General features: G+C 48.1%; 1 protein-coding gene across 1 annotated transcript; it reads right to left on the reverse strand.

Annotated features, from left to right (window-relative positions):
* Positions 1–16,235: 16,235 nt before the first annotated feature.
* Positions 16,236–48,203, reverse strand: DAGLA (diacylglycerol lipase alpha). The gene is made up of 19 exons (XM_009490230.2): positions 48,090–48,203; positions 47,335–47,546; positions 44,764–44,865; positions 44,028–44,166; positions 40,645–40,732; positions 36,127–36,261; positions 35,362–35,439; positions 34,003–34,127; positions 32,670–32,826; positions 32,261–32,344; positions 32,064–32,141; positions 27,801–27,881; positions 25,440–25,582; positions 23,806–23,874; positions 22,650–22,722; positions 21,347–21,543; positions 20,852–20,981; positions 19,659–19,840; positions 16,236–17,163 (listed from the first exon to the last, which is right to left on the reverse strand). The coding sequence occupies exons 1-19, from the start codon at positions 48,182–48,184 to the stop codon at positions 16,236–16,238; spliced, it is 3,096 nt and encodes a 1,031-aa protein (XP_009488505.2). The 5' UTR covers positions 48,185–48,203.
* Positions 48,204–71,703: the final 23,500 nt, after the last annotated feature.

Here is a 71,703-nt window from a genome sequence, read left to right on the forward strand (position 1 = left end):
GTTCTTCCTTCAACGCTGCTGATGGAACTGGATTGAGCGAGCCTAAATACAGGCCAGCTGAAGAACCAGGGCTCATGCCACAAGCCCGGCCAGTTGATTTCTTTCCGTGGTTTTGCGCTTACACAAATATTCCCACCTTGAAGACCCTTTCTCCTTACCCTCCACCCTCCTTTGGCCTTACACAGCAAGCATCCTTCCCTGGCTGGCTCTGAGGCAGCCAGCACAGCGATCAGCACGCAATCCTGTGAAATCACGCTACGTTTAATTCTTCCCCCCGCCCCATCTCCCCTCCTCGCCGTGGGTCTCTCCCTCCAGGCTGCCCGAAAGCTTTCATCTTTGTGCTATAGCATCTCCTCGCCTCAAACACTGCTGCAATTCTTCCCCTCCTCAGCAAGCGTGGTTGTTCTGCGAGCCCCCTGCCAGCTGTGCAGAATGCAGGCGTTTCATAATGGAAGTTGTGCAGCCACCTAAACAAAACGCTGCTTGCTTGGGCTGCCTCTCGCTCACGAGTCAGGCAACTCCTGCCAGTTTCTAGGCAAACTGGGACGCCAGGGGCCTTGCTGGGAGCCGCCGCCTCAGCCTGGAGGGTGCAAAAAAAAAAAAAAAAAAATGCTCAGTGAAGAGCCTCCATTCCCAGGAGCTCTGTTGGTATCCAAAACACAGTGAAAAGCCAAGCAGAGGTTACCCCCCGCAAGTAGTTTTGGGGCAAGATCACGGAATCATGGAATGCTTTGGGTGGGAAGGGACCTTTGGAGCCCACCCAGCCCAGCCCCTGCAGTGCCAGGGACAGCTTTAACCAGCCCAGGGTGCTCAGAGCCCCGGCCAGCCTGGCCTGGGATGTTCCCAGGGATGGGGCCTCCACCGCCTCTCTGGGCAACCTGGGCCACTGCCTCACCACCCTCACTGCAAAAAATTTCTTCCTTATATCCAGTCTAAATCTATTCTTCTGTAGTTTAAATCCATTACTCCTCATCCTGTCACCACAGGCCTTGCTAAAAGCTTGCCCCCCCCCCCCCTTCCCGCAGGCCCCTCTCAGCACTGCCAGGCCGCACTCAGGCCTCCCCGCAGCCCCCTCCTCTCCAGGCTGAGCACCCCCAGCCCCCCCAGCCTGGCCCCGCAGCAGAGGGGCTCCGGCCCTCGGGGCATTTCTGTGGCCTCCCCTGGCCCGGCTCCAGCAGCTCCGTGTCCTGGTGCCGAGGGCCCAGAGCTGGGCGCAGGGCTGCAGGGGGGGTCCCACCAGAGCAGAGGGGCAGAATCCCCTCCCTCGCCCCGCTGCCCACGCTGCTGGGGATGCAGCCCAGGATGGGGTTGGCTTTCTGGGCTGCCAGCGCACATTGCCGGCTCGTGTCCGGCTAAGATGTCTCAAGTCAACACACAGCTGCGGCAGGAGACCGGTTTGGCTCTGCTGGCAAACCGCTGTCACGCAGCACAGAACAGCAAAGTCAAAGGGATGGGCACGGCGGCCTTTGTGGACACGACGGACTAGCGAAGTTGAGGCAGATGTCCTCAGCGAAGCCCCCGCAGACCCGTCCTCTCTCATCGCCAGCACGGGCGCAAGAGCACGTGCCCGTACAAGAACGCATCCCGCACGCAAGTGCCTTGGTCTTCCCGGTGAGCCAACACACGGCACCGGAAGGATCGATACGGACAGATCGGGCAGGCAGAGCTCGGTCAGCCCAAGGAGAGCTGTCCTCAGAGCCTCTCTCGGTGGTGGCCTGCTTTGACCGTGAGCGTCCTCACGCTGAGACGGCAAGCCTCCCCTGGTATCAGCCCCCAGACGGGGTAAGACGGCAGAGGATGCAATCTTGCCTTTCTCCAACACCCTGTACACACCCAAGGTAGCTCCCACACTGCTGGAGGCGGAAGCAGACCGCTGCCGGCTCATTCTGTTATCTCCTCTTGGCAAGGGAACTACGCTGATAAATCTCTCACGGGTTATTCATTAACTGCAAGAGGTTCGTTCCCAAGATGGAGAGAACGCCACCATTGATTTTTTTGAAAAAGAAAAAAAAAAAAAAAAAAGAATAAAGGACAGTCGTCAGCGAGGGACACCCATTCCGGGAGACCTCTCCATCATGGGAGACCAACACAGAAGCGCAAAGCCTCAAACCAGCACTGCTGGGATTCAGAACTAGGGCAGAGGAGGAGCATTTGCACAAAAAAAAAAAAAAAAATTGGTCCAAAACTTCTTAGGCAGGTGGGAAAGGAGCTCCTACTGCACCCACAGAGCTTGTGCCAGTTCACAGTACATAGAATCACAGAATCGTTGAGGTTGGAAAAGACCTTTAAGATCATCCAGTCCAACCATTAACCTAACACTGCCAAGTCCACACTAAACCAGTTAAGGGGAGACGAATAATTTCATGTTTCCTGGCATGGTGGCTGCATTATTTTTGAATTAAAGTAAAAACTAGGAATCATTAAGGTTGGAAAGGACCTCTAAGATCACCAGTCCAACCATCAACCCAACACCTCCATGCCCACTAAACCATGCCCCAATCTGAGGCCCTCCAGCAGCGAGACCCGTCCGGAGACCAGCCCCTCGCATCTATTTTCGTCGTTCCCCAGGCCTGCACGTGCCAGCTGCAGAGCAAGCCCTGGGCGCGGGCAGAGAGGAGCAGTATTTCAATCGCCGGGGTGCTCAGCTGAGCACCGGGAACCCCAGCGCAGGGGAAGCGCCCGAGGCCGGCAGCACGGCCAGCACGGGCACAGCACCCTCTGCTGCAACACGGCCGACCGACACGGGGCACCGCGGAGCGGTGGAGGACTTTGCCTCGTCCTCCAGACGAGGAAATCGAGGTTTGCTCCAGCCCCTCTGCTGCCTTTGACAGGAGCAAACAAGCCCACAAAAGCTGGGCTTGCAAGGAAGCTCCGCTACTGGAAGAACGGCAGCGTAAGTAGAGATGGCTGAGGAGGCAGGGAAATGCAAATGCTGTCAGAAGAGCCCACGTATTCTCACGTGCGTGCTTTCAGAGCAATACACGCAGGCTACGTGTGCGTACGGTGCTGCGTGAGCTGCAGCCTTCCACGCACGCCAGCTCTGCTGTCGGGGCCCGTCGTGAGCTCCGACCCGCGCTCTTCCTCTCCTACACCACTGCACGCCGCTCTTCCACTTGCACGGTTTCCCAAGTTTTCCTTTACACTGAGGCGGGCCGACCCGGCTCCCGATCTTTTTGTACTGATCCGGCCTCGTAAGACAAGTGAGCAGCACCCTGTAATTGCAAGTAGCACCCCTATGTTCCCTATTGTACTGTTAATTGAAAGCACTAAGTTAACCTGTTAACTAAGTTATTAACTAAGATTAACTAAGTTAATCAAAGCACTGAGAGCTAGAGACATCACCCAGCTAGAAATCCTTCCACACGTAAATTGGTTTTTATTTCCCTTAAGCCTAACGCTGGTCCCAAGAAAAAATCAGTTGGTCAAGCAAGGTTTTGCATAACGCACTCGATCAGACCATTGCCTCTTCTGAAAAGTCCACGCTAATTAAACAAACCTTTCACGGTGTGATTTTTAAAATACGCTTTCTGTACGATCACCTTCCGATCGCTGTTTCTTAGCCTCTTCTTTTTTCGAAGTGAAGTAAAACCTAGCATCCTTGAAAAAAACCGATGAACCGGTTTGTGCAATGCTGGTTTCCATTTACAAACAATTAACAATCAGATCACAGCTTCAACTACTGACACATTTCCATTAATTTTCACTCTTTCTCTTTGCTCGCTTGGGAAACGCAGCAGTCTGGCTTACAAACAGTTTGAAAATTTGGTTTCTGGTGTAGTTCTGGATGCCTTATGGCCAATGGGTTGAAAAAAGACTTTTCTCAATAAACTGGAGATTTCTCCTATGGCCACCAACGTACCAAAGAGCCAGAGTCTTCTTGGAAATAGCAACTACATCCCTAACTACATTCAATAGCTAAGGTTTTTAATAGTAAACCAGGTTTTAAAGAAACATCCACAACGGCTGCTGCGTACGCATTCGTATTTTTTTCTTCTTAGTAACTGTATGAAAACAAACGCTCCTAAGCATGGATTATTTTATGTTTATACAAGGGCAGTATCCAGAGTTTTATGTTTTTCTTTCCCCACGAGAGGAAGTGTTTACAGAAGAGGCAATATCCTTTTATGAGGCTGATAGAGTTACAGGCAGGGGGGGGAAAAAACCCCCCCAAACCTGCAAAACAAAACCAAAGCATCAGGCAGGCACTAATACATACCAGCACTTTTTATAGGAACTCGGTAGTTCAGCCACCTTTGAGCTCTTAATTCCCTGATAGTACTTAGTCTCTTCAGGAGCAACCATAAAAACTATTCCATGTGCTGCCATTAATAGGATTACTTTCTTCCAGGCATTCCTTTTCCTGGCTGTAGTTCTCATGGCTGGGCAGAAAGCTCCTCTTCCTCTCCTGAAGCCGTTCCGCTGGCTGCCCTTATTCTCCTCCTCTCTGACCCCGTAAGCCACAACTACTGCTTTCCCCTCTCCAGAATCGGAATTACTACAGCCGTTAGCCATCCGTAGCGTAAAGAGCACCCGGCACGGAGATCCCGCTTCGCAAACCCACACGAAGATGCGTCCCTTGCAGGGCGCTTACTGCCAGGCTTCTGTGAAACTCTCGCTCACCAATTTGAACTCACCTCCTTTGCAGAAGGATCCCCGCGCCTTGCTGCTTTTCACAGAATCATGGAATGCTTTGGGTGGGAAGGGACCTTTGGAGCCCACCCAGCCCAGCCCTGCAGTGCCAGGGACAGCTTTAACCAGCCCAGGGTGCTCACAGCCCCGTCCAACCTGGCCTGGGATGGTTCCAGGGATGGGGCCTCCACCGCCTCTCTGGGCAACCCCTTCCAGTGCTTCACCACCCTCACTGTAAAACATTTCTTCCTTATATCCAGTCTAAATCTATTCTTCTTTAGTTTAAAACCATTACCCTTGTCCGTGTCCATGGGGTAAACGTCTACGCCATTCTTGCTCGCACTCAGTCCTCCTCTCCCTGCCACTTTCTCATTCCCTTCCAACGAGTCCCTTGTAGTCAACTGCCTTTGTTTGCACTAATGGAATTCTTAGAATCATAGAATCATTTAGGTTGGAAAAGACCTTCAAGATCATCCAGTCCAACCATTAACCTACACAACCAAATCCACACTAAACCAATCAAGGGTAGACTAGACTGAACCATGTCCCGAAGTGCCACATCTACCACTTTTTTGAACACTTTTTTCTTCTCACATGGCACGTTGAATTCAAGTACTTGGTAACCCAAAGCATCATGTTTCCTCCTGAACTCTCTTCTCCACTGAAGGAGAGGTTGCTAGAGCTGAGTCTCCTGCAGTTTCCACCCTTGGCTGCTTCCACCCAAGCTGGAGCTAGCAAGCACTGCACAGAAAGGCAGGGCGCAGAAGCGTCAAGCGGATCTCAAGGGGCAGAGGTGTTCCCCAAAGCGTTTTCCCCGCTCCACCAAAGGCCGAGATCCAGAACAGAGCTAGCGAGGTGACCATCAGCCCCAGTGGCAGCTAAAATTGTTCCCCAGAGCCTTCCAGAAAGCTGCAGCGATGCACCACCACCCTATCCCTCACCCCTCTTCAATGAGAGCACACCGTGCAGTTTCTTCCAAACTCTCAAACTCACGCACAATCCTTTAGGACGTAACCTCAGGCAAATCACAACTATCATTCTCCAGGTCAGACTTGGGAACAGTCACATACACCAGTCATGCTTCTACATCCATTTTATACACAGTGCCATACAATATACAGAAACTTTTATATACATATATCTTTATATAATATGCTATATTAATCTGTATCTTTCTTTACAGCAGTATTAGTTTGGATCTTTCATACATAGGTACAAAAAGTCACATGAGAATGGCACATGAGGAGTGCTTTAGTTTCCTTGTAGTCTTCATGCTGGGGCAGCTTGGAGCAGGGATTCGGAGGGCAGCATTCCCGGGATGGGCCGTGACCTCTTGGTTGAGCATGGGGACACAGGATCCTGCGCTGTCTCCCCCCAGATTGCATATGCAAGCGCCCTAAGCCCCGCGAGAGGCAGGCAGAGCGGCTCAAAGCTCCCTAGAAGGATTGTTTCTCCCATAAACACAGAAGGCTTTTGCTTTAGAGAGGCAATTGGGGTCAAAGAGTTAATTCATAGCTCCCCTGCTCTGAGCTGTCCCAGCACGTGATGCGAGATAGGTGACAGAAACAGGCAGAAGGGCTTTTCCATAGAGGCGTCGGTGTCCGCCGACAAGAGCGAGAAGTGGGAGGCAAAGGAGTTACCGTATGCCACTGCCGCCTGGGAGCCCCCCGCCAGCAGCCAGCCCGCTCCTGTCGCACGGAGGCCATCCAGCTGGGCTCCACCCAACCCCGCTGGCACGAAAAAGCACAAAAAAGATGAGAAAGGAAATCGTTTCCGCCAGTTCCTCTGGTCTTGCTGTCTCTGCTCGCTCACAGCCCTAAGGGAGGACGAGCCCGACCGGTGGCTGTCACGGCAGGACGCTGGAGCAGACAGCCGAACCAAAGGGAATGGGCTGAGAGGGCAGAGCACTCCTCTCCCGCTGCCCCACGCACGCAGCGAGGCGCAACCCATCACCAATAATCCCTGTGGTGACGTTAGTAATTAAGTTTATCACTAGGACAGGAGCTTGAGACTATTCCCTGGGCATCACCTCCTCAGTCAGCATTTGCGGAGGGAAAGCCGGGAAGCTGTAGCCTCGGTAGCTGCAGACGATGCCACTTTGCAACCAGTGGCCACCGGCAAGCGCCGTGGATGTACTGAGAAAAGGAGTTAAGACCCCCAAAAAATTAAAAAAGGTGGGTGGCAGCGGTCTAGTGAGCATACCGTGATGCGATCGCTTTGCACGCACAACATCCCCCCAAAGTAGGGCATCAAGACAGGACAGACCGTGCGGGCACGTGCCGCCAAGCCAGCCGGAATGCCGAGCGATGCACGTGCCGAGCGGGACCGCTCCCTCCTCCCGGTACTGCCACGTGCGCCAGGTACCTCCCACTCTGAGCCATCAGAACTGCACAAAGCCCGTGATGGAAAGCAGGGCAGTGGAATCCCAATAAAAACCAAAATGAAGGCTTGTTCCTGTGCTGCTCTGTGTTTAATGATTTTGCAGAAATAAATAAGTAGCCAAGATAGAGGTCCGCTCATCATACAGATATGCTGGGCAGGTAGAAAACTTCAGTAAATGAAAAACAGAGCACAGGATGGCATGGTGAGGTCAGAGGTCTCAAACACAGCAATGAAAGCAGCAAAAATGCCCAACTCTCTAAAAAGAGAGCTTACCTTTGGAAGATGGCTGTTCCAGAGCCAGCGAGAGAAGTGTCAGTAAATCAAAACTGCAGTGGACAGTTCAGACTATGTTAAGTCCCTTTCAGCACAAGTTCTTGCAAAAACAGAGTCAGATCTTGAAGAGCAGGAAGAGTTTTACTCGTGAATAGACCTGAGAGGAAGTTTTACTCACGAACAGACCTGTTCAACACTGACTGAGGTCACATACACCAAAGGTAAGAAGCGGTAGGAAGTCTTCCCTTCCTACTACACAGAAAACACTCGCTTTGCCCGAGATGAGGTTCTAGATCGGAGGGGGCTGGCAGGGTTTGAGGAAACAGCCTGCCTCAGGTCAGGCTTTGCTACTGGCACTTGGATACGACCTGAGGCAGCAAGGGACAGTGGGGAAATCTGGCAAGTCCTAGCTGAGGCAGCAAGGGCAACTCCGAACCCGTCCTTGGCCACACCGCGCCCCTTTCAGGTGCCCCGAGGCGAAATGATGCGCAGAAGCGGGAGAGGAGGCTGGCAGACGTCCGGTCCCCAGCAGGAGGCTGGGACCTGGAGCCGAAGGAAAGCAAAGGCACAACAGGTACGAACTGGAGCGCAGGCCTTATGAGGAGTGGCTGAGGGAACTGGGATTGTTTAGCCTGGAGAAGAGGAGGCTGAGGGGAGACCTTATAGCTCTCTACAACTACCTGAGGGGAGGTTGTAGTGAGGTGGGTGTTGGTCTCTTCTCCCATGGAGTTAGTGATAGGACAAGAGGAAATGGGCTTAAGCTGCGCCAGAGGAGGTTTAGGTTGGAAATTAGGAAAAATTTCTTTACGGAAAGGGTGGTCAAGCATTGGAAGAGGCTGCCCAGAGAGGTGGTGGAGTCCCCATCCCTGCAAGTGTTCAAAAAATGGGTAGATGTGGCACTTTGGGACATGGTTCAGTCTGGTCTACCCTTGATTGGCTTAGAGGAGACTTGGTAGTGTGGGTTAATGGTTGGACTGGATGATCTTAAAGGTCTTTTCCAACCTAAATGATTCTATGATTCTATGATCTCAAGAAAATAAGCAAAAAAAAAAAAAAAACAGTAGTAACAGAGACAGCAAAGTGCTTGGAGACAGCTGATGCTTTTTAAGACCACGAGTCCCTATGACAAAGCAAGGAATTGCTCCCTCCTCGATGGTTTCAAATTTTTAGGGTGCGCGCCCTTAAGCAGCCGAAGTTTAGGCTAGCAACATCCTCCCGCGCAGAGCGTAACAGCTCTCCGGGAAGTTCCGGGCGCGGATACAGTCGGGAGATGGGGAAGAAAGCAGCGCAGCAGAAGTTTGGCAGCTTGCAGTACTCCTGCCACACGCGGAAGCCAAGAGCCTTGCTGCTCCGCGGAACGCGCTGCCCTCCGAGGGCATCTCCTTCCTAAAGGAGGGATCCAGCGAGGGATCTCCTTCCTAAAGGATTTCTCTAACGACACAGAGTTTACAAATTAATAGGGTTTAGGTTTCAGGCTCTGTCTGCCACAGCTCTAACACCCACCCGCCTTGGCAGTGACGGTTCTCTCGGAGCTGGAATAGAAAACTCAAAGAAAGCGAAGAAAGCACAGGGCCCCAGGCTTGGCCCTGCCAGATCTCACTGCAAGGGGCAGCGGCTCCTCCCTTGGAGGGAACAGAGCGGACACACAGCCTGCTCAGGAGCTGGCGAGGGGCAGGAGGGCTTCAGCGAATGCTGACAGAGTCTGTTCCACGTAGCTCTCAGACCTGACCATCAGTACGACCAGCTGAGCGGAGAGCAAGGAACTCCCAGACCCAATCCCACCTCCCAGCTGGAATCTTTTCTTTCTCTCGTTCTTCCCACGGCTGCCAAAAACGGGCAAGGTTTGCCTCCAGCAGGATGCACTCTGCCTGCGACACGGAGCGTCGCCTCCTCCGCGCAGGAGTGCCATGAGAGGGAGCTTTGGCACAAGAGATGCAGTTCTTCCCTAAATCCGGCGCTGCGGTTCAGTACTCGGAGCACAGGCTGCGAGAAGAACGTGCAACAAGCCCGATTCAGCCAGCGCTTTCCAATGCTTCAGAGCAATACAGTCCTCATCCAGAGCAGTCTGTGCAAAACCGCTGCCGCATTTCCAACCCTCCCTTTCCCTAGGCAGGCTAAAGAAGCACCAGGTACACCTCAAGCAGGGAAGAAGCTGATATTTCACAGCTAAGAAGCAACAACCATCCGCGCCAAATCTGTCTTGGTTTTTACACTGAGCTTTCAAGGTTCAGTGCATTAGGAATTTGACCCATTTCCCTTTTACTTCCCCGTACTTCTGCAACTCATTACTTTTGCTGCTACAGACCTCTAACGAGGGAGCACTTGGCCAACAAGTGTCTCCTCACCCTATGCTTTTCCAACTAGAAGGAGGATTGCAGAGATTGTCTATATACTTCCTAAAGCGCAGACAAGCTCTGCGAGAGCCTGCAGCATAATTCAATAACAGCTCTCAGCAAAAATCCAGCTTTAGCGGGGTGAATTTAAACAGAAGGGATGACCAACGAGTGACAGCACGGAAGGATTGGCAGCAAAAGCCATCTCAGGCTTCAGTTGTCTGAGCAGAAAGGAACAAACGTAATGCTACAGATTGGAGGAAAGCTGAAGGAGCTTTTAAGCAAAAAGCAAAGCTGCTAGGTTTGTTGAGGGCTAGAGGTTATTTTAAAACGTCTGCTGGTATTTCTGCATTACGTTTATGGACGTATAAACCACTTTATCAGCAAATTACTGACCTGCGTGGCTTAGCATGCTCTGCAGGCAGTAGCTGCAACCACCATAGCTAAAAAAATGGCAATCAAATGCTACTGTTACCCTTGCTGCAAAGCCAGAACGTCCTCCTGCTGCCAAGGGAAGAGACTATCCCAGCGGTGGGTACGCCTAAGCGCAAAGCGAACCCAGCATCAAGCAGAGCTCCAGCCCAGCCGATTCCCAAGGCAAACACAGAAGGGCTTCTGTTGGCCACGGAAATGTAACAGGGTAGGCTAAAATGCCCTCCAGCATCACTGTTCTGTTGGGATTTAGATGCGGGCCGCGTCGAGGAGTGTATGCGGTACTTAATGTGTGCACATGGCATCCCCCTACAGCAGAAATCAAGGAAGAGCTTGTAGCTCAGCAGCTAAACTTTAAGACACTCCAAATTTCACTACATCTAGAAACCCAGTTGTTCGGATTCCAAAACATGTAAAGGAACCCGAGTACAGTTTGCATAGGTAATATGTATCCTGTTTTGCTACAAGAAAGATCCAACAGCTATCCTAGGAAAGGGGCAGGTATCCGGGTGCCAATACAATGGCAAACGACAAAGCAGATAGATTTTGGGCTAGCCAGAACTGATGCTCCTTCTCCCAGTCTTCCCTGTAGGGATATAGCCACAAAAGACAAACTCTAAACACACCAACGCATGCATTTCAGCGACGATTAACCCCAGCTAATCACCATTGCAAGGGATAATTCTGATTATTCATATGCCCCAAGTTGTAAATTAAACTGGGGATCTGCGTGGGCAATTCAATTAAAACATCGGTCTTTGCCTGCAGGCAGATGAAAAAGCTGAGAAAACATCAAAGTGCATAAAGAATATATTAGAAGAGGCCATTTTACAAATCAACAGGATGCTCTCAAACATGTGCAGATCTCACCGCCCCATCTAAAAACAGGACGGGGGAAGGATTAAAATGAATTTAGAAGTGGGAAGCAGTAGTAACCAGAAACATGGAAAAGCTTTATAGAGAGAGCATTAAGATTGGGGCCCACATTAATCTAGAGCAGTGAAAAATCAGACACACACCTGATAAAGACACAAAATCACTCAAGATATTACGGGAAGGTTTAAAAACCCCTCTTCATTAGGCTCAGATCACAAACAGTGAAACTGAGCAGAGGGGAACCTTATTAGGAGATGATATTTGAAGAAGTAATGCCACATTCATCCAGTTTGCTGCACTTGATACGGATCAGCCCCGTTCCGCTGCTTTTGATAGAGACTGGACACGACAACGACTCGGACTCCCGCAGCAGAAGCAGCTCCAAGGAGCACAGGCTGATCCTGCATCCCCATGCTTGGCACTGGTTCCTCTTTCTTACGTGCCCGTGTTCATTGACAGCAACACCTACTTCCATCTAAATCCTGTTTTGGGACCTTCAGCTGTTACTGCATCTAAGCAACTATGCTCTAAAAATACAGAAGTGGGAGTCACTGGATTTGTATATCTACACTCACAGCCAGCTTTGCCATCTCAGTGCTTTGTAGAGAGGAAAATCTCTCATAGGACTCCTGTTTACTTTGAAACAAATTCTTAAAAAGTTGCAGAAGTTACGAATGAGCACTGAAAATACTGACCACAGACCAGGTAAGCAAAAGCTAGAGAGAGCTAAAGAACTTCTCAGTGTTGACAGCGCTCTGACCTTTGCAGATAGCTGCCACAGAGGGCAGCAGCTCTCCCAGGTGAATCAAGATGGGAATCCCATTCAACTGTTCCAGGTCATCACGAGACCATGGGGAATAGCTTTCCCATGCTTAAGTGGTGCTATCAAGGATGTGGACTAAGACACCATCATCCTGAGACAGAGCAACCAAAAGAGAGGTAAGCTAGCTCCTGGTTAGGTGACAGAAATAGGGAGCAAAGAAAAGAGGAAAAGTTAGAGGTTGGCAGGTTTAGGAGAAAATGCATGTTCCAAATGGAAAGGGCAGCTCTCCAGAGGAGGAGAGGTATATGTGATGGATGAAGGATATGAGAGGATAATGGTAAATAAATATTGGAGAAGGGCTTGCTTTCTGTCCAGCGCTTGTACATACTCAGCACAGCAGGATCCTCTCTTATGTTCTTGGCGCTGCTGCAATTAAAGCAACAATAAAAGCAATTATTAGTGATGCGGAAGAGCCTCCAAAACCACAGCCAGCCGACATTACGTGCCAAGGGCTTGACAATCAAAACTCACTGGGATATTATCAACAGAATTATTTTATTCCACCTTGGATGCACCCAAAAGGGTCAGAGTGCAGGTGAAAAAAAAAAAAAGGACAGCAGTACCAAACCCTTCACACATTGTGCGCGCCTTTGCAGCGGGGTCAGAGGCCGTTCCTAAGCTGCTGGATGGAGCTCAACACGCACCTAGTTAAGGGCCTCCCACATTGCCCCAAACGCTTCACGGCTTCAAGGATTCCATTCCGCTACAGTCTGCTGGAATATCGCGGACAAGCACGCAACGGCAAGCGCCGATTACACAGTCCTCAAATCCGCCGCACCGGGGGATGGTGGAACAGGTGGAACGGGTAGAACCCGGCTAGACTCTTTGGCAAAGCTGCGTTGGCGAGGAGGGTTTCACTTAACCGCGCTTTAATTTTACGGCGCACAAAGCCCGCTGTCTGCTCTCCAGGAACTGCGTGGCCTCAGCTCCACTCCTCTACCAAAAAAGCTCTTAGAGGGGATTTTAAGGATGTGCCGTTGAACTGGGTGAACGGTTGGCAGCTCGGCTGGGGCGGCCGGCACCATGAACTGCACCTCCAGCACTGCCTCGGCACGGGGTGGAACATCCCGCTGAAATATCAAGGGAACAGAATAAAGATCAGAAGGCACAAAGCTCAAGAGTAGGAACCAGCAGCCAAGAGATTAAGAAATCTGAAGATGCTTCATGTTTCCAAAGACAGCTGCACATCAGAGTGGAGCCAGGGCAGAGAAAGCAGGCAACAGCGTGCAGTACGAATGAAAGAGGTAGCTACAGGCTTGGCGTTTATTTTAACTTTCCAGATAGACTCTTCCAGGATGAAATAGGAGATCAGCCTGTCCAAATGCTCTTATAGCAAATGGGTGAGGAGAATCAAGACACAGAGAGACATTTAAAGCAGAAACAATGCAAATAGCATGGATTTTCTTTGTGAGGACTGGGAACAGAGCTGTTTGTCAAGAGGGAACAACGGAAAAAAGGAATTACCCATAACACGATGCAATAAGAACCTTAACTAAAAGGGCTCTTTTGCACCTTTACTGCCTTGATCTACGGCAAGCCCAGGTCACAAGCATTAGGTATTTCCAGGCTTTTCAGAAGAAGCCTAATAATCACAGAGTACAAACAAAGCAAAAAAAAAAGAACCGCACCATGCCAGGCTGGTCAGGGCAAGGTAACCCCATTCCCCCGGGACACAGTTCCAATGGCACAGAGAAGGAAAGTCACGCACAACGATCACGTATTCCGGGACATAGCGGAGGTACGCCCAGTCAGAAGTGACTTTCTAGTGCAATATTGCGACCCATTGAACATCATCAGGTCACTACCAAAACAACTTTTTTTTTTCTTAAGAGGGAGGTAAATCCACCTTCCTCACCTCGAGTCATCTCCCCACCACCCTCGGGTAGGGCACCAGTAGTTCCGCCTAGTCTCAGAGACAGCCTTCTAATACCTCACTGCCAGGGACAGAGATGATTCTTTCATTAGTGTTTGTAAAGTGCTTTGCAGATATAAAGCTCTGCCTAAGTGCTAAGTGTTATTACTACCCATCTTCTGCCGACGATTAAAGGCAGAAATGAACTCTTCTTTTTTTTTCCCCCCCACTCTATCAACGTGTGTCAGCAGTCTGCATCAGGAGGTGAGCTAGCCTGCTAGCCTCAGCCTCCCTCCACTTCAGCTCCCCTTTCCCCCTCAAAAATACCCAGTTTATTGTGCGTATTCCTGGACACCATCTTTTTAGTGTTTCTTGGGTCTGTGCAGCAACTCAGCCTCACCCTGCGGTCTGCAATAGCGGGTGATCTGATGGCACTTACAGCTATTCTATAGGAGCTCCTGAACCATACGAGCTCTCAGCAAGGGGAACGACGCTGCTCTTTTCTGAAGGACCTACAAAGAAAAAAGTAACTTCTTGTTGCTCAGAATGAAAGCGTTTTTCTTTTACAAACTGCTTTGAATTCAGAGGGGCTTCCTCCCTCGAATTCAAGACAGTATAGAAAAGGTCACCTGTGGAACCTAAACCACAGGGACAATATTTTACTGCCTGTTTAACAAAGCCCCTGCACTTCTGAAAGGCCCCGAAATTTGTAAGGAGCAGGGGACGCAGCATCCCACACTAAATCGTTGAGTGGGAGATCAGCACCCGGACACAAAGTCCGGGTTGCTTCTGTGCACCTGAAGTCATTTACATCCATGCACACTGGCTATTATAAAGTGCTCCCCATCTGACCTGATGGCATTTGATACCACTCGTGCTCTGTTTGTGCGGCCCCCAGGACAGCACAGCCCTGACCCACGCCTGGGGCTTCCAGAAACTACTCTGTGAACACAGCGAGAGGCTAGGGATAACGGGAGCTGAGGGATTTGTCATGAGCTAAGCTCCTGGGAAGCACAGCATCCTCCCACAATGGAAATACCACGGAAAGGAGGGCAATAACGTCTCTGTGATTATAAAGAAGTTAAAACAGGAATTTCTTTTCCAGTGAGGGAGGACAGAGCTCCAGTGAGACTGATTGGTAACTCCGCAGAGCTTTGATATGAAGGTGTTTTGTCAACTAAAGGCCTTCTACAGGTCACAGTATGTTTAATTTCCAGATAGGTAGTTTCTCTCCTGCTTCCATCATTGGAAACTCCCTGCCTAGATAGGTCTATAGCAGGCTCCTCCAGGCACGGAGGCTCTGCACAGCAGTGCTCAGGTAGTTTTACTAGAGACTCGGTCAAGCTTTGCAATGCGGTGTTGTGCAATGGGGAGGTGGGCGAGGGACGCACGCAGCTTCTCCCAGACTCCGCTCCACTTTAAAAGCAGGGGACTGGCAATCATACCTGCCCATCCTCTCTCCCCTCGGTCCCCAGAGGGAACAGCACAGGAAAGAGAGAATGAACGTGCTTTTTGCTTAGGGAAAGCCGCCCTTGTTTGCTCAATAAATACCTTCCAAAAAGCTTAGCAGCTCTGTAAACATACAAGAGATTTCAATACTTAAAGTTCATCTTTTCCCTGAACTCCCAGTGACAGAGGCTGGCACTGATCTGTGATTACTGCATACGGGCGGTGTGAGGACCCAGCGGAGTCCAGGAGAGGCTCCCAGGCTCCGCAGGGACCTGGCAAATAACGCTGGGTGTTGAGAAGCCTGTTAAATTTTTAAGTTGATCCATCCGTGCAGCTCTGAGATGAGAATCCCGTCAGTCCTGTAGGAATGTCGCCAGGTCAGAGTGGTCCAGGGAACCGAGAAGTGATGATGGTGGCATCCAGGAGAACTCTTTCTGGCAAAGGAGGGACGTGGCAGAGGGCTTTGGCTCTTCAGAACAGCGTCCTTCCCTCTCAGAAGCAGCCCGGTGGTCACTGAACACAGAAGTACCCAGGGGAAACAAAACACAGTGCCGGCCCCGTTCTTGCTGCGCCTGGCCAGGGGAGGGGAGACTGCATTTGGGGAGAATACAGCCCCAATGGCTTTAAAACAGGAGAGTGTCCTACAAAAGCAATCCCCATGGAAGTGTGACGAATTGGATCTTGGGCCAGATCCGACCTGGTAGTGCAATAGGGCCCAAAGTCTCAATCCGCTCATTTCCAAAACCACTGACACGGTACCAAGGGGGTGGATCTGGCCTGGCCCCCGTGCTTCTGTCTATCCAATCCTCGAGCTTCAGAGAATCCACCCCTTCACCCCAGAGGATCCCCTGAAGCAGGGTATCTCACTCCCAAACTCAGCAGGTGCCCTGGGGCAAGGAATCTGCCTCTTCCATGAAATGAGACAGGCTGAGGTAGGGAACTTGCATCTACCTTTAGTGACTCAGACCCTCTTAGTGTAGCAATGCTTCTTCTCCCAGCTGCAAGCATGGGTACTCGAGCACAATCCATCCTCCAGACACCAGTGTGCGACCACTGTGTCACCCCAGAAGGAACGTTTCCAGCTGTCTCCTCCGATCCGAACTGCCCGATGACCACCTCCTCCGAGTATTATCCCAGCACTCAGCCTACGGGATCAGCTCGCAGAGCCGCATCCCTTTACCCTGCACTAGAGGGCTGAAATCATGAGGTCGTCCTGCTTGGCAGGGCTGGTTACGTGCCCAGAGGGGGTGGAAGTCCGGATTTTATCAGTGGCCAGGCACTCCTGGCTGCTCACGCCTGTGGGAGTGATGTCCATGAGTTCTCCGGATGAGCTAAGAGGGAAAGAGGGTGAGACAGAGATGCCCGACGAAGGATCTGTTGAGCCTGCAAACAACCTCGGGGGCTTTGGGACTAGGTTGGGTTCATATTGTGCCCTCAACAGGATCTCCTGATCGCTGACAGACTTGGGCATCTCTGCAAAGTCACTGGAGCTGTCTGACACCATCATGCAGTAGATGTCCTGGAAGGAGCTGCTTTTGCTATCCAAATTAAAGAGGCTGTCTATGAACTCAGCAAACTCCAGCACTTGGGGACTGGGAACATCAGTGAGCCGTCCATTCTGGAGGGACAGCTCCTCACGAGGGGCTAAGGACACTCGGTCCCCCTCACTGCTGGCCCCCTCCTCGCTGCAGCGTCGCTGGGGGGTAGTGCCACCACTGTTGAGCACATTGTCGGGGGGCTGAGTCTCCTGGGAGTGCTTGGAGAGGCTATCAGCAGCCAGCAGCTCTGTCCGCGAGCTGAGGGAGGGGTTCTCCTCAGGGATAACAGGGTCTATATAAAAGCAGTGCGTCTCGTCCTTCTCCATGACAGCATGGAGGCTGGGAGAGCCCCGGATGCTCCGAAAACCAGAGGAGCGCCTTGAATCAAAGCTGTAGATGGATTCATTGTCCGAGAGGCTCTCCATGGTCGCCAGAGGGGCACGACGGTCCTGCAGCTCCACAGACAGACGTTCCTTCGTATCCAGGAGAAGCAGCTCCACAGGGTCTTTCTGCACGGGAGAAAGGGGCTTTGTCTCATAAAACCCCTCCAAGCTAATTTCAGAATGGGACTTGCTCCTGCAATGAGAAACAGACAACGTGAGGCTGCATCGCTCCAGAACCGCAAGCTGCCAGAACAGCCAGAGGAGCTGAGTCTTGGGCACAGAGTTCCTCATACTCACTGAGGGCACGAGTCATTGCTCTAACCAGAGCCATCCACAAGTGCAAGAAAACTCTTACCTCTCCGTCCTCCTAGCTGAAAATATTAGGTACAGTTTCTTCCCTCTGCAAACTCAGGTTCGTTCTTGCCCTTCTCCCTTTTCTCCTGGCTAAATGCCTTCCCTCTCAAGCACCATTTTCACTTAGGACCGTGGTTCTGCTCCCAGTGAAACTTGCAGCGCTTCTAGCTGAAGCGCCCAAGACCATGGTGCAGTCTCCACGCACGCAGACAAACCCCTCTCTCACCCTACACCTCTGTCGTAGAGAGGATTGAGGTAAGAGAGGTTGAAGGACTAGCCTACAGTTAACTCACTGCTTTCTTCTCCACTCTGGACTACTCCAGTGTCATGCTTTCCCCCTCCTTTTGATGCTGGCAATCCCTACCTTACTTCCACAAATGGCAGGAGGCTGTTAGAGCATTGCCCACGATCAAGTCAGCTGCTGTTTCAGGTAGCAGACTTCAAAATAGGTAAAAAGCCAATTTACTCAGCTTAAGACAAGTAAAGATCTTTAGAAATACTCCAGTCACACTAAGACTTTAAAGGATCAGGCAGGCTCCTCCAGAAAGACACCGTGTCAAAGACACAGGGCAGGAGCTCCAGGCACACACACAGCCTGGGACGAGGTGCAGCCAAAGCGACAGCCCTAAAGACAAGAACTTAAGGAAATACCTGGGGAAAGAGCCTGAGCCTAGGAGAGGACTGCTGCACAGCCAAAGGGACATGATGTATAGGGAAAGACTTAAGTTAGGCCAATATTTGATCCCTTTGTAATGTCAATAGAGTAATGGTGATCTGAGAAGAGGTTTCAAGAACACCCAAAGAGAGAGTCTGGCACAGTAAGCTGGCTCTAACCTTGAATTAAACACAACCAATCTACAACTGTTTCCGCTCTAGCACCTGCCTTAAGCCTCTCTGCCCTCTCCCCCGTTCCTTTCCCTTTCATATCTCAGAATTCATGCTCCTCAAAGGGAAGCAGCTCCTTGGGTCTGTTCTGGCTATAGCACAGAAACCACCGCTCCGCTCCCTGCTGCTTTTCCTGTTCATCTTCTCAGTCTAACCGTAGCCTTCACAAACGTGGGCCGAACCTTCCTCTTCCTGCCGTTTCATCACAGTTGCGGTTCTGTTTCTAAGCTCTCCTTCACTGTTTCCGACCATTTAACTCTCTCTGTGAGAAGCACCTTACCGTTTTCATGTTATTTGCTGTCTTATCTTTCTTCTACATTTCAATCTCACTCATGTTATCTCAAGGATAGTCAGCTGTCCATCACACACACAGCTTCTTGTCAGGACTTTCTACCTGAAATCTCCAGAGAAGTGCTTCCCTTGCAAAGAAATAATCCCCTCCCGCCCACAATGCTGTCTTGCATTTCCACTCACGACTCCAATTTGCTACGTCTGACTACAGACCATCTTCCTTCTCTCATCTTCCCTGTTTTGTCTGCAAATTTGCCCTATAGAATGCAATTCCGTGACAGAAGTCACGTGTTCCAACTTTGAAATGTCTTTGCCCACATTTTTGTATTTACTTCCTTTGCTTCTTGCAAGTCTCTGATCCTGCGATGCCTCAAATGTTATCTGAAAGTCTGCAAGGAGTCTCTCTGCCATTTGCTCCTGGAGGAAAGCTGTTTACGTACACCACAAAGAACGAGCCCTTCTCCAAACCACTCCTTTGTACACCTTCTCAGTCTTCCTCCACCTTTTGGCCTTTGCCAGACTACTGATGTCGGTGCTCAGCGATGGCCCGGCTTTCAGAAAACCGCCCCTTCAGCACTCAGAACATGCCTTTTCCCCTCGCCTGCTTTCCAGTGGACTGAGCTGCCTGCTCTCGTCCTTCAGAAACCAGACACCAACTGCTCTCCCCTCACCTTTATCCATGTTCCCAGATTGTCCAGTTTATAATATTGCACAAGTCACCTCAGAGTAGCTTTAAATGCAGGTCTTCTGGTAAGCATTATGGCTTTCACCGCTTCTCAGCTTTTGAGAATCACCACATAGGCTACCTTTGGGCACATAAATCACCCAGGAAAAGACAAGTTTGGCTGCAAGACTACAAGCATTGCCTTTATAGTTTCAGGGAAAACCTGATTTGTCTGGATAAGGAGAAAAGGAAGATTCTTCCATCCCCTCAACTTCTAGGTTCTCCTGACCTTGCTGCACTCACAGATTCTTGAGCAACACAAAGGATGTTTTCCCCCCAACATGACACAAGACATACTGAAGCTAAGAAAAAGTCCCACAAAGGTAGCCCTTGGATCTGTCCTTTCCACAAACATTGATCACAATGCCCCAAGGGAAAGAGGACCCACACCTAAAGCCAACAGGCCTTCAAAGAAATCAAAGATATATCCTTACTTAGTACTGCTGTTCCTTCTGTCCGCTGTTACGGCTCCAGTTCCGATCTGCACTGGGGGTCCACTCGGTAAGGGCTGACTCTGGAAGATCAACTCTGGGGTGAGATCCACTTCTGTAGGACTCACCATCACTTTGGCTGCAGAAAGTAAAGCTGTTTTCCCCTTGTTGTAATTCTCCAAGACCTATTCAAGGCAAGCAGAGGGAACAGTAGTGCTTTACCGGAGATAGCAGCTTTGCTGTTCTCAGCTCAGGACTTTCAAATGGCTGGATTTGCCTCCGTGTCTTACCAATGCCTTCCGCAAGCACAGGGCAAGGTCTTGATATAAAGGATTGTATCTATGAATTCTGACATATGCTACCCTGTCAGAAAGCCCTGCTGGGAATCCAGTGTTGGGGAGGCGACTGGCAGGACCAGGAGGGCAGAGGAGACTTGGCTAAATCTCCGTGATAAGAGCTGCATGGCTAGGAACTATAGCTCGGTGGCAAGGAGCCATTCTACAACCATTACACGTAAGCTCAGTCACCCCTCAGACTAAGAGAGGGGCTGCAGCCGCGGCATGGAGGACTTCTGTCGCAGCTTGGACTTCACCTGAACTGCAGTCTGTAACGGGCAGCTTCTGAGAGAAGGAACCAAACACCACCCAAGCTCATATTATTATGACATTAAATTTGGAAAGGCCACCTAGTCTGGGACTCTGGGGATGGAGCTCTGCATTCCATTTCCAGACCTCATTACATTCAACACTAATAGCCTGCGCATGGCTGGCCCAGAGCACAATCTTCTTTCCTCCTCCCCTCCAAAGTAATTGGTCTTGTGTATTTAAGCAGCCAGCGTTCCTGGGCAAGGGACTACCTATTCTGTGTACATAAAGGCCTGTGACAAGGTACTCGTTTTATTAGGGCACCTAATTGCTATTGCTCTTGCAATAAGAATTACTAAAACCGGATCCCACCAAGGGTACCTTCCTGGCTCTCCAACGCGCACGCAGAGCTTTGCCTTGGCGCCGAGCAGCCTAATCAGCTCGTATGCTAGAACTACCGTGCCCCTTGCCCATTTTGTGTTTACAGCTCCCCTCATCAGCATCATCATGCTGAGCCTTTCTTGCCCAAACCTGGGCCTCTCAGGCATTCCAGCCAGAGCCCATGTTATTGCACTGAATGATTCCCTCCCTAATCCTGATTCTCTGCATTACCTTGTTGAGCCCTTCCATGACCACATATGGGAGGTGTTCGTGCAACATCGCCGGCGAGATGATCACTTCATTAAACGCCTTATTGTCACCCCAGATAGCAAAGTAAGTGGGATCCTCTTGCTCACAGCAACTGGAAGAGGAATTGGGATCCAAACAGAGGGGAAAACAGGGAGCAGGAGATGAAAGAGCAGGCCAATATTTTGGCATGCAAAAGAAATAGCAGGTTGCAGAGACAGAAAAAGCAACAGGAGGAGAAACAGAGGGAAGATATTAAAGTACACATGCTACTGCCACTGCTTCACAGCTCTGCACTAGCCCACAGTGACATGACTATCTTTCTATTCTGACAGCACAGACACAATCGCTGTCACCGCAAGACAGTGGAAAAAAAAAATCACCTCCTTCATAGATGGGTTCCTGTCTTGGGGAATCTTTTCCAAAAGATGATTTTCAGCCTCAGCCATGGGCTGGCTTCACTGCTGTACGCATACTCACCAGCACTGCTCTGCAGGGTGATTGTGCACCACGTGGATGATGCGGCCAGGTGGGTAAAGTGGTGTGCTTGCAGACAGGGCAATAGTCAGGTCGCTGGGATGGGTCCAGAGGCGATTACTCGTTACTGAATTTTCTTCCGTCTCTTCAGGGAGCTCTGACTTGGGTATGCACTTCGTAGCACCCACAATGATTCGCCACTGTTCAACACAAGAGAAAGAAGAGAGACTACTGAGAAGAGAAAAACATCAAAGAAAAGCAGAGTCATCTCACAAGACAGTATTGGTAGGTTTAAACTGAATATCTAATACCAGAAAAAAAACGGTCTTGTGCCCCGATTGCTTAAATAATAGACCTAGAGATAAAGATAACCCTGCCCAGAAAAGCTGTTTCTTCCTTTCCCAATTTTAATCTTAGAAGAGGCAACATCTCATCCTTCTCTGGAGGTTTGTGCAGAGTTAAGGGTCTAGAGCAAGCACAAACTTGTCCACCAACTGGTAACTTAGTATCTTCCTGGATAAACAAGGTAGAGGGAATCGGAATTTTTTTACGTACAAAAATAAGCAAAAGACTATACAACATAAACAGGCAAAAATACTGTTTAGTCCTTTCTTTATGCACGAAAAGAAATCCTAAAAAAAACCCCAAATTCACCAAAAAACCTATAAGCCAAAACACAAAACCCACAAAATGCTAACAAGAAAAATGTAAACTAGTTTTCTCCCTCTACAGATCATTTATTTAGTATTTTACCCCTAAAAATCTTAACATCTTATGTTTTTTCCAATCTCAGTGTAATGGTAAAGCAGTCTGGGGAGGAACAACTTTCCACATCGCCTCTCTCCAAAACATTAACAGACCGCTTATCCTAGAACAGCACCACCCAGACAGCACGCAGCAGCGTCTGTAAGCAGACAACTGTTGTACTTCGTAGCCTGCTACCATTTGTTACTGGCCAAGAAAAGCTACAGTTGGAACGCAGACTTCAAAAACAGGCTCGGACGAGAAAATTTCCTGCTCAGTTATTTTAGACCTGTGATGGTGAGCTTACAGTAGGTGAGCCAGAATCATCACACAGCCTGCAAGCAGAGCACAGCCCTTTGCCCTGAGCGACCCAGCTGCATTCCAGCTCTTGTCATCACTCCTCTGGTTACCTGGACCTCCTCTGGTTACCTAAATAGTAGTCACCGTGGACCTGAGGAGACCCGGACGGCAGGAGAAGCCTGCGGCATTGCTATGTAACACTAAACTTTACCATCACTGCTCAGAGACTCACTTTCAGGTACCTGCCAATCTTTACTCGTACCTTTGGTTTGTTACTTCTTTGAAGAACATCCAGAAGCTGCCGGCGAAATCCCTCCAGCTGAGAGAGACCAATTCTGGAAAAGAGGAAGATGTGTTTACAACAGCTGGGCAGGGAACAGGATGGTAGGGACACACAGCACAGAAGAACAAGAAACTATGCCACAAAAGATACTACAAGGATGCAACAATGCCATAATGCAGATCATTTCAGAGGTGGGTTGTGGCATCAACCCTGGCTACTGGTCCTGGGTAAGAGGCCACAGGAAACCATCAGGACAATAAACAAGTATGAAATGTAATAGCAGGATCAGATTGGTGAACACAGATATGAGAGGGGTCAATGAGCAGGTAAGGAGGGAGACGATGCAATCACAGAAACAAGGAAGCACCAAACAAGTATAGGACGACACAGAACAGACAACCTAGAAAGGTGGCACAGAGCTACATGACACCACTAAAGAGATTACAGGATGGACAAGATTTTGTCATACAGGTTACCAAAAGGCGTATTCAACACCATTTAGTACTTTCCCTCCACTGAATTCTACATGCCTTATATTGTACAGACAGAAATGTCACCATTTATCTGAGGTCATGCAACAGGGCAGAAGCAAAAGTAAAACCCAAGTTGTCTGGCTCCTAGTCCAATGCCCTGTTCAGCAGAACGTGTCCCAGGAGACGATGAGGTGAGAAATGCCAAGACACAAGAAATGAAGGAGCTGGTTCAGAGATGTGAGATGATATGGAATAGGTATTCAGGGACAAAACGGTACAAAATGAGATGACAGCACATCTAGTTCAGGGCAGAGCGTAAAGAGGTCCGAGATAACAGAGGCAACCAGGAAGATAGCATCGACATGTCAGATACCACAATGAGTACGATTACAGAGACAGGATATTCGCCCTTTTCTTTCACACAGGCAGCTGAGAGACAGGGAGGGATATGCCTATAAAAAGGTGCATGAAACACTAATACAGGTGTCCAGGTAAAAGACGCAGCAATACAGGTAACTAGGAAGACAAGTAAGAAGCGTACAAGGACAGGTAAATGAGGAGACTAGAGACAGGTATGATCTAGGTGTTTCTGGTAGGAAACAGGAGACTTTGGTATAGAACAGCAGATACTCATCAAGAAATTCAGACACTTCTCAACTTGCCTGGGCACTAGATCTTTGCCAAGCACGACTGCAGTCACAAACTCTTTTGAATACTCCATGGCATCCTCACTGGAAGAGAAACAGGACCAAGAAGCAGCAAACAGTGTTTCACTAGCAGAAAACTGCACTTCATTCCCAATTTGTCACTGGTGTCAGAGAGGTTACCAAACAGTGTACCAAGGTCATAAAAACCACAACCCAAGCTGCTCAAGGCTTTTGGGACTTGCACCCTGATAAAGAAAAGCCTGATATTCACACCCCATGCCCCAAGGAACATTACTCTGCATACCGCTCTGAATATACTTGGAAAGGGAAGTACTCGCAATGCCTCATAGTCATTTTCCAATAGTTTCGGAATGGTCAGGACAGCAGAAAGGAAGAAGATATTCCATGCTCCTGAGACTACTTTACAAAGACACTGTAGAACTAAGATGGCCACTTTCTGCAGCAACCCAAGTACCAAGATAAGAGGGAATTCAGGCTTCCTCTCTATGAGCTGGTTCTGCAATCAGCTACCTTCCTAGAGACCTTCTTCTGAACCCGTTACCAATGGCAGAGGCTGCATCAGCGACCTAGAGATGATCCTGGGCATGACACAGTGCAACAAAAGCGTGGCAGTCAGAGACATCTCCTTGAACTCTGAAACAGTGGAGGTTACACAGCACAGCTTGGCCCCAGCTATCAAGGGATCCCAGGAGTGGAAGCTCTGAGCAGAAAGCTATAAAACTCTCATGAAACGTTCTACAGAGCAGCTCCTCTACAGCTGCAGAAGACCAGGGATTACTATCGTAACAAGGCATGCTAGTACCCAGATTCATTAGCAGGATGGTTTAAAACCCTTGGCTGCTCCTGGAACATGATGCAGTAACTATCACAAGAAGCTTCTGATAATCCGTAGCTGCTTTCAAGTGCCCCCACGATGTCTGTCACAACTAGGAAGACCTTATCTCACTTCACAGCAATCAAGTAGGATGTTTTTGTTTGGCTGCCATGTAACATGACCAGCAGGTCTGTTCCAATTTCCAGTGGGAGGAATTCACCATACCTCTCTCTCCAGACATCTCCCTAGACTTCCCCTATAGCCGAGGGAGAGAGACAGGCACCCAAGCAGCACAATCCCTCCGACCTATTTTAGGCACCCACTTCAGAATGACAGAAATCACACCCCAGAAGTGCCAATTTCTTTGTCAGCTGCAAAAGGAGCCCAAACAACCAGATCAACTGATGCAGACATCTACATTCAGACAAATATCTCCCTTACTGTACATCTATTCACAGCAGATGGGGAGAGGACACACCAGCACTGTGCAGAGAATAAGGAAATTGCACCCTGTCCGCCCAACTTGCATCTCCACTAGTCAGGGTGAAATTAGTTGTCTGTAGCTATAGCTCTAAGTCATAAACTAGAATATTTGGGAGAGTGGCCACTTGCCATCATAACCTGAACTCCAAACTGTAACACAGAGCAAGGGCTGCCAACAACCCTCAGTTCCTATAGATTGCCTCTCCATTTTATCGCATGCTTCTCAGGGGCAGACACTTGTCTTTTACTGCTCCTCAGAGCATCACAAACAGGATCCGATCCAGCTACAACCACACCCCCCACCGCCAAGTCCGCCTGCCCCAACACCTACCTCAGCAGCCCACCTGGGGGAGAATAGGCAAAGCACTTCAGGGATGGGTACTGCGGACGCAAGAGGAAGGACAGGATGGCAGCTGTGCCAGCCCCTAGGGAATGACCAACCACAATCAGGCCATAATGTTTTGTTCCTCTCCCCTGAAAACAAACAAAAAAAAAATCAAAACAAAACAAGAAGTTGAGGTCAGACTGAAAGGTAAGTCCACAAGCTCCAAAATCTGTCCCTTTCCCCAGCTGTGAGTCTTTCCTATACATGAGCACTCCAGCTACCAGCTCCTTCACCAACGGGAACTAGTGGGGATATGTTTGATTTTGAAACAGAAGCAGAGTTCTGATTTACACCGTTTAGTCTAAGTCACAGTGGCACAGTCCCAGCACACTCCTGCCCTGCAATGTTGCTTGTTCTGAAGGGATGCTAGAATGTATTCTCTTCTGGTATTCTCTCCTAAAACTCCATCAGTCAGCGTTTGACCTACTGGGTCTTCCCTAAAAGAAAAAAAGGTAGGAAGAAAAAGGAAATGTACACAAGCCGTTTGAGTTACTTCGGATTTGATATCAGCCTTTTGCTCCTCCTCAAAGCTGACAGCTTTCTGATAATATCCAAGCCCAGGCTCACACATCTGAGGTCTCCTTGGTTCTAGAAACTACTTGCTTTCATTAATTCCACCACTTGTGCAGGCTGAAAACCAGAAATCCTAACTAGCAGGTTGAACAGAAGCCTTCTAAGTCTAGATGTTCTCAACAGCTGGCAACTGCTCAAGTAATTCAGAGACAAAACTATTCTCTAACATTTTGTACTGTTCTTGTTATTCAGAGGCTAGAGTGCTGGGCATGGCTCAGACCTTAGAAGTTCACTAGACAACGTTTGAAACGTTTCAGGCTTGTTCCTTCTGCAGAGCTCTGCCAGTGCCTTGTAGGCTTTACACGAGAATCCAGCATCCAACTCTCCATGGCCCCAGGTCACCAGTGGTGGCTATACTTGGACTTCTACGTAAGATGAGAACACACACATAGAACACCAGACCAGACCACAAGAATGAAAGATCTACCTTTGTGTCGTTTTCCTTCTCAAGACCACCTCCAAGCCACCACCGAGCCTGTTACAGCCAGTGAGGTGAATGCTGGGGGAGATTTAAGACTTGACGCACCTCACTTATTATATTTTTTTCCCTGAATATCTGTTGCTGACAACTGTCAGAAACAATGTACTGGGCTAGACGAACCTTTGGTAGGACCTGGGATGGCATTTATGTTCTGGCCATAGCCCCTTTTTCAGATACTCTTCAGAGTTCACCTTCAGACTACTTAATTTTCTACACACAAGCCAGTTGCTCCATCTCCCATTAATCAAGCTCTCTCCATCCTTGTGGGTCAGGTCCAGCTAGTTACATTATTTGTCATCAATTAGACAGTTGGACCCACCATACATAAAGCCAGCTTCAAACAGAACACGATACTTATCACGCACAGGAGACAACCAAAGTATAGAGCTTCGAACAGTCACCATATCCTTGCCAGTCAGGCAGCAATCGAGCTCTATAGGACATCAGGAAAAATTCCTCATGAGTAACAGCTCACTTAAGGCCAATTTTCACTTTCTGGGCAGAGAGGAATAAAGCAGCATATAAAGAAGCCAGATGCCTATGCATCTCTCCCTACATCTACCAAGCATCACAAGGCAGATGCTTTAGTGTTGACTGGTATGACACTCGAGTTTCAGGGAACCACTGAGGCTTTTATCCCTCTTTTCCTTCTCCCTTGAGCTATTGCTAGTTTCCCCATGGGCGCTGCTCAGGCCAAGGCACTCTTTGGGCATGAGAAAAGGACAGCTGTCTGACAGCAGGGAATCAGGCAGTCCAGAAGTTTCCTCTCCAACGGGGACAGACTGTGCTACAACTGACACATAAACTAAGGTAAGCTGCTTCGTAACATCTCTCTTGGGTTCTCTGATAGCGCTCTCTCTCACAAGAAATGTGCGCACACAGACAGTCAGCATGGCATCCCATTGCTGTCTCCAAAGAGAATCTCCATAGAGACGGGATTTTAGTTCCTGTTGATTTGGTTTTAATGTTCCCTGTCCTGCATTGCCACCAAATGGGAGTTCCTGCCTTAGCTCTGCTGGGGGCAGGGGGGGAAATCAGGAGCTCTGCAGTATTGGTGGTTTCAAAATAAAAAAAGCCTTGGGGGAACGAGTAACTAGTTGCCTGTCTGGCAATCCAGAGGGATAGGAACTGAAGGAAGATGTGAGAAGTTAGTACAACAGATTCAGGGACATGGAGGTTTCCCCAAACCCAGTGTTTTAGGGAAATCTCATCTTCTGTATAGCCTGCAAGGATAAAAGAAAACTAATACTCACTAAGTCTCGTCCGAAAGCTTGAGAAAGCACCATTTCCTGCTCCAATTTCTTCTTGATGTACTCAGCAGACAGCACCATTCCCTGAGGGAAATATGAAGACAGAACAGGATGCGAACGGTTGCGTGTCAGCCCCGATCTAAACATCTCGCGGACACCATACTGCCCCGAACGCTGCGTAAGCTCCAGAGTGCCACGCAGCATGTGTCAGGGGCGAGGAAGAATACTGACTCCACTCCACATTTAGGACTAGACTTCATTAGGCATATGCCTTGGCTCACTGATTACCAGAGCCACAAACTCTTTGGAAGTAATGACGGTTCTTAAGGTAATACTCAAAGGCCCTATTCCTGGGCTCACAGTGCAAAGTCTAGGGAAAAAAAAAAAAACCCAAGCACCACAAAACAACCCACTTAATCACAAGGTTGTGTATCTGGTAGCTCAGCAGACACTGGGACCCGCAGTAGAACGGAGAAACAAACTTTGATTTTCTGCACGTCAGTGCCTTAACTGCAAAACTGTACTCTTCCATTTAAGTCTGTGAATAAAGGCGTGACCTTAGCTTAACAAGTTCACAAGGAAAATAATACCAACACCAAGACGCTACTGGAGGGAAAAAGCGGCAGCGCTATCCGCGTAGGAAGAGTTATTGATGACTGGAGAAGGCAGCAACTATTGAGGGGATTCAACTCTCAAAGGACGTTAATCACCAATTGTTAAAGCTTTTTTATTCACTAGAAGCTAAGAACTGCCGGAAGATGGGAAACAAGCTGATAGTCTGTTCTAAACATTTGTCCTCTCTGCTGATGGCTGCATCTGAAGAGCGTTTCTGTCTGTGTAATCATTACAAATGCAGCTGATCTGTTATAAACAAGCGACTAGAATTTGGTCTGTTGCAGAAATTTTTGGTTATGCCTTTACTATAGTTTAATTCAGCGGTAAGCAAGCCTGAATTACAAAGGCTGAAAAACAGCGATGTAGTCCAGGGTGAACACGGGTAAACAGAAATCAGCTATTTCTAATTTGGTGATTCCAGACCTCAAATAATTCACGCTGCCTGCGTTGGCAAAAAAACAGGCAAGATCATCTCCTCTGCTATTTTCTGTTACACCCCTACCTGAAAACAGTTTAAATACAAAGTGAACATCGCTGAGCACTGTTTAATCTCAGAGACATAAAAGAATTCATGACCCTCTCAAAAAGCAAAGAAACGTGGCCTTTTCAAAGTCCTCAATATCAAACACACCATCAAAACCAGTCTGACTACTGAAGAGCAAGAGCAGAAGACAGGTGATTCTGCTGAGCCTGTAAATGGGACATCTGTAACGCTACCATCATTATCAAAAAGCAGATGCCATAATATTTCATGCCTGTGTTCAGATCTCTCAGCAGCTAGCCAGCTTCTGCTGCATTCAGAAGAGGCTCCATTTCCAACTCTAATGAGAAGTGAATGGCAGACTACTTATATAAATTTCTAAGATGAATTTAGGATTCTATTTTTGAAAAGCATGACCTAAATCCACAGTGATATTACTAATGGGCTGTTAGTCAGCCTTATAGCTATATTTTTGATAATTACAGTATATTCTAATATAGACAGTGATTTTAATATTATGGAATGAGACTTATCACTGCAAAGTTACATTTAGACTTTCTATTAAAGTGGACACTCTTTCATAAGTTTCAAAGGAATAAAACTATCTGGGCTTAATTTGCAAACCTCACATGTAAATAACCAAACAGATTGGAGATCTAGGGAATGTGAAATGGAAATATTCTGTATTGCTTTGCAGTCTGAAGGCACGAACCTGCCCTGTGATATTTGAATTGTGTGTGTGAAAACCCACGAAGGCGGTCTCTTTGGTAGAGAAAAGAGCTTGAAAGTTATCGCTATTACTGACTGTTCTATCAAACTGATGAGAGCTGTTATCACGGCTGAGCTTTCAGGCCTTCCTTCTAGCAGGTACTTCTTGTCATCCCGGCTGGCTCAACACCATCAAATAAATCTCCATAACCATCATCATTTTAGGAGTTTTGTTCTATACAGGTTCAATAGAATTCAGTATGGATTCATGCCCTTCACTTATGATTATTTTTAGATTAACTTTGTTATCAAATCAGTGGGTTTGATTTCAAAAATAGTGAAGCTAGGGGTTTTTTTTGCAGTTAATTTCCCCTCCGAATTGTGACAATCCCTTTTTTTTTTTTTGGCATGCTAACCCATAAACCTTAGTTACAGCTATGCTGTTTGACCCAAAATAGCTCAGAGACCTAATATCTATATATTAACTGCAGCATTCACAGCAACCCAAGCGATCAAACGCTTTCGGCTGTGGTACCGCTGGAGTGATGAGAAGGTTCACGGCACCGGTGGAGTGGTAAGAAGGCTCATGTAAACATCAAGAGTTTTAATTTGTAGGATGTCTGATCGACACTGTGTGAAGCACAGTGAGAGGCGGGCTCCGCAGGTGGAGATAACAGGCTGTGCCAGCCTGCCGGGTGTGCGGGACAGAATCGGCAAGAAACATAACAGAAATCAAACAACTTGCAGGAAGCTCCCGAACAGCCAAGTACTTTTCTCCAGCTTAAACGTAAGCGTTAGCAAGACACTTCATTTATTTTTGTATTAAAGTTGACTTCTGGACATTAAAAATGCATTAAGACAGACATTTTTAAATTCTATTATCTCCATTAGCTTCCCTCAGGAATCAACAGTACATTATTGTCTGACGATTAATATCGATAATAATTTAAGATAAAGCTATATTTCTGTACTAGTAACAATGAAAAAAGACATAACACAAAGGCCAAAAAACTCAATCTAGAACAAAGGGAATGATCTGATAATGTTTCATATAAGTCACTAGCATATTCATATTTTCACATGAAGATCAAAAGAAAAGCCAACTTCTGCAAGGCTCTATTACTAGCTTTTCTGCACATGAAAAATAGAACAAATTCCCCTTGCTTCCCTTTGGTTTCCTTTTACCTTCCTGTCTTTGTATGAACTGTTGATCACACCGATTGTGCAAAGTCATTTTGAGCTAAATGAATTAGTACAAAGACAAGTGACATTGGCATTGACAGTAGATGTAACGGTTCAGAAACGTTAAACAAATAGTAAAGATTCACATAGCTAAACATCAGTTATGTGACAAAACACTACCTCGTTTATCTATGTTTCCATAACATGTCCTTGTGTACTTGCCAGGTTGATTAATTTTCTCATTTTGGGAGAAACAAAGGAAATACCCATTAGGCAAATAGCAGGTAGACAACACTGTTTTCAGAAAGCCCCACTCCGGGAGACTCGGAGACCACAGAGCATCCGAGAGATGACTTGGAGACCACAGAGACCACTTTCTTAAGTAACCGCTTCTTTATCAGACCCACATCCAGCCAAGCATTTGAGTACGCAGTTACCTATCAGCTACTAATGCTCTACTTCCTAAAGCAGAGCATCAAAGCACAGAGGAGAGCTTTGGCATTCAGGCAGGACATCACGAAGGAAGGACGCGCTCCCGGATCGCGGCTCTCGAGGAGTTACGAGCTCAATGTCCCACCCTGAAGGGACCCTGCCCGGATGATCAGCAACATCTTGGCTCCCTGAGCAGCAGCATTTCCAGCAGCTGCTACGTTCCTTCCAACACGCACAAGCTCCAGTTTGTATTTTTCTTTCCCAGTCTGGCACTGCATCTTGAGAGGCTGCCAAATTCCTGATCATCTTAAAACGCAGCATGCGTGTCATTACTTTGCTGGATAGGGGCAAAGGTCAGCTCTATAGTAAATTGATTTAGTCAGCCCAGTCCTGATCGCTAACACAGACGCATAGTATCAGTCTAATTACAGAGATGCAAGTCCTGCCAGTACCCTTTTATGAGGTTCAACGCCTATCCCGTTGCAACAGAATTTTAAACACATTCTCAGGGTTTGATTGCAAATACCAAAAAGGTCATTGGAAGAAAAAGTAATTTGAATTACTCCAATAATTTTGTTCTAGGTCTCCGCAGATGTCTTTTACAGTTTGTTTTTTACTAATTGAGTGGGTTTTTTAATTAGACATAGTGATTTTAACTGTTACAACTAAGGATTTTATTTTAACATCTCAAAGCCACTTCAGTGCAATTATGTAACACCCTTCTTAAAAGCACCTCAAGCCATTAAGACCACTTTTTTTTTTGGCCTATAATTAAAAAGTCAAAACATTAGGAAAAGAAGTGTTTTTTTTTTTTTTTGTCTGGGTTTGTTTTCTTTTCTTTTACACACCTTGTGTCCCAGCCACGTTCCATGGTGACCCTCAACCGGAAGGCGCTCTGCATCCCCAGTTAGGTCAGTCAGGGCATCCTGGAAGAAAAGCAGTCACCATGCTTCAGGGAAGTCAAACATGTGCCAGTCAGGAAGGTCTCAGACTCTCCCAAAAGTCTGCCAGGACGGCCAAGGGTACGCGAAGCCACTGCACTTACTTTTGGAGACAGAGTTCCTCGGATACTAATGACCACCTTCTTCTTATCATGGTCCACAGCCACATAGAAAGGTGTTTCGTAAACCTGGAAAAGATCCACTAACTGTAACAATCAGGTGAGACATTCCTGTTTAATTATTCTCCTGCTCAGGGAAAAGGAGGCAGAGCAGCCTGACAGGTTATGCCTTATGGGTAAGCATTCCTCTGAACGATCTGATTTTTGGCAGTAGCAAGTATTTCTGTCCAAGTGGCAGAATTTCTTGATGGAGAGATAGGGTGGGAAGCTCTAGGGTCAGAAAAAGGCTTAAGTTTCCTTCTTTGTACCACTACACCTGGAAGCACGTAAATCCCATTAGGAAAGGCCTTAGGAGCATGCCCCAAATACGTAGGGGGTTGCAGGTTCTCCTTACTGCGTCGTGGCAAGATGTGTAAACAATGTCCACTGAGGTCATATTCTCATCCAAGAAGTGGCGCCGGATGGCAATGGCATTGCAGCCACAGCAGTTATCCTCTTCAATGGTGACGCTAGGCGCGTAGCGGGGACGTGAAGGACAGAGACAGCAACATCTGCAGAAGAAAAAAATAGCTTTGAGGAAAAGAGGACCGTGGAAGAGACTGGCTTTAGAGCGGAATGCCTGAGAGATAAGGAAAAGACCGACGCTGCATGCCACAGTGGCCTCATCTCAACAGCAGCGATTTCCTTTACTGGTAGGAGCTCTTAACACAAAACAGCACACAGCTCATGTTTCAGCATCAAAAAGGGGCACTGGGATCAGATGTAGTTTTCCTTCTGAGCACCAGAGAGAGCTACAGTGCAACCAGTCCCCAAGGAATCAATGCATAGTAGCGCTGGCATCTCTCCTCAAAGGATACTACCCTTCGTAGCACAGTCCTACATTGATTGCTTCAACACACAAAGCAGCTAGCAGTTACTGAGCTCTAGATTTATTTGCACAAAAAAAGAAAACAGGTCTAGAATCATTCCAGAACAAAACCAGAAGCACAGATTTCTTTTTTTTCCCCTTCTTTCCCTTATGAGACACTTCACAAATAAGAAGTACTCAAAAGGAAGTATATTCCTCCTAATAAGTTCAGCAGTTGCCTAAGTGCAAAATCTCAACCCCAAAGAGAATCTGATGACAGCATTACAGCAGCTGAAAGCAAACATTTAAAACGATGCAATCCTGAACTGAACTACAGCATTGCTACCATGAGGTGAGCACTATGCAGCACGGCAGAAAAACAATTAGTCAGAGAGAACACAGCACAAACTCTGGCCAAGTCTTGCCAATGCTTTAATAAAGACTCAAATGTCAGCTCCCTGCATATCTGCGCTTGCCGATAAATCTGATTTCTGAGCTCCAAGACAGCTATTTTGACTCAGCGTGAAAGCAGTCTTGTGCCAGATGAGTTCTTTCTGCTGGCTGTTCAAGCTGCACAGGACTGGCATGATCCTTAGTGCACCAGAGAGGACAGAGCATAGGACAGCCTGGTTTATTTAACAAGATAAGCACCTGTAAGGAAGAGACTGAGGAGAAAGACATTGGAGTATGAAGGCACAGAGTTACTGAGAGATGGAAAGAAAAAGCATGAGAAGGGAAAAGAGGAAAAAAGCAGAAGAGAAAAGGAGGAGGAACAGAGGGTTGATGAGCAAGCTGATGAAAGAAGAATTCTAAACCTGGGAGAAACAGAAGGGAGAAGGGAAGAAGAGAAGGGAGAGCGAGAGACAGGATGGCCACTCACGAGCAGGATCTGGCCAGCCGACAGAGTCCACATGTGGGCTTCCTCATCAGGTATATGGGCCAGCCATAGGCAGCCAGGGCAAACAGCATGTAGTAACACACCTCTTTGTACCGCTGCATCTCTTGCTGAAAGAGACAAGAGACTCGCTAAAGGCCTTATTCTCTTTTAGATAGTGAGTTTTTTCTACTGTTTCCCTTTTTCCATCGTAGACAGACACGTGCACCCTTCTTTCTGAGCATCAGCCTTCTCTCTCGGCACCACCAGACCAGCACTGCCAGCGCTTCCAGGTGACTGCAGGAGAGCAAGCTGGTTATGCTGGGCACGATCCTCCCCCTCCCCAGCACAGCTCAGTACAGCTATGCCTTTTTTCCCTGAGCGGAGGGGCCCCGCTAGCTGTTTAACAAAACAGTTAGTTCTAGAGAAATACCCTCTATCAAACACCCTGCTGCAAAGGAAGGCCATCCTCTGTGGGTTTAGCCCCACCCTGCCCTAGCTGGGGAGAAGATAAACTAGTTTAAGTCCCAAGAAGATGAGCTCTCTAAATACACTGCTTTCACACAGTCACAGGCCATAAGGAAATGCCCGGAGAGGACCATAAAGCCAGTCTGGGGCCGCGTGCCTTCTCTAAGCTCTGCTGACATCTCCCCCCACACACAGCTACTCGGGAGAGACAGGCTGAACGCGAGCAGGGTGTTAGTATTAAACACAACGCAGTACAGCACGGCCGCAAGCTGGTTAATCACAGAATCACTCGATCAGCGATGCTGGGACTGGGTCAGCCTCGCCTCTCTTGCGGCAATATCATCTAATCAAGGGGACTGAATACGGTTTGCCCAATGAAGGGCTGCAACGGCAGCATGCCAGGAGAAAAGCCAAGCTTAATTCACACAGAGCAGAACAGACTGCAGCCATTTCCCTCCTGAGAACCGCTGACAATCAGCCCCAGGGAGGAATGCTCCATCTCACTCCAGGCAGCTCCCTGCCCTTAATAAGATGGAGCCCTGCCTGCTGGGCTCCATGAGCTCTGCTGGTGGTACTTCCATACGGAGCTCGGCACGACGCTCCTGGCTGCAGCGCTCAACTCGTACCTCTGGCTTTGGAGAAAACTCACATTGCCTTCCCCCATCTGAGCGGCAATACTACCACTTCCCGCAAAGTGGAGGACAGACAGATAATGCTTTCAAAGTGATCTGAAGACAAACAGCCTCCAGAGAGCAAGCGTTGTTGTTATATTCTGTTGTACCAATCTTTAATTTCTTTGATTATTCCAGAAAGGAATAAGAGAAGCCACTGAGAAAAAGAAAACAGGCTACATGGGGAAGCACGGTGAGTTTGCAAGACCACAGTCCAGTGACTTACCGCATTTTTCAGATCCAGATACTTTGTGTTCCTGGTCACTGGCATCCCAGACAGAAAAGCTAAAATGTCATTGTTTGCCTGTAAGTCACAAACATACATAAAAATTCTTCTCTGTGACACCAAGACAAAATGTAGATTTTGTCTGCCTGAGAAACAGCAAGCACTATGTAACCCGGGACAAGATACTTTCAAGTATCCCAACCAGTCTCTTCAGCTGGTTCCAATTCTGCTATTCTTATTTCTGCCTGATCTGAATCCCACCTCTGGGGAAAAGGAAAAACACCCAATTTTCTACTGGGTTGAGAATCTGCAAACCTCAATGCCACTAACGGCTTGGGAATTTAGGAATTTTTACTTAAAGTTCCTCCTGCAGCTTTACCCAGATGCTGGAGTCTTCTCCACATCACTGTATAGGAGGAGTAATCTTCCCATTTGCTTTCAAGTACCTACCACCTCCTTCAAGGCAGGTGCCCATTTGGGGTCAAGAGCTAAATCTGTATGTATCACCTGCCTCGAAAAGACGGCAGGTTTCACAAGCTTGACTCAGTGTCAGTTGGGCCCTTTGGGAGTCTCGGAAAAAGCTGCTAAAGAAGTTAGTGTTTTTATTTTACAGCTGGGTGACTGGCAATAGCCCATCACACAACAGAAACGGGGTGGGCAGAGTCACGCAGTTCTCACCCAGCGAGTCACAAAGCAGCAGGTAAGTCAGAGGCCAAGCGAGATGCCCGCTGCCTCCGCGCACTGCAACGTGCCCCCTCCACCCACCTCATCCAGCACAGCGTTGCGCTTTGCCCGCTGCCGTTGGCGCAGGAGAACCAGGCCTGCAATGATGTCAGATGGGACGATGTCAAGGTCTCGGAAAAACTCAGCAAAAAGGTAGGCGATTTCAGAGTAGGCGTCCTGCAAAATCCAGGGAGAGAAGAGTTTAGGAGGAGGAGTTTGGGTGTGGGGAGCCTCAAAACAGGACACAGAATGAGAACCAATGCGGCAGCAATGGCCTCATTTCTGTGGCTCTCTCTCCAAAACATGCAGGAGATTCCTTCAGGGAACACCATATCTGGTCTAATCATATTAATATCTCTTATTTATTTTACATAGTCACACTTGGAGGCCTCAGCTGAGACTGAATTTGTACCACGCTGGGTGCTTATGCGTGGGCAAGCAGACCACCCCAACATCAAGGCAGACAAGGCAGACACGAAGGGAGAAAAAGGAAATGTTTTCACCTCTACATTGTAAATAAGACAGAGGAAGTTAAGATGAGAACCAAGCAAATCCCAATCCAGTGCCATCTCAGAGTCATCCTTCCTCCTCAAAAGCAATTTCATTTGAACAAAGGCTATTTGGGAAAAAAAAAGCACTGATTTTATCCTATTTAACAGCCTCTTCAATTCTGTAACCCTGTCCTGGGATCATTTTGCCCGTATTTAACCTAGACCTTACCACCCCAGGCACATCACTGAAAGCGACAGCTTTTGAATCCTGCCACTGAACAGCCGCTGTAGCTGCTCGCTGTTCACCACCACGCATGTTGCTACGTGATTTCAAAGAGTTAATCACAACAAGCATGTGTTACACATGGCAGCTCTTGGTACTGACGGAGCTGACCGAGTTACCAGGCTTTTCCAGGTTTATCTTGGACGGCACCCAAGCAAAAGGGCCTAAAAAGGAAAATCTGCAAAAAGATCTGAGTCATTAAATGCAGAGTTCCCAGAAGAGAAGGTGACCAAACCCAAAAAAGGAAGGCATCACAGGAGGGACAGAAGTGGAAGTGACCCGAGAGGGTCAAACAAAGGCTCTGAAGCAGTGACAAAGTTATTTTGAGGAGGAATGTTATCTTCCCTTTTGCTCTGTACTACAAAAAAAAGCCCAAGACCTTGGGTTGGGAGGTTGGAGATGGGCTGGAGTGTGAGACAACGCTGATCTGGCCATCGCTCAGACCAGCAAGCTTAAAGACAAAGCTGACCCAGAGGTTGGATCAACAAAAAGCAGGACTGAGCAAGCGCTGTAGTACACAAGTGGCCAGTATTTTGACTCCTGCCATCGCTAAACCTTTCCTGCCAAGGTCTGTCACAGCCGTATCATGAACTTTTAGCCTGTATTTTCATAGCAGCCTTTACTCAGCACCTAAAGCCATGCGACTGCAGTGTTGTCTGTAGAAAGCCTGAGCCGTGCGCTTAAAGAAAGGCTGGTCTTCAGGACAGGATCTCTCCATCTCTTTTCTTTGACAGGCAAGTAAATCCCTTCTCTCCCTAGCAGTCTTGCAGGAAATGACCTACATTCTTTTATCTCTGACAAACTCCTGGAGCGCAAGATTACTTTCTATCATTTTTCACTCGCCTACAAAAGCAAGTTAAACCACCATTAAGAACGGGGCTTCAGGTGCCAACTGTGCAGGTTCCCATGCCAGCTGTGCCTTTGAAGAGCAAACGGACTGGCATTAACCTCTCCAACATTACAACTGCAGTATCCTTGAAGTACTGACCCCATAAATCTTAGCAGAGTTCCTATAAGCACACAAGAAATACAAACAGCCTCGAAGTAAAATATGACCAACACCTATTAACCCAAAGTGACAGCAACACCCCTTAATAGTCTGACCAAAGTAAAAGGCCGTCATGGAAGTTCAACATGTACGTTCCGTTCCGAAGCAAGAGTTTTTGCTGGAGCACCTGATGCTATATTGTAGGATTGACTACAGCGTTCTGCTACAAACCCTGCAGGCTCTGGGGGTGGCAGAGCCGGTGGAGACTGAGCACGTCAGCCTTCACTCCAGACCCCTAAGAACAGATTCTTGCCCCGATGCCATGTCCACTCTACAGAACTATTTTCCAGCCCAGAGGATGACCACCCTCTGCTAGAACATTTTTTCCATGAAGACTGGGAGAGACAGCAACAGATTCATTTCTGATCCATTACATAGACATTCATTCCATACGCTGTCATGCCAGGACAGACAAAGTCAGAGCTTGTTTCTGCAAAGAAAAGAGCCTGGAAATTGCTCAGGCTGAATGTAAAATGGAAATTCAATAGCACAAGGAATTTGGACATTCTGGTATCTGCTTTTATCCTGAACTAAAAAAAAAAAAGTAGAAACAGAGAGTCACTGCAGAATGAAAAGTTTGTTTAAAAAAAAAAAACTTGACATGAAGTGAAATATTTTGCATTCCTGAATAAAATAGAGTTGTTCAGAAAGCAGACCATTCGGATGCCTGTCAGGGCTGTCGAGCCAGGCTGCAGCGCCCGTGCTGCGCCCTCAGGACAGGCGTCTCTGGATTCCTGGGAAGGCGACCTGGGAAGGCGCCTCTGCTGCGGTAGCACAGGCAAGTGGAGGAGCAGAAAATTACCCCCAAGGAAAACGCTGCTGTTTGAGCTGCCATGACACAGCGCTTGTTTCGTTTCAGTTTTCCAGCGGGATTTTCCTAAGCAGCTCTAGCAGATGATCCGTGAGAGCTGGCAGGTCTGGGTTGTGACTTCTCAGCGGGACAGGAGAGCAGGTTGGGGCTGGGACATTTCCTGGGAACACGGTGGCATTTCATCCAGCCCCGCAGGAGTGTGCCACTGGGAGAACCAGCGTGCCAGTACACATCGCTGGATTTCTGGAAAAGGGCTACGACAATTCCTGCAGCTGTCCACACTTTGGAAACTGCACCCTGTGGATAACTACACAGCACTCACCAACAAACCCTTTTAATCTAATTCATACCGGTCGCCATCTGTGATGAACAAATGTTCAGGTAGCCTTCACCTGACTCTCCATTATTCTTACACAGCTCTTCATCTTATTACATCTTTCCCTTTTGAGGTTAAAATCCCAGTCTCATTTCTCTTCCTCCACAAGTTCATACCCCCTCCAATACGCTCCTTTTTCTGCTGCATCTTTTAGGAGACCAAACACCAGGCTATATTTAGTGAGGACATCACTGATGTGGTTGGTCCCTTGGTGTTTTCCCTGTCATTTTCTATGCCCTTCTACTGAAGCTAAATGTTTTTCTGATTTTTTGGCCACTGCTGCGCACCGATGTCTTTGTTGAAGTGTCCTTGATAATACCTAGCTCTTTTCCTGTGAGGTTGTAACTAATTCAGAGCCCAGTGTATGCAAGTAATTTAAATTGTTTCTTCAGATGTGCACGCATCACCTCATCTTTCTTTCTTTCTTCTGTCTTTGATATCAATTCCCTGGTTCTGCTTGGTCTTTCAAGAGTTCTCAAATACTCGTAATTCTGACCAACTTAAATATTACGAATCAGCAGCAAAATTTTCCACCTTAGCGCTCACCTCCCCAGCAGGTCCTCAGGAGTCCTGTTGAATACCACCCCAAGGCACAATCCTACTCCCACTGCTTCCAATAAGAACAGACTGCTAACTTTTGGGGAAGCAGTATCAAGCCCCTTACCCTTCCCTGCTGGACAGATAACAGCAAGGGAAAATCCCAACTATCGCACATGAAAACTTCAAACTAAAGATCTTCATGTGAATCTACGGATTAAGTAGTAGGTTTTGACTGTCAGTAATCCAGAAGTATTCTCTTGCTGATTCTGACAGGTTTACATTTTCCCATTTTCAAAGAGGTCTCTCTCCTTAAGTGTATGAGACTGATGCCAACAATAGGAGAAACTGCCAAAGCAAACTGGCTGACAAAGGAAAACTGAAGCTGACCACAAAGCGCTGTCAAACGTTGAACCCAAACACAGTGAAAATATGTATTTCTTCCACCGATATCTTAGCTTAAAATTATTACCCCAGTTCACTGCAACAGCGAGGTAAAGAACAACTTCAGGAGAAGCGTTTAACACTGACAACATCGCTTTTCAGTGCTAACAACTTTACCTTCAGAGAGTCCTGTAATACTCAAAGCCAATTTGAAAAGACAACTGCCCTACTCAGCGGCGTTACATCTGCATCTAGAGGGCAACATCAGCTCCTGTTTCCGCATGCCATAGCCAGGTACCCTCCCCTGCAGAAATGCAAGTGCCCATTCAGGCTACCTGGGCTGAAAGGAAGGAGAAGGAACCAGCACGCAGCAAAATTTCACGCCTGGTCATTCTGAGGGTAGCTCAGCTTGCTGCTGCTTGGAAGGCACTTCCAGGCCTTGCACGCACTGCTGTCAAGGCTCACTGGACTCCTTGTGCCTCCAGCTCTCAAAGAACGCTCACAGTGAAATGAGACACACATCGGCCAGGCCTGACAGCAGGAACCCCACGCTGCTACGCTCTGCCGAGTCCCACGTACCGTCAGCCATACACGTAGCTTGCTCTCTGACGGGAGACATTTGGTACCTACCGACTGCGAGTCTTTTGTCCGCGTGCAGCAAAGAAAAACTTTGAGTCTGCGCGTCCAGCTGCTGGCTTGCCCTTCTTCCAGGCGGTGTCTATAAATAAAGGGTAGAGCACGCACGTGAGGACAGGCAGGAGAACATGACCGCAAACAAACAGTACGATTCAAAGTCACGCAGCCTACGCCACCACTGGCAAGATGCGTGCTAAACCATAGTCTTAGGCTTATCCTGATCTAGTAGAGACAAGGAGACCGCGTATAGATTAACAGCTCGGCTTGTTTCAGAGGACAGGAAGGTCATTCACAATCTGGCTGTTCTGGCCAGGACCAAGCCTCTGTATTTATATACACGGTGTCCCGTCTGAACAGGACAGCCGTAACGAAGCTACTCGTGTTCTACGATGCCTGCTGGAAGCAGGATGTCCAAGAGCACCCGGCGCTCCGGATGGAAGCAGGGTCTACTGCTAACTTGGCCGCTGCATCATGTACTAGGGTGTGCTACCACTCAGCAGGAAAACTCTACCTCGGGGCGAGGGGGTGGGAATGGTACAAAAGACCCTAAGCACTTAGTATGAGAGGAGCTGTGCAATTTTTTTTTCCCCCAATAAATAGCTTCTTTGGAAAAATATATTTCTTAAACCTAATACAGTCTCAGAACTGAAACAATTTGTGCTCTTTATTCAAGTACGGTGCATAACTTGAATCAAAAAAAGGAAAGCAAGCTAAAGGTTCTCTTTCAATTAGAAAAGGTTAAAAAAAAGCTGAATACAGAAGGTTTAGCTCAACCCACATTTTGTTGATATGACATTTCAATTTCAGCTTCAAAATTAGCTAATTGGACAACCCTATTTAAAATGAACTATAGCTGAGTTTATTCCACTGTTGTGAGCTTGGCCTAGTTACTACATTTTGCAGGGTACCAGTCCCTTATTTTTGACTGGCATACCTGCAAACGGTCCTTAGATCAAGGCTTAGTGGCATTGAAGTGGGTGACCGTGTGATTCTCTGCCAGAACGCCACACTACCTACATAATAAAGTCCACAAGTCCTCTAATGCAAGGTCTTTTTTTTAATGTGAACACAGACTAACTCAACACAGGTCAGACCAATCAAAAAAAGACCACTTCTATTTTCTGGCAGGTGATCACATCAGGAAAAGCCCAAGCACAGAAAGCAGGTTGCACCTGGAAGAAAAAGATGCTGCTAAAGGAGGATTTGCCTGCCACAGAGGAGCAGATCCTGCAGGGCAATCCATCAACTCACGCCTGAGCATTTTAAAACTCTCCAGAACCGCCAAGGAAGACTCCAAAAGAGGAACAGGGATACAAGTGTCCCAAGACAGAGCTGGCAGTACTCCGTTTGCTCCACCAAATGCCAAAGAACTCGGGCAGCAATGCGAAGAACTTCGTAACTTCATAGCGGGGGTTGAACAAGCAAGCGCGCTCTGAGCCATTTTCACTCCAACTTTTCCCAAATTCTTTTCTTGCTAACACTGAGTTTCCACGTGTTTACTATGAGCTCTAAAGCAAGTTTTAGAAAAGCCTCGGCACAATTAGCTGAGCCTTTTGTTGTTTTATTTCCTTAGCTCTGCAAGAACATAAAAGCCCACACACATCACGATGCCACTGGTAAAGGAAAACCACTGTGTAACAGAGTCCAACAGCTACAGCAGAGTACCGCAAAAAGGAAACCAAAGTTACACGTCTCCCTAATGTGACAAACAAATCACGTTTCCTCACGAGTTAAGACAGAGGAAATATGGCTCAGGTTCAGTCTAATACAAAGGTCAAGTTCCTGCTGTACATCAGAAGGCATGTATCACTGCAGACAGAGGGGTTTCGGTAGGCTCAGTATCGTACAGGATCACAATCCAGAAACAGGCAGAGAACTTCATAAATATATTCTTTGGCAGGATTGCTTTAAGCAAGTGGAGAATTCAAAAAATACATTCTTTGAAAACAATTGCTTTAGTAGCGAACATCTAGTAATATTTTATGTTTCCCTTTCACATTATAGCCCACAGCGTTTTGCTTGTTAACATCTGTTAAAACTCCCTTTCTACAGTGGAAATCCGCAAGCAGCAGGCACAAGCTGTCTGAAAATGTTACAGGCCTGGAGGGAAAAACGTGGCCGTGGCCCAAGGGACAAATACCTTCACTCAGCTGTCTGGGATCTCAAAACTCCTCACAGGGGAGATCATTTGGAGGTTTGTTTTGATTTACTTTTCAGTTCTCTGGCAAAAAAAAAAACCCTTTGCAATCTGTGGCACTCAGGTTCCCTTTGGAAAAATAACGCACTGAGCCAAACAGCTTGGGTGTAGCGTGGGGTACTAGATCCACAGTATCATCGTAGCTTCTCATCCCGATATCCGTAGGAATGTCCTGATCACAATGCAGCAATCGCACACGTTAGGCTAACAGGGCACTAATTCCAAATATTCAAGGCTAGCGTTAGTAACGTATTGGAAAGGTTAGGAAGAACGTCTTACACATTCTGCAAATAAAAAGAAACAACCACCAGGCTCCTTCAAACAAAACTTGCTGCACTGTCCTTAGAGAAGTCTGGTTTTTCCTCAAAAAGACAACCTAAAGGATCCTGTTTCAAGACATTGGAAGAGCATGTATTCAAAACACCCCTTGAATATACGTTCCCAACAAGAAATGCAAAATTTGCAGAGTATTTTTCAAAAGCCTCATTTTTTTAGCATTCAAAACCTAATGCTCTCAAGTCCTAGAAAGTCACATTCCTTGCTGGCAGTTACATATGTCAAGACTGCATAAGAAAACAAAGCCTGTTTGTGTTGTCCCACTACTAGAAAAAAAACTTCTGAAAAACGCCTTGCTTGGTGAAAAAAGCTTTCATATCCCCATCTGGGTAGCTCAAAGATGCAATCAATTCTTAATTAAAAGATCTGACTGCCAACACAAAAGAAATTGCTTCTTGGCCAAGACCAAATACAAGAAACCTCAGGCCAAAAGGTTGTATTTTGAAGACAACAATAAAGGAAGAAAGGGACTTTGGAAGATGCTGCTGCCTCGACTGAAGCAAAATGTAAGCACTGCCTCACTGTTACCAGGCAAAACACTGCTACAGGATGGACAAACAAGCTGTCGTGGTCAGCTGCTGGCTCAAGGGGCTCGTAAGGATTCACAAATCCAGTGACTAACGCACAATCCAGCCAGATACCGCGTTGCTTCGCCTCCTTTGGCTACAGATGCCCACACGCAGCACCTGACAGTCTGAGCTGCATTCTTCCAAAATCACCCTCGCCAGCAAAGGGAAGCAATGCCTGAAGCTGAATAATGCTCCCTGAAGCAAGGCAAGGAGAATGTCAAGAACCAAAAAAAAAAAAAAGCAAGCAGGGCACCCTTCCAGAAATGCTGCTTTACCGCAGGTTGTATGTCCTCAGGTTGCGCTGTCTCCGCTTCGTGGCGCGCAGTTTGACAAAGGTCCGGCCCGTCGGGTCGAAGACGCACAGGACAGTGATGCAGACGCTCAGGATGACAACCCAGTTGCACACCACCATTCCTGCAAAGGAAGAAGAGAAGTCAGGTGCTCTGCTTGTAAGTCTTGGCAGCATCGCTTCCTGCTTTTCGCCACACACGTCAGACCCACCTCGCCATTGCTGCAGGGCAAAGTTACCCCAAATACTCTTGCAGCCAGCTGCAGCAAAAGGAAAGCCTCTGGAAAGGCTTCTAAACCACAGCGAGGTTTTCCAGCTGTTTTAGGAGATTGCCCATGCAGAAGGCCATTAAAGGCTCCCTGAGTATCTAGGGGGACTGCAACATTAGCATCGCCCCCGTGGGAGACCGGCCAGGATTGAAAAGGAGTTCCAAGAAAACAGTAAAGCCATTTTGAGCTGAAGAAGGGGAACCAGGTCTTACAGACTCCCCAGCCAGACCCTTCCATGGGAACGTGAATTCTTGCCTCAGTGCAGACAGCGCAAACAAATGAATAGAACAACTGTTCTGAGCAATAATGTCTCAGGAAAACAAGCACCACATTTACAGCTACAATCCACTTCCAACAGTCAATCCCCACATGCACGAATGAATTAGCTCTCCAAGGCAAGAGGATGTCTGCGCATACACAGGAATGCACACAAACCACATTCCAAATACATACCCAAAGTGACACTCTTTGCTGTGATATCATTGCAGGAAGTGTAGTACTGCGTTAGCCAAACGATGCCCACAATAGCATACACAAACTCAATCACCAAGATAGCTGAAACAAAAGGAACACAATGGATAGTAGCAGCATCTCCCTACGGATTAGCAACTGCCTCTCCCCACCTTCTGGAGAGGAAACCCGAAGGCAGGCTCTTTAGCGGGACAGTTGAACAGAATAAATGACTGCAGGACTGGGCCCCAATGCTTTGGAAGGTGATATTCAAGAAAATGAAGCAAAAATGTGACGTGTCCTTAACACTAACTACTCCTAAATGACACAAGGACCACAGGCGCACAAAGCTGTCGGTGCCCTTGGCTGTATCAGAGGGGTGAATCAGGTAGCCATACCTTCCGCCCACGACAGTGGAAAGGCTCCCTTAGGTAACAAGAATCACCACGTAACGGTACCTAGGTCTTAATCACCTCAGACAGCTGGCCTGACTCAAAGATATGAAATAAACTGTAATGTGTATCCAGGATTAATCCTGCTTACTACACCGAGCAAGTGTTCCCAGCACCTCTGCCCTTTGCAGTCCTTCCAGTAATAGTTCCCAGGACACAGTCCTTCAGGAGTCATTTATGACTCCTCAGTTTTCCATGTTACCGTGGTAATGAACAAGAAACTGGGGCTTGACAGTGGCTCCCTGGAACAAAAAAGACGGGAAACACTGCTCTGAAGCGCTCATCCTCACACCTTCTCTACACATTACAACCTCAAAGTACTAAAAGGTGGGCAATCAGGTATGGAGAGGGTAAATAACTTGCTTAGTAATCACAGAATGCTTCGGGTTGGAAGGGACCTTTGGAGGTCATCTAGCCTAGTAAGCTTTTGGTGTAGCTGAGACTAAACCCACATGCCAGCCGAGCCGACTCTAACCATCCACCCTCCTTATCTACATGTCAGCACGGTATCTTCCGTGGCTTACTACAGACTCTCACCATCCTGGAAAGACCAGTTCAAAGAGCCACATAACAAATAGTTTTCAACAGCAGCGGGCAAGGAACCAGGGCTGGACCTGGTTCCTGATCAGCCCAACTTATGTTCTTAAGCTGAGTTAGGCTTTGCCTACCTTGGCTTGTCTCCTCTCTGAGATTATCTGCTGCAGGACAGGAGCAGCAGTAGCACGGATGAGACTTCCCTATGTTCATATTGGAATTCTTTCCCTAGATTTATATGCGCTAAACAGCACACGCTTAAAATGGGACAAGTCACATGGACCTTGCCCACACAACGGTCACACTCCTATTTCTATCATCAGAACCGATGAAGCCATTAAGAGTAAAAAGCCCCATGAAACAAGCACATACAAGACCCAAGATACAGCATAAATACAGATCCTGAACACACGTATTAGTTTAAGGCAGATAAGGAAGAAGAGTGGATGATTCTTGGGTAGGAAAATGGCTCTTTGGATTCTCTCTACCTCCCTTGCCCCATTTAGTCTGGTTTTAACACAGTGCTACTCAAACTGTCAGGCTCTATGTGCTTCCCTAGGGAGACTGCAGTGTGTCTGGGAAACTGGAGAGAAAGATTTGTTTGCTATTCATGTTAATGATTTGCACTTAGCACTCAAAGGCGGAAATGTCTCCCAGACAGAGCTTTCAAGCAAGGTTACCCACATTTTAGCAAATTCTGCATGAGAACAATCCAGCAAAAACAGAGATGCAAAAACATGAGATGCTTTGTTTGGAATGGGCTTGACCCTGCATCTCCAAAAGGTTTTTCTCATAGAATCTTCACTCAGCACACAAAAATCTCATCAAGTTTCTGTACCTGGAAGACAACCGAACAGAGGAGGGAAAACAAGCTAAAAGGGAAGCCCTGAACGAGAGATCAAGGAACAATCTCTTTTCTGATCTAGTTCTTGGGGGGGGGGGGTGAGTGAGACAGGAAACGTTTTTAGGAAGGCAAATATGCACTCTAAGAGAGAGGATGCGACCAGCGAGCAGGTGGTAAACCTATTTATCTCACGGTGCCTTGGAGGTGGAGTATCAAAGCGCAGGTTGCTGGATGGAGAGATGCATCGCATGTGAGTCGAGAGGTCAAGGGTATGTCTCAGGGTAGGTGGGTGTAGACTTAAGTGTCTGTATGACAGGCAAGGACATGCACATGCCTCGGGGTCAGAACCACCACGATTTACACAGACATATGCCTGTTATCATAGGGAAACGTGGGGAAAAAAGGTGGGGGAGAGGTGTAGATGCATCTCACTGTGGCAGATCTGTGTTGCGAGACAGAAGGGGAGCATATTTTGTTAGAGGAAAAGGATGTACCTGCATCGCAATGAGGATGACAAGTTAAAGGTTTGCTAGAAAGATATTTGGGGCATTGCATGAAAGTCTTACAGCAATGACAGGGTGCAGTATATGTGATGTATTCAGATGCATATCACATACAAGTGGCCATCTGGATGTCTTTCAGAAGCTGTGTGTTTGTCAGGGTGTGGGGAGAGAAGTCTTCTGCAATAGCAGATGGCAGTGTGGAGGCTGAGTCATTAGGAGGCCTCAGGCCGCTGCCTCTTACCCAGTCTGACATAGAGCACATACTGCATCGAGTCCCGGGGCTCTGTGTACAGGATACTGCCTCGCATGCTGAGCCAGATGATTGCCACCTCTGCGATCATACAACTGAGCAGGATGCCCAGGTAGCCTCTGCCGTGGTCCACCAGGTTAAGCGAGCAGGTCTCGTTGGGGTTGTACACCAGCCCAAAGAGCACCACAGAGAGGATCACAAACCTGCCAGTCACAAACCAGCTTGTTACCAGCAGTAAGCCAAAGAAAGCTGCATGTAAGATCCCACACTTGCTCTCCTCACAAAACTACTGAGGATCCTCAGTGTCCCGCAGCTATTTACAATTAATATTAATTTGTTCTGGAAATCTCCTCCCCACAAGCCATCCAGAGGCCCTGCTACCCCGGTCAAAACAATTTGATGATCTGTGTCAAGTCACATTATCCCATGGGATCTGCCACTCCAATTGTTTTTCCTGAGCCCCTGTACAGAAACACAGCCCCAAACTCCAGTGGACAACCTTGGGTAGCACTGGAGGATGCAGAAAGCTCTGGTCGGGCTCCCTCTTTGGAACTGGAACTAGAACTTAGACTAGAACTTGTCCCAAGAACCAGAAGCTGGAAATACGTTGGTGTCTGTCAGAAATGCCCCAAACAAGCCTTCCAGACGCATGTATAAGCGCAGGAAGAATTACAGCTGCAAGAAACAGGAATAGCAAAAAGAATTCATGGGAGAATTCAAGCCATCATCCTGCCTTTCTCACTTACCAGGTGGTATGCAGGAGGAAGAGGAAGACGGCTGGCAAAACCAGGTCATCGCTGCCTACAGACCAGCGACGGCGGAACACGACAATCCCTGGCATGGCTAGCGGGTCGGGGGAAGTTCAGCAGGCACGACACTCACCTCCTGCAAAAGAACAGAATCAAAGATGCTGCTGACCCCTCTTCAACCCCCTCAGGAGAGCCTCACAGCAGCAGGACCGCACCCGAGAGCTACCCTATTTCACACCAAAGATGGCAGAGCTTCTTCCTTCCAGCACCAGGGGGCATGGCATGCTCGAGAAGGAGAGCACAGGCGAGGAATGTACAAGTTTAAAGAGTGGGAAGTATTAGGTGAAGCAGGTGTGTAACTCACCGAACGTAATCACCACTCACCCAGCTCCACTTCCCAAGATTACTTGGAATCCTGTTAGGGCTGTGTGTTGGTAAGCAGTCACCGTGGGGTGCCCTGGACAGGTTATACTGGCCTCAACTCTCAAGAAGGCCCCATTACCACGTTCTTCCACAAGCACACCTGCTGCCTGCCTCTTTTCTTCTTGTCCAACAACAGTTCCCTCCCTCACTTGGCTCGGCAAGCCAAAATACCCATTAGCAGTTAGTGGTAGCATCTGGGAAAGCTATTGACTGGCTCCCAACAGCAAGCACTTAGAGCTGAGGGAGCAAGCTCCTAGGAGATCTCTCACTCAGAGACCATCAGTTGCACAGAAGCACCCTGCCAGCTCCACATCTCTTTGTGTTCACACCGGCCCTGACAGGCGCTAACAAATAGAAGGTCGAAGATTGAGGGAGCTGGCTGTTCCTCCCCACATTTTGTTTGTAGTCCTATTTTTAAAGCTTCACAAACCCTGTAAAGAAGAAAACAGCAGTGGTGTAAGTCACGAGACTCCACAGGGCTATCCAGACACCTCCTCCCAACACAGCTCTCCCACACCATTTCAGTCCTGCTGTGCATACTCCAGCCTGCTCCAGTCCAAGTCCACCGCATCAGAGCGGCTCAGTCCTTTCCCGCAGCACACCCTACCTCCCCCTTCTGCATTTCTGGTACGACACCCTTCAACCACGACCCCCCAACCGTGACTTCTGTTTGGTTTTTGTCAACCTTTGGTTTCTAAGATCATGTCTATGCAGTCTGCCCACAGCCACCAGCAATCTCCTGACTGCAGCAGTCATTCCTGTTCCTCTTCCGCACCCTAAACCCCATCACACTTCTCACCTCCTGCACTACCACGGACCAGGGGACACCACATCTTGGCCTGTGCCTCTCCACTCCCAGACGCCACCTCAAGAGTGCCAAGTTCTCCCACCCGACGCACCTCAGCCTCAAATCACAGCACTTCTGTTCTAACCCCACGAACCTCCCAATCTTCGCATTCACGTGCTGCTGCCAGAGCGCTCCACCCGTGATCTGCAGCGACCGCGTTGCTCCAAAGCCGTATCTCCAAAGTCATAACTGCTCTTTGTACCGATCTGGCAATTTGCTGTTAGGCTCACAGAGGCAAAATTGAAAGCGTTCACATTTGTTACTTATGATGTAATCAGGATTTCCAACAGCTTTTCGGAGGGAATATCATCTGCCATACCTCATGCACCAGGCAAAAAAAAAAAATAAAAAAAAATTAAACTTCTGTATGATGTCTCTAACTTAGTGCTCTCAGTGAGAAAAGGGGCGAAGTGACATGATCACATTTAAACTAATTTGAGCCTTGAAAGTACGGCAAGTGTTGGTTTTGTGACAGACCACAGACTGTATCACAGCACCAACTGCTGCCTCGTCCTACCGAAACCTGTTCACCGGTCAGGTGCGGTTACCCCATCGCTTACCTACCGTGCAGACCACCCCAAAACAGAGGAGTCTCCCCCTCCTGTATCGACACCCACAGCCAATGGACTACACCTTCCTACCCGTTTCAGTCAGCAAGTATTGAAAACCTACACACATCTTTCACACTTTCCGGGAGATTCCATCGTTAACAGGCTGACACACTTGCAGTACGTTACTCACTCGGGTGAAGGAAACGCTCTATTCCACAAACAAAGCAAATGTGAAATTACAACACCATTTGGATTCACGCTTCCTTAGCGCATAATAATCGGAGCACTCGGTACATTGCAGCTCTACCTTCAAACTGCTCACTCCTCTGGCCATCTGGCAACTCCTCCTAGCTTTGTCGCGCACCGCCCGTACGAAATGCTTGCATCTCCAATATCGCTAACCCCGCTCGGTATACACGGGCACTCTTTCCAGCCCGCTCATTCACTCTGCCTCTGGCCACCGCAGCACCTCCCAGCCAAGCCGAGACCTCGGTTCCCATCATCCCTCGGCTTACGGCTGCATCCCGCCAACGCACTTTCCACAACTCTTCCACCTCTCCAGACGCAAGCAGTTGGGCTCTGCCTGCTTTCACCACCCTCTGCCAGTTTAAGAGGCAGGGTAGCGGCAAGAGCAGCAAACATCTAATGCGAATTCCTTATCCACAGCAACAGATGGGGACGGAGCAGAGCCGCCTGTCACTCACTGTCACACGCGAGAATACTCACTGTGGGACTGTCACTCCTAGCTGTATGCTTGCCAGGCTCCGGGTGCACCGCTGAAAGAGTCCCAATTAATTGTCAAAGACTGCCTATTAAGAATCTAAACCATGAGGTCTGGGGCCTTGACCCCAGTTTGGAAAGAAGGGAGGTGATAGAAGGCCTGAGACTGTAAAGCCCACCAAAAAAACCCCAACCAACACCCCACCCCACCCCCCCCCACCCCCCCAAAAAAAAAAACCCAAGTAAAGCTCTCAGTATAAGGACTCTTTGGCTTCATCCCAGGGTAGCAGATCCCAGGAGTTACATTTCAAGATGGAGATACAGATTTAGCAGAGGGATTGGGAGGGAAGCGGAAGGTCAGAGTGCAAACAGCCCCGAGACCACCGACCCTAGTTTTGCAACAGCAAGAACCCCTTGCACTGCCCCTGAAACTGCTGCCAAGAGTGAAAAATTCCCAGAACCTTGGAACCTGAACCCCAGAACCAGAAGCCCCAAGCTCCCAACACTGAAATCAGGGGGACGAGCATGCAGGCACAAGCTTTGTGTGCAAGGAGTCCAGAGCCCTCAACCCTCAGATCAGAGAAAGATCTATGGAAGCAGAAATCTTACATGGCATGTGGTCCAGCCGCTGCACATTCTTCTCTCCCGTAAGGGTGTTTCAGGAAAAGTGCATATCCACGGAGACAGACATCACAAGCGAAGGAGGGAACAGCAAACTCTTCTTGCAGCCATTGAAAATCCCACTCGGCAAAGGGAAGGACGGCGTGGTGACTGCCTGCCGACAGAGCCGGGCGTCATCTTCGGAGCAACTCCCCCCCTCCGAGACAGCACCCTCATTTATTCACGGGGGCTGCCGGGAGCCACGGAGCCAGGGGTCGCGACTCCCCCCTTCCACACCCCCGGCACCCACTGGAAGGAAGTGACATCATCCCTGTTCTGAGGAGATTGTATGTGAATTGTGGGAAGGAGGACCGGGAGCGAGAGCGGGCGATGCTGTCGGAGATGCACGGAGACGGGAGAGAAGGCAAACCCTCCAGCGGCAAGCGCAGCAGCGCAAGCCTTCCTCCCTCTTGCCGCGGAGAAGCCGGCAGGACCGGGAGCTGCGGCTGCGATTTGGGCTCGTCCCGGAGCCCCGGCTGTCGGCGGGAAGCCCCTCGGCCACAGCGGCCGGCATCAGGCAGCCCTGCCAGGGCAGGGCTGGGAAAGGCTCAGGGCCGCTGGTCTCTCCTCCGGCATGTACCGAATGGCCAGGAGGAGGGGAATTGGATGGGACACAAAAGGGCCACAGAAAGGAGAGGCTGTTCCAGAGGAGCAGCTTCTCCCAGGCCTTTTCAGCCCTTAATTCCTTGTGACATGCTCCGGGGTATGACAGGATGTGGGGGAAGGGGGGAATTAGCTGTCTGTAGGGGAAGGCTTAGAGAAAAGAGCAAGGGAGAAAAATGCTACAGCGAGACAACATTCCAGCTAAACCTAGGAGATTTAGCCTAATCCAACATCCCATCGCGTCTGACATTAGCCTCGCAAGAAGGTATACAAGTAAATACAAGCTGAACACGGCCACGGCCGAAAGAAAAGGGCTCTTGCGCCGCAGAACACCCACACCACGCCAACACCCCGGGAGAGAATCAGCGACTCCCCGCTACCCAAATCCACAAGCAGGATTTGCTTCAAGCTCGCAGCGGCACGCAGGCACCCGAGGCACGTTTGCACCAAGGCAGCGTGACGCTAACCCCCTGCAAACCCTCTGCACAAACTCCTCATCCCCGGATCGACAAGGGCTCGCAGGCTCGCCCAGCATCCCCACCTCGACCACCCAAAAACCTCCTCCCGGGTCCCCACTCAGCCGCCAGCAGTTCAGACCATTACTCGCTATTCCCGGCAAGCAGAAGGTGGGAGGCCAACGCCACGCTGTAATCGGCTCCGCCAGCGCCAATAGTTTCTTCTCACTTCCACAGACCGCTGGCGATGTCTGCGCAGAGGGGTGAGCAGGAGGAAGCCCTTCTAGCCCAACGCGGTCGTTCATCGCCCGCCTTTCCCCTCGGCCCGAGATGGTGACCCGCTTGCAGCTTGACACGACCCAGGTATGACAAAGCAACCCCATCCCGTCGGCGTTTCCTATGCCAGCACCCTCTTTGCAGCCGGTCTCCCCAAATTCTGCCTCAACTCTAGAGTCCTGCAGTATTATTCACCCAATAAAACACCCTCAGAATAATAACTGTTCACAGCCCAGCAACCAGACCTTCACCTTCACCGCTCAGGGCCACAGGAAGCCCAAAAGAAAGGGGATTTCTAGGCCTCCGCTCTGTAGGTGGTTGCAGGAGTCACTGCGGGACAAAGCCCTTTGCTGTTCTGCAGAAATCCAGCGCTGTGTACTGGCACGCTGGTTCTCCCAGTGGCACGCTCCTGCGGGGCTGGATGAAATGCCACCGTGTTCCCAGGAAATGTCCCAGCCCCAACCTGCTCTCCTGTCCCGCTGAGAAGTCACAGCCCAGACCTGCCAGCTCTCACGGATCATCTGCTAGAGCTGCTTAGGAAAATCCCGCTGGAAAACTGAAACGAAACAAGCGCTGTGTCATGGCAGCTCAAACAGCAGCGTTTTCCTCGGGGGCAATTTTCTGCTCCTCCACTTGCCTGCGCTACCGCAGCAGAGGCGCCTTCCCAGGTCGCCTTCCCAGGAATCCGCGGGCGCTGCAGCCTGGCTCAGGAGCCCCAAAAGAACAGGGGCACCTCCACGGTGAGCCCCGAGAGTCACCTGAGTAGCCCAGGCAGGCACAGGACGGTGTCTGAGCATCCCCAGCTTAACTCCATCCAGTTCGGTCCTCTAGAATCACCTTCTGCCTCCTACCACGCAGGATGGCGACTGCAAGTACTCCTCCACGGCAGCGCGCAGCCTTCCTCGTCTCCTTCTATCAACAGAACCGTGTTCTGTCCCTTGCCAGTGTATCTGCACTTCTCTTTCTGAAGTTATTTATTAGAGCTATTGAAGCCCTCTGTACTTCTTGCGGATGCCAAATTGGTTTTATACCGAACTAAAAAAGCAACAGCATTGTAAAATAATCCCGTTTGTCAAATTTACATTCGGCACGCTTAACCATACAGCTCCTGACCCCTAAACATCTGCTGGTCCATAAAATACAAACCCTTCCCCTGAAAGAGCACTTCACTAACAGATAGGGTTCCAGTCCCATCAAGTCACCCCCACCTCAAGCCCACATCCTTCCTTTCCTCACAAGCATGTCCCACACGGGCTTTCTGCCCCAGGTTGGGTCGTCACCCCTGCAGCTTACAGAAACCTCCTGTTCCCATTAAGCGCGCCTTTCTATAAGCGCTTACTGTACTTGACGGAAATCATCAATTAGAACTTGGATCAAACTCCATCAGCCCTCGTCCAGCTATTTTTAAGGGCCTTAAATGGAGCTCTTTCTGAGCTTGGTTCCTCACAATCTGGGAATTGTTCTTCCCTTGCAGGGAGAAGGGGGGGGATGTGGTTACATCCACACAAAATGTCCCAAAGCTGGCTAGGAGGCATTCGCTTGCCTGTGTCTGCACACATACAAAGCCATCTCTCCCCCAGCACCTCTCACAGGCCCCGGTGTGAACAATACAGCAAGGTCCGTTCGCTGCGCATCTCCCCTGTACAATTTACCCGTAACAACCATTAGCAAGAAACAGCAGAAATAAGTGGTAGGACAGAGGAAAAAAAAAAATACCCAAACCTTCAAAAAGTGCCCTTCCAGGGTGGGAATATCTCAGAGCATCTTATAAGAGGAATAGCTACTCAATACACACAACGTGGAGCACAGGCTCATAATATAAGGTGGGGACAAATTACACAGCACCAAAGGAAGACGAGCCCTTCCAAGACAGGGCTGCCTTTTACAAGTGGTGGAAGATATCTATTGCAAGCAATGCCTGCAGGAATTCCTCCTTCCCTGGGGGGAGATCATAGAATCATAGAATCATTTAGGTTGGAAAAGACCTTTAAGATCATCCAGTCCAACCATTAACCTACACTACCAAGTCTACTCTAAGCCAATCAGCGGTAGACTAGACTAGATGGTAGACTAGACTAGATGGTAGACTAGACTAGATGGTAGACTAGACTAGATGGTAGACTAGACGGTACAGCAGCTGCCAGAAGGTTGCGAGGATGGTTCTGGTATGACTGAACGTGATTAGGGGAACAGGTCTGTACTTCAAAGAATACTGTAGGTATTAACGTACCATCTAAGGGCCATATTTACAACCAAGCCACAGACTGCTCAGCACTGGCAGAGGAACACTGGCAAAAATCAATGGGGTCTTTAAAAATAGGTGTGAAACTGATATCCCAAAAATTAAGATTCTCCCATTTTCCAAGGATAAGGAAATAAAATTAGTCTGTGCCAGAGCCGTGAGACTAAGCCATCGGGTTTGAGAAAGGAAAGGTTCAAAAAGCCTCTTGTGGCTTGGCACATTTCAGATGCAGCTCCCCCAGGATAAGGCACCACAATCACCTCACTACAATGTCATCGTTACAGAACTAATATGGTTGGGTTAGATCTGGAATTACAATACTGCCCACTGACACAAATACCCAAAATACATCTCGGAGTATAAACTGACCTTCAAAACCCAAGGGACAAGAACTTACCTGTATGTCCCACCAGCTTAAATCATAAATGCTGGCAGAAATACACCCTTGGAAGTGCAACGGTGATGGTCACAAGAATACATTGGTAGGAACAGACTGGCCCATCTCCATCTCGGCTTATTCCTCCCTAATACTTCTTCACAAAGCCCCTTTGCCTCACACAGCATAAATACATCAAGATGTTTTCTAAGTGCATGTGCTCCTCACTTAAATCCATGCCCTTTATCCCTTACTCCAAACACCTCTTGCCTTGGGTAGAAATAGCTCTCGAGTCCCACACCGTCTTCAAGCATAGACAACATCTCCTACCCGTTACCTTCCTGAACCTTGCAGCCTTACAATTTATACCCTTGAATTTCAAAAGCCTCAGAGTTTTTCTTAAACGGTCCCTCTTCTCTCATGAGCAGAAAAAAAAAAAAAGAAAAATCAGCTCAAAACCTTACTACTAATGCAGAAGACTTAGCATCACGTTCGCTATTCGCTCCAAACCGGTTATTTTCCTGTAGAACAATGCTGCGCACAACACACGGCAAAGGGTCCAAGGCTCTCCAGCAACAGTACTAACAACCCCAGGTAGTCTAAGCCCTTAACTGAGATGTCAGAATTCACCAGTATTTTTAAAAAGAGATGCTGCCATTAAAGTATTTAAGTTAGATTTTTGGGCTCTGCACACAAAGGATTCAAGTTTTCAAGCATTTTTCTGCAGCTGCAAGGATTGGTACTTTCCCCCTAACAATAACATGAGAGAAAGTGATCATTTAAGAAAAACACAAACACTCCGCAAGTTAGCAACACCCATTTGCCTCCATTCAAGGGAGTCGCAGGCAAACGCGCAATATGCAAGGGGAAACCAGCTAAAATTCTCACCTTTATAGCCTGTGACAAGTGGCTCACTTGCTTTTGGAAGGCCGGCTAGCCGTACCACTGCTGCCTTCAGGAATAAAGCTATTTGCAGAGTTGAATAAATTTTCTGAACGATTATTTTTTATTACAGAGACACCAGAACAACCGACATATCTCCTTGGCATGTACTCATCCACAGTGGTGGTGTTTTCAGGAAAAAAGTATTATCTTGCACATCTCATTGTTTTCAGTGCAAAAGTACAGAAAGGTCGTAAGTAGAGTTAAATGATACTAAAACACTATTCACGGCACGTGTTCACAACTTTACAACCACCAGTTAAAACCAGGATAAGGGATTCAACTGAATTAAAGAAAAAACAAAGAAATTCTCTACTTTGGAATATGCCTCCTCTAATCAACTGGTATCAGTTCAGAGCCCGTTCCCAGGGATCGCAGTCCTACAAACCAATGATACTGTAAATCACGACAGGTCCCACCTGGAGATTATCCCGATACTTTCCGCCACCTCTGCAGCACCCTCTGTTTCATGATACACAAGCCGAACCCCGCTATCCTGGCAGCACTCTCAGCACCCCTCTCATGAGCAGAGCACACGTTTCCAGCAAGTGCATTTAACAGGAGGATTTGCCAAGGGTGCTGCCTGCCTTAGTTGCGGGTAGTAAGATGTGTGTGTAAATAGGAAAGAAAAAAGCTAGCAGGATCTCAAGTCTCCCCTTCCCTTTTTTTTTTTTCCAGTTGGGATACCGCACAGGCCAGGATTTGTCCGTGGACAAAAAGGAAGAATTCTGTAGGGATAAGCACAGTCCTCCTCTTAAAAGCACTTTAATTTTAGTAGGTAAAGACAGTGATCACCGTGAGACATTTCAACTGCCCAAATTAAAGAAGAATGTTCTGAGAGAGGTGAAAAGAGCCTTGCCCTACAGCTCCAAGATTACTCGTACTTTTCTCCTTCACCTCAGCAGGAGCACAATTTAACTCCAAGCTTCACACTTGTCAGACTACAGAAAATTAAAAGTCTTCATGAATAACTGGTCAAGGAACAACAGAAGCTGGCAGATAAGCTTACCTTAAAATGAGCCACTTTATTGAAAACCTAGGAGTGGAGAAGGAGCTCAATCCAAGTCTGCTGACACTAGTTTAGTTAAAAACAACACCCAATCATTGTATCGATGCCGACATATCTGCAACCACCTACATTTTGTGCTAGCAAAGCCCACAATCTGAGCTTTCTGACGATTCCAAGCTTGAGCAAAAATAATGTCCAAGTTGCTAAGGGGGAAAACGTATTAAAAAGTGAAACTAATTTTGAATTTTAAATAGAACTTACTGTTCTACAGGGTAATAAAATCTGCTAATGTTTAACAGTCAGCAACCAGCGACAAGAAAAGCTTGGCTTGAATGGGGCAGGGAAAGGATGGGGAGAGATCACATTCGGATGAGTTGGCCCAAGTCTGTAGATACAGCAAGCACCTTACTTTCAAAAGTGCTGAGCAGCCGGGCACCCCAAATCTGACTGGCATCGGCAGGCAAAGCAAACAACCCCAGTCAACCCACACCCACATATGTGGTACAATAGTTAATTTTGCCTGGACACAATTATTGAGGATCAAAGTTCTTTGGGTTTGTTGTAATATCCCATGGCTCTCTTCAAAATTTGTTAATTCACGGTTGTAAACCACACAACCATTAATTTGTCTATAGTAAAAATAACAAGGGCTGGATTAAGTCAGCCAGGGCAGAACGAAGTGGTAGATGGTACTTACGAAAGGAGTATTTCAGACGTAGCTGACTGGTGCCCATCTGACAGCCTCATTTCTTTAGGCAAGCTATTTTTCACTACAATACTGGCAAATTCAAATCTGTCAGTTTTACTCCACCCTGGAATGCTTATCAGATCAGCCACCTTAAAAAAAAAAAAAAGGAGGAAAAAAAATCAGGAGGAGCATTTTTCAAGGTGAAAAAAAAAATATTCAGCAATATATCTCTGCTACAGCTGATCTTGAAGTGACCTGCCTTTCGGAAGAGAGAGGACAACCATAGCCACACCGATAAGTAATTCCCTCTCTACGATACCACAGGCAGGCTCCCTGGCTTCCTAGTTTACGCTAGTGGGCAAACAGTTTTCCCAATAACTTGACTCATTGCTTCAGGATTTCCCTGGAGGATGAGTCACATACAGGGAAAGCCACCAGTCATTCCACGGGAGCTAAACGGACCACCGCTGCCAATACGAGAAGAGCGAAAGAAGTGGGAGAACAGAAGATCAGTGCCAAACTCGGGAAAACTGCGCGGTCAACACCACTCCTTGGCAGTCCTTCCCTGCTCCCCTCCCCAAAAAGCACGCCGGCGAGCAGAAGCACACCCGTTGGAGCGGCAGAGGCAGCACCAGGCTCCCGAGCGAAGGGAATCCCTGCGGAGCCGTTTCTTCCGCGTGCAACTGCCAGGACAGGAGGAAACGCTGGCTCTGCTCGCATCCAAGGACCACTTGATACAGGAAGGGAAGGTGTCTCTGGAAGGGAAACCCAGTGCCTCCTCTCCCTCCCCACTAGCGCCGAAGGGGATATAACCAGGAGTAACAGGGGCACGCGCAAAATTTCAGGGCCTCTAGCTTCTCCCTCCGCATTGCAACCCCCTGTGCGCCTGGGTTCACAGATCGCGCTGCTTTTTCTGCTTCACAACCCGCTACAACTTACCCTGTGATTTTTTTTTTCCTTTTCTCACATCCCATTACTAAGCAGCTAGGCAGGTATATGCCCAGCTGCAAGTCAAAAAACGCTGAGAATCACTGCTACGTGGCAAGCTCTTTGGTAGACTAAACCCTAACGCGCCTTTTTTTTTTAATACAAAATGTGGATGCTAACTACGTGAAACTGCCAGGCTCAACTACGCTGGAAATTGGCTTCAAACAGTCTAGACCTTGCTCGGCTACAATCTATTCTCATTTTACTGGTGCTGCCTGTTTATTTCAGCAGTTTCCCTCAATCACGTCCCCGATCACGGGTCCCTGGGCTGACAGCTCTGTTTCTAATCAAACATCTGGCCCCTACGTTGTTTGTCTGGTCTGAGACTTTTGCATTTGCACTAAAACGCATCTGCCGATCTTCTCAGACAGCTTGTGCCTCCGCTTGGGTTCAAATGGCCACTTTTGCTTCATATTCTTTACTTTGGGCAAGGACACGCCTGTATCTTACCTTCCTAGAAATGAGACTGCAAAGATCGGGTCATCGAGGTCCTGCACCCCCAAAGCCGTGCATATTCTGTCGCGTCCTTAAATCACCCAGGTCGAGAGATGAATTTAAGAGCTCTCTCTAGGTTACTGTAAATGACTCGATTAAGCTCTCGCTGGTTTTCCATGTCATTCACCATCGCCTCTTATAACTCGCAACGAATTAGCCTTTGCTAAGCGTTCTCCTGCTCCATCTCTACTCCCACAAACAGCCCCAGGAACGCAGTTAACCTGTTTCACAACTAACTTTTAAGAGGTCACTCCAAAACCATGAAGTCCTAGCAGTCCGCCTCTCCCACCAGCCCCCCACGATCCCCGATCCGTTTTCTTCCAATATTCAAATGAAACTCCCAGTAGACGGACACCGACACGCTGTTCAAGGGGCCCACCTCATTCCGCAGCAGCATTTTGAAGAGGGAGTATTCTCAACTGCTGCCATTTCCCTGAAAATGCCGTGTCTGTATTTCATTGCAAACGCACAGGTCTGCCTTCTCTCATTACTCCCCAAACCCTCCCAGGTTCCCACTTCCCAATAGCTTATTCCTCCCAAGAGCATCGGCTTTAGACATTATTAAGCAGAATCTCTTCTATTTCTGGCCCGCAACTCCAGATTTCTTAGAGCCTTGACTGAAAATCAGTCTAACATCAGGATAAACTGCAAGCAGAAGCACCAGTTATTCTTGCAAACACATTTAATAAAACAGAACCTAAAGCAATATTTATGGCATCTTAGTTAGGAACCTAACTCGATGAGCTGAGAGGAGACCTTATCGCTCTCTACAACAACCTGAAAGGAGGGGGTAGTGAGGTGGGGGTTGGTCTCTTCTCCCAAGTAGTTAGAGATAGGACAAGAGGAAATGGCCTCCAGCTGCATCAGGGGAGGTTTAGATTGGATATTAGGAAAAATTTCTTCATGGAAAGGGTAGTCAAGCATTGGAAGAGGCTGCCCAGAGAGGTGGTGGAGTCCCAATCCCTGGAGGGGTTCAAAAAAACGGGCAGACGTGGCACTTTGGGCCATGGTTTAGTGGGCATGGGGGTGTTGGGTTGATGGTTGGCCTGATGATCTTAGAGGTCCTTTCCAACCTTAATTATTCCAACTTTTACTTTCATTATAAATGATCCAGCCACCAAGCCAGGAGGCTTGGGGTTGCTTCTCTCCCCTTAATTGGTTTAGTGTTGGACTTGGCAGTGTAGGTTAATGGTTGGACTGGATGATCTTAAAGGTCTTTTCCAACCTCAACAATTCTAAGATTCTGTGATTTGATATCGCCATCGTTCCCCCCTCCTCAGGATAACTCTGACTTCACAGAAGTAATATAAAAAAATAAAAACCCAAATCCCAAACCCTGAATCCATTTTTTTTCCAACAAGATCTCATGAAGTCTAATAATCTCCTAACATCCAGAGGACTGCTGCTTTCCAGAGGAGGGCTTCTCTTGGCACAAATCCAGGCCACGTGCCCATATCGTGGAGCGTACCCACTTTCACTTGAATGTTTACCCCAGCGCATTAACGAAGCAAAGATCAAACACCAACGTAACGAGCTCTAGCTGGTGAAGGGTGCACATGCGTTGCTCAGGCACACGTGCAGGCAAAGGTAGGCATTTTTACCAACACAAGTATCAGCACCGCAGTGACTACCTTTAACGTACAGCCCACATAGCGTGATCACCACGTCGTATTTGCTAAAATCCTATAGCAGAGAACTGTGAATTTCAGCTTAGAATTTTCCTTGACTTGGATAAGATCACTTACATATATACGCTATACGAGGCCTTACAGCATGTGACAACAGAGCATTGCCACCGTCTGTCACAGAAACACAGATATTAACCATCCGTATCCGTACGCTGACCCTCCGCTGTTCTCAATCCATCACTTTGGGCACTCAAAAGGAAGCTTTTCAGATTTTAAAGGAAACAGGCTTTCAAGGTGAATGACAGTAGAACAGCTTTGTATTGACTAACATGCTTTTCTCATCCTAGACCAGCCCAAATTAGTACAGATTAGAATCTTAAGAAGATTTTTCTATTGTTCCTAAGCTCAAAGTGAACATTTAAAGCCTAAGTCTGAATTTGCAGATGCTGGCTTCTGCTGCTGCAATTTCAGAAGAAATGTGGTTCTGCCCCTCCCATCTCGTGGCTTCCACCTCAGTGCTCGAGAACAGCCCTTGAAATAAAACAAATGATCAGGCTAAGTATTCCCAGAAGAAAAAAAAAAATTTCTCCTTATTCCTGCCTGGAGAACAGAGTCTTCTAAAGAAAGCTGCAGCTCTGACCCGGCTCATGTAAAGCTTGCTAATTACAGTGAAAAATCTGAAGAAAGCAAGAGCAGGAGGGAGGGAGAGCTAGACTCCAGCTCCCCGGCTCACACAAATGACAGCTTGAGCAAACTTTTCCTGCCTCAGTGGTTGCTGCTATAAATAACAGCCTCCAGGGCTCAGTGCTGCAGGAACCCAAATCCCAGTCACCTCACAGAGACCCTCTGAAGTCTGCGCCGCTCCGTACACACACGAGCTTTAAGAGGGGCCTCCTTCCACAGCGATGCACGCACCGACACGCTTCTCCTACACGCAGCTCCCCTCTCATACGTAGCCCCAGACCCGCTGGTAACAGCACCTTCCTCTCTTCAGAGCGGTCCTGTCCTCACACGTACACGCGCCGCCTTCTGAAAGCCTCCCTTGTCTCTTCACCCAATCCTGGAGATTTTATGCAGCTTTTTCTCTCCTCTGGCAACCCACTCCCCCATTATTCTGTCATTCTCTTACTCCCTTTTCTTCTTCAGTCTCCACATTTATCTGTGGCTTCCCTTGATTACATTGCTTTGCAGCTCTCCATCTATTTCTCCACATTTTTGTTGCTGAGATGCCCTGGAGTATCTTGAGAGAAGCAGAGCTCCTCCTTCCAGCTGCTGGCAGCTGTTCTCTAGCCCAAAAGGCTTGTCCGCTAGGAACCCAGAGGAGATCACTGAGGAAGAGCCCAGCGTGCCCGCAAGAAGTAAACTCACCAATTGTTCGGTGCGTGCAGCTCCGACTCCCTCCTGGCTTAGGAAATTAAGTCCCAAATTCAGACCCAGTGGAAATCAAATCCAGGCAGTTCCCCTGTGACTTAGCAGTTTGCTTTCCCTCCAGCCACCTTCTCCAGTTGGCGCTTTGGGTAAAGATGCTGTAACCACACACATGCTGCACCGCCGCAAGAGGCACAAGAAAGCAAAAAGCAGCACAGGTCCCACACCTCTATGCAGCACCGATCACTGGGACAAGCAGACCAAATGCTTCCTCCTCCTTCCTAGGAATTCTTGCCCATCCAGCGCTTCCCTAATGACACAGCAAGATAAAACCGAAATCCTGGGCTGAATCCTGCCCAGCTGAAGTAGCTAGACTTTTCCTGAATCTCAGATTTGGATATGTGTGATAGAAGGCAGGAATCCTATTTTCATTTTGCTTATGTAAGCAGGGATGAATCAAGCCCACGTTTCTCTGGCCTTGTGTATATTTAAGCCTTATACATTATCTTTCCATAAAACCCAGAGCTGAAAAGCCCTTCTCTTCAGACAGAGCCTCCATTAGCTACGCTTCCAAACACCAGCACACACATCCCTCCTCCGCGACGCCCACGCACAGCACCTCCTGCACACACACAGCATACAATCTGCACGCGTCGCTCATCCACAAACCCTCCAGGCCCTCGGCGGCCGGGCCTCGCCTGGCCGTTTCGCAGCGCACGCGCCTCAACCCACCCCTCGCTAGCAAGTATCCCTTCCCGCGCCTCCCCGGGGAGAGCCAGCAGACGAGAATTCAGTTTCTAGCTCAGTAATTATTGAATTAGACAACTCAGTTTTAGAAGATCTCCTGCTTAAGTTCTATAGTCCTCTAGTTTTCCAGCTATGAGTCCCGCAAATACTCTTACACGGTCTTACACATATTTACTCAAACTTTTTTCCTGTTCCATTTTCCTGTTCCATCACAGAGCCTACATGGACTTCTGCCTGTTTTTCTCTCTACATGGACTTCTGCCTGTTTTTCTCTCTACATGGACTTCTGCCTGTTTTTCTCTCTACATGGACTTCTGCCTGTTTTTCTCTCTACATGGACTTCTGCCTGTTTTTCTCTGCGGGTTCATCACTACAAACCCTGGCGTTGGAACAGCTAATTACCATCTCATCCTCTGCTCCCCAAACCTCTGACAAACTCAGTCCTACAGGTAGCACAGCCACGTGTTCCTACCTTCAGCCAGGGCACCATGCATCTCCTTAGAATCCTAGAATCGTTGAGGTTGGAAAAGACCTTTAAGATCATCCAGTCCAACCATTGACCTAACATGACCAAGTCCACACTAAACCAATCAAGGGTAGACTAGACTAAACCGTGTCCTAAAGTGCCGCCTCTGCCCGTTTTTTGAACGCTTCCAGGGATGGGGACTCCCCCACCTCTCTGGGCAGCCTCTTCCAGCGCTTCTCACAGCATGCCCACATTTTCACACTTCTTTCCTAAATTAGCACTCCCCCATTTTCTGCAGGTGTCTCCCTGATATACTGACCATCTATACCTTTCTACTCTACCTTACAGCTCTTCCAAAATCCCAGGTGCAGGATACTTTCCAGCTGACTTTCCTCGGGCCTCTAACAGAAACACCACGTACAAGCTATTTACTGCTCATTTCATTACTCTGGCTCCAGAAGAAGGTTACATGAAGGGGCTATATGAAGCAGACTGCAGGAATTACTGTATATTCCTTCATACAAATACATGCACGGCATAGCTTGTAGCTAATTGTGTAAGATCTCAATGTAAGCAAAGTGTTTCTAGCCTGTCCCAAAGATTGCCTTGATATTTTCATGAAGACGCGCATTTTTCTCCCTTGTTGCCACCATCCTCCTTGTTTCCATACACTCCCCGCTTTCTCTCGTTAGCAGCTGCTGCTCGTTAGCAGCACTACACACGTGCTGGTAGGAGCCAGAAAAGCCTGTCGCTCCAGGGACAGCATCACTACCCTCTCGGCCATCCAGCTCTGTACCTAGAATGAGTTCAGCAAAGATGGACAAAAGCGAGGTGAAAGGAGGTGAGGCAGAAGCAGACATCCCACGTGCCAAGAGGAGAGCTGCAGCAGCAGAAATACCCTGAAAAAGCATTCCTTGGCTCCAAGCAGCTGTACAGACATGAACTGAAAAGCACAGATTGCAACTGTCTGTTTCTCTGGCTAACAACTGGTTATACTGAAAGAAAATCAGGAACAATTCTTCCCTAAGCTAATGGAGTGCAGGAAACACGAACTAGCCACGCACAGGAGCCCACCAACTCTGGTGTTACGGACCGCCGGGACTATGGTAGGACGTACAAAAAAGTGATAGGAGACTATTCAGAACATAAATCAAACCCATGGCTACTAAAACGGGGAGAGGAGAATCATGAAAATAAGATGTGAGGGATCAGAGATCACAAAAGAGGGATTGGGAAAGGAGCTAGGTATCTTCTCCCTGCCAAAGAGAAGCGGACAAAATTTAGGTACAAGCTCTAAATGCCATCAGCTTGGTGCCAGTGAGCTGCAAAGGAGAAAAACAGGACTAACCATCTTACCTGTGAGCAAGGAACACAGGAAGAGATCTGCCAGACAAAACAGCCCAGCCACACACCCTCCAGAAAAAAAAAAGCCACAAATACACATCCTATTTTCCAAGTTGACTCAGTTGTGCTATTCTCTTTTCTTAAGAGGATGGACTGGCATAATGTGCTCCTCCTAACACTATCACCGAAGTCCACACCTGTCCGAATTGAACAAGAAAAATGTCATCTTCCCTGAAGAAAATCAGCAGGGTCATCCTCTGAGCTGTACCTAGCCTTGTTACCTGCTCCCAAGTACAAAAACAGACCTGCAAGGACGAAGGCTCTGCGACCTGGCTGCTGTACGTCCTGGAAAAAAGCCAGGTGGTCCCAGTTCAAATCTCTCTCTATTGAGCTAACTTCTACTGGAAAATTAAGACATCAACAGCTTAGCAGTCTTTGGAAAACAAAAGGAAAGCAATTTCACTTTTCCATCAATGAGAAAGATAAAGAACAGAAGTTGGCCCCAAATCTTGCCCAGAGAACTTAGTAACAGAGGCAGACTCATCCTCAGAAAATGGAAAGGATCTCTACTCCAACAGCTGTTTGGAAAAGGATGCATTTCAAAATTGATTTCTGGAAGAGAAGCCACCTTTCCTCTAGTCTGGCAGATAAGAGTTTCAAATGCTAAATGAGTCTTCACACTTGAACTTATAATCCTGTCGTGGTTTAACCCCAGCCGGCAACTGAGCCCCATACTCACTCCCCCTGCCAGTAGAATGGGGGAGAAAGTAAGGAGAAAATAAGAGATAAAGACAGTTTAATAGGTAAAGCAAAAGCTGCACATGCAAGCAAAGCAAAACAGGGCATTCATTCACTCCTTCCCATGGGCAGGCAGGTGTTCAGCCATCCCCAGAAAGCAGGGCTCCATCATGCATAAATTTGGGAAGACAAACGCCATCACTCCGAACGTCCCCCTCTTCCCCCAGCTCTGTATGCCCAGCGCAATGCCATAGGGAATGGAATAACCCTCAGGTCATTTGGGGCCAGCTCTCCCAGCCGTGTCCCCTCCCAAATCCTTGTGCCCCCCCCAGCCTGCTCGCTGCTGGGGTGAGAGGCAGAAATGGCCTCGACTCGGCGTCAGCACTGCTCAGCAATAACTAAAGCGTCCCCGAGGTACCAACACCGTTTCCAGCACACATCCAAAGCATCGCCCCCCACTAGCTACTACGAGGAAAATTAACTCTATCCCAGCCAAACCCAGCACAAATCCAAACAGGATTATTAGGGGGGCAAAAAAAAAAAAAAAGCTGTTTATTCAGATATACTCCAGGACAAGCAATTGGCTCTGAGCCGACACAGTTTTAGGCTATTAGAAGAGAAAGTACTTTTTCCTCTTACACTGTAGGCAATGCATCATTATCCCTGTAATTACACTTAGTGCTGTTGTGGCAATGCCTTCTGCAGGACTGATCTAGGTGTGGACTTTTTCCCCCCTTTCCTTTAATTATATTGCAATTAACCATGAAGTGTCCATTCATTTAAAGCTTTTCAATTGGGCTTCAGAAGTAAATGCCTCAAACAGACCTTGCTGAGAAGGTTATAATAATCTTGGAAGAGATCACAAGCACAAGATCGGGGGGTTGGTAACTAATTCATTTATTGTTGTTGCCAATACTCTCAAAGCCTGCAAAAAAAAAATCTTTTTCATCTTTTTAAGTTATAGTACTTGATTCAGATCCTCATCCTTGATTAGAGCTCAAAGGCCTCAGAGCAATATCATATTGCAATTAACCCAGCTGATTAAGGCATAATCAAGCACCTAAGTATCAGGCATAAGCCTAGCCCAGGTCTGAGCTCTTCTGCATCATAATTCTGTGCTATTTTTTTTTCCTCCCCCCTCAATTTCTTCACTCAGTCACTTAAATTCTGAACACAGGCACAAACATTCAAGCTGAGATTTCCTACAGTTTTTCTGGGCAATGTGGGAAATCGTTCCCAGCCCTTTTGAAAAGGAATTCTCGGAATTACGCCTGCATTCTTGCAGAAATGTTTTGTTCGACTTAAACTCCGCATGGCCCTCGCAGACCACCGAGCGTAGCCCACAGGACTAGCAAACGACGTTACCTTCAAATCAGAGCCTGAGATCATCGGTGCGTACAACAGTTTGCAAGGACAAAAAGCTACAGACGAGTCTTGTTAGATGGCTCCAACTCTTTTCCAAAATACGACTGTAATCACAGTCTCTGAGAAGGGGATCTCCTGAGTACTCAATAACAGGATCTCCTGACAATTGCATTTCGATGCCAGGTAGCTTCTCAGACACCTTCATGGCATTCTTGCTGACAGTCCTTCCCATACTCCACAGGCAACACACTTTCTCCAGTGAAAAATCTATGCCTCTAATATCTCACATTCAAATCCTGGTGACCTCGAGAATCCATGCTTGGTCAAGCACTCGCCTCTCTCCAGCCTCCTCCCTATGCAGCCGTCCATCAGTCAGTTCAGTTTTCTGCACCCCTTCCTTCCTTGAAATTTGTACCATTGGGGGTCCATGTCAAGAGGTGCATTGCAAAAGGGTGCCTGATGAAAATACTGCAGTATTTTCACCGTGTGGGGAATTCATTATCAGAACCAGTTAGTGATTAGGTTACTGCTGGACACAAGATAATGAAGAACTCTTATTTATACATATTAGTGTCGCTACCACTCACATGAAGAACTAATCTTTTTGTGTATCTTAGGATGCACAGCATCCGATATATCGTGTGGCAGAAAGCTGCACAGATAATTTATGATTTTATTTTCATTGCAAAGGGGAAAACGGCAGAGCAGAAAGAGCCGGAAAGCATAGTCTGCTACAGCATCCAGTTTTGAGCAATGACTTGCTTAACACATGATGAATTCAAGCATTCTTTAAACTGGGGAAAAAAAAAAAATGAACGTCCACAGGCTTCTTCCTTGCTCCGCTGTACTCCTCAGTCACAGCTAGGATCAGAGTGTCCAGCAGAAGAGCACGCACTAGCATACAGTCTCCTACTTCAATTAAACAAATGATACCAATAGGCCAAAACGATCACACTAGAGTAAGGAAATAAGAATACTGGCAGAATGACACTATGAATAATTCACCATCAGTTCAACGATCTCTCCTGGCACCACAGAAACTTTAAAGGTATCCCAGCTGCCAGACTGAACTTAATCTGGAAAAGGAAAAAAGTGTACAAAGGACACAAAAACGACCCCAACGCCCTTCCCACAAGTAGGTTTTAAGTTGCAACACCAGCAGCCTACACATGCCTTCTCTTCCCTCTCCCTCCTCCTCTCCCTGTGCTTTACCCTAATAAGCCAGGGAGGAGACGGACACAGCAAAATGGAAAAAAAATACGCATTTCCACCAGCGATAGGCTGTACATGAAAGCAGGGGAGGGGCAGTGAGACTATCCGGCCTCTGAAATCTGTTAGGTTATGGGACAGAAAGCTCACCTGCACGCACAGGAGCCCAAAGCCACAGTGGCAAGTGGGCAATCCAAATGAAGACGCTCACGTGGCTCCTGGCGGGCCCATCACTGGCTTGTATCAGGAATGCTGTGGCCAGCAGGAGCAGGGAGGTGATTGTCCCCCTGTACTCGGCGCTGGTGAGGCCACACCTGGAATCCTGTGTCCAGTTTTGGGCCCCTCAATACAAGAAGGACATTGAGGTGCTGGAGCGTGTCCAGAGAAGGGCAACGGAGCTGGGGAAGGGTGTGGAGCACAGGGCTGGTGGGGAGCGGCTGAGGGAGCTGGGGGTGTTTAGCCTGGAGAAGAGGAGGCTGAGGGGAGACCTTATCGCTCTCTACAACTACCTGACAGGAGGGGGCAGGGAGGTGGGTGTTGGTCTCTTCTCCCAAGTAGCTAGCGATAGGATGAGAGGAAATGGGCTCAAGCTGCGCCAGGGGAGGTTTAGGTTGGAAATTAGGAAAAATTTCTTTACGGAAAGGGTGGTCAAGCATTGGAACAGGCTGCCCAGAGAGGTGGTGGAGTCCCCATCCCTGGAAGTGTTCAAAAAATGGGCAGAGGTGGCACTTCGGGATATGGTTTAGTCTAGTCTGCCCTTGATTGGTTTAGGTGGGCTTGGTAGTGTGGGTTAATGGTTGGACTGGGTGATCTTAAAGGTCTTTTCCAACCTAGACGATTCTATGATTCTATGATCACCGGAGCCATCGCCCCACCAAAGGCTCACGGCCACGCGCGCAGAGGCACTACGGCAGGCGGGGGAACGCCAGCGACCCGGACAGAGAGACAGAGCCCCTGCCCTGGCTCCTCGCCGGGCTGTCACAGGAGAGAGTATATATACGTACATTCACGTACGTGTTGTGTATGTACATGTGGGCTTACTAGGGCTTGTGTGCTCAGCCGCGCTTTTGGCTGGACCCGGGCCACAGCGCTGAAGCTGCCGCGCCTGCATTTGGCTACCAGAACTGGCAACCCCGAACAAAATGTACAGTAACAAGTTACTTTCCAACCCAGTCAGTTGGAAAAGGATTTAGAAAACAAACGCAGCATCAGGATAGGAGCCAAAGAATCCGAGCATCAAAAGTGGAGACTTGGCCGGGGTGGGGGGGCGGGGGGAAGAAGTCGAAGATGGCGAATGAGTCCAGCAAGAGCCTGCCGCTTTAACAGCCCTCCCTCAGCTGCCAACCAGGCACGCTGCTCCCGCTCCAGGCTGCCAGCGAGGGCTGCAGAGTGACCTTTGCGCTAGCCATCTCTGGGGAACGCAAGAGCCACGCACCAGAAGCGCACAATTAATATTCAGCTTTTCGTCAAGTGCCTGCAACTTTTCGACATACCAATTTTAGGGAAATCTGAGAAAGAGTGTTGTGATTTTTTTTTTTTTTTGCAGTCAAGAACAGAAGCTCAAAAAAAGCCACCCCCCCATTTCTAGGGTAGGCTTTCTGCCCTCCACGAGGAAGCTGAAATCATGTTCTCTAAATAGTTCCAAGTCTTCAGTAAGTGCCCTCAGCATACAGGCTACGGAGAAGGCAGGGTTATTCTTTAACCGAAGCACTTGAACTGTTCTGCACACCGAAGCGACCTTAATTCAAATTGCATTTTACAACATCGCTAACAGAAAATGTAAGGACTATGAAGAAACGATATTGTTTGCGCTAAGCACAGCAGAGTGCAGTTTTTAAGTACCAAGCAGGTATCATATTTAATGGCCAGCTACCAACTAATCGAAAACCCACAGTTTTGGGGGAAGACTTCATAGCTATCCCCCTTATAACAAAATAAGGGACAGTAACCTACGGGCAGGAGTCCCCAGATATGCTGGCCGCACCCCGGCCACAGCGCAGCCACAGTGGCAGAAGTGGCCCTGGAAGCTCCCAAAGGGAAAAGCTCCACCGAGCACAACAGCTCCAGTCGCGGCCCCAACACCTCTTTTTGTCACCGCGCCAGCGAACGGCACTCACCGCGGCACCGACAAAGCATCCCTGCGCTGTCTCAGACGCCACATCTACTGCTTATGCGATCAGATGTGAGCCACAGTCCTTGTTTTGCTCACTGGCCATATCGTGGTGACTTAAAGAACCAGGATGTGCAGCTAAAAAATTATGTATACATAAAGAACATTAAAGGGAACTTTTTCTAAGAGGTAAGTGCAAAATGATGGGGTTTACTCACCTGTAAAGGTCCATTTTAAGACCGAAACTCCTTGTTTCTTTCCCAGAGCCTTTAGCTACTGTGACAAACTGGCAAAGCCACCAGATTTCTTCTCTTTAAAAAAAAAAAAGCTCTTGCTGGTGACCAGGAAGTGCACCCATCCAAGAGCCAGCAAGGCACCACCCCAAGGCAGGTGCCTGCTCTCCACTGAATGTAGCTGGAAACAAGACACTTATTGTTAGAAACCTAAACCTCTTCATTAATCGAGCTCCTTTCTGCCATTTCCTTTTCCATTTTCAGACACAGCAACCTAGCTTTGGGACTCCGCAATTCCTCTTAGGTCACATAATGCAGCTGCTTTCCTTGATATCCATGAATCTTACACCAGCCAACCTTTCTGAGCAGGGAGAACCTAGTTACAGCGTGTCGGCTGATCGTCCCAGGAAGAGAGGCGTGCTAGGCAGGACCGGGCAAAGTCCTACATTTGCTAGGAACTGCTTTGACAGGCTCCAGCTCAGTGCAGCAGAAAGAAAACCAGATGTCTCTGCCCTGAACATCTTATCTACTGTAAATGAGGTGGTAAGAGCGGATTCAGAAATAGTTTAGTCTGGAGCATTCATTCAGACCGGGTTACTAACCCTGCTCCACAAGCACCACCGCTATGTGGAAGAGAGCTGGGTTTGCATTCTCATCCAGCAGACGTGTGCGGTCTTTTTGCTGCCCCTCTCCATAAGAAAAGAGCCCTGAACTGCTGAGTCGGTGAAACAGCAGCAGGGTGGACTCATGCATCTCACTGTCCAACTTGTAATTAACTCTGTGGCCATGGAGCAGTGAAGCAGCCTTGGAGACACGGCACAAAATCCTGTCTCCTCTTCAGCAGGGAAAAACTTGCAGTCAGGAGCCAGTCGGGGAGAGAATGAATATTTGTTTCCCACTCAAATCAGAAATTAAATCCTTTTCCCACCCTTCTTGATAAACCCCCTTATAGTTGAGAATTCAAGCCCTTGCATCTCCTATCTGTTCCCATAGGAACGTAAGAACCACAACTGCTTCCAACCTCATCTCCTTTTCCAATAGCAGAAATATCTAATGAAGTCTTGGTCGCCTTGCTCCTCTGCAGCAGGAACACTACGCATATTTGAAGAAAAGACGAAGATAACACTTT

The sequence above is a fragment of the Pelecanus crispus genome, chromosome 6 (assembly GCF_030463565.1).
Source record: "Pelecanus crispus isolate bPelCri1 chromosome 6, bPelCri1.pri, whole genome shotgun sequence".
In the NCBI taxonomy this organism is placed as follows: Eukaryota; Metazoa; Chordata; class Aves; order Pelecaniformes; family Pelecanidae; genus Pelecanus; species Pelecanus crispus.

Excerpts from the sequence above, each read along its gene's own strand:
- DAGLA (XM_009490230.2), bottom strand. The coding sequence starts at position 48,184 with ATGCCAGGGATTGTCGTGTTCCGCCGTCGCTGGTCTGTAGGCAGCGAT. Across the intron at positions 35,440-36,126 it reads GCAACGCTGTGCTGGATGAG|GCAAACAATGACATTTTAGC; the intron begins GTGGGTGGAGGG and ends TGTGACTTACAG. Across the intron at positions 22,723-23,805 it reads GGCAAAGATCTAGTGCCCAG|AATTGGTCTCTCTCAGCTGG; the intron begins GCAAGTTGAGAA and ends CCTCTTTTCCAG.